The following is a 71,184-nucleotide window of genomic DNA, read 5'->3' as shown; positions in this document are numbered from 1 at the left end:
GATTGTGTGCTCTGGACGAGGAGCCAGCTTGGCCTTTCCCATGACAAACCCCACATGCTGGTTTCCAGCAGTGTCTGTGACTCTAAGATATGCTACTGCAGCAATAGCTTTTGTTGAAGCGTCAGAGAAAACACACAATTCTCTGTTGACAGCTGTCGATGGTGAAGTTTCAGTGTAGGGTCTGGGTATCGTCAGACTTGACAACTCTGTCAGTGAAGCTCTCCACGAGGCCCAAGCTTCCTCCTTGTCTCGAGGTAATGGCGCATCCCAGTCACCATTCTCAGCAGTGAGCTCTCGCAGAATGGCCTTGCCTTGTATGACAACTGGTGCTACAAACCCAAGAGGGTCGTAGAGACTGTTAATGATAGATAAGACTCCCCGGCGAGTATAAGGTTTCGTCTCCTGGGAGACACTGAAGACAAAGCAATCTGTTTGAAGGTTCCAGTTGAGCCCGAGACTGCGCTGCATCGGTACTGTGTCTGCATCAAGGTCAAGATCTTTAGAATCAGAATCAGAATCAGAAAGGGGTTTATTGCCAAATGTTGAGCAGGTTTACAACATTAGGAAATTGCTGCGGTTCTTCAGTGCACTTGCTTAAGGTCACTTGCATAGTCTCTTGAAGGAAAGGCTCTCATGACCTCCTTCTTGTTTGCTGCGATCTTATGCAGCCTCAGGTTAGACCTGGAGAGGACATCCTGTGTCTTCTTTAACAAGTTGATAGCTGCTTCGACTGTAGGCAGAGACTTCAGTCCATCATCCACATAAAAGTCTCGCATCACAAAATGCTTTACATCAGGGTCAGCATGGAACTCACTGACTTGAACGGATTGATGCAGGCCGTAAATAGCCACTGCAGGCGAGGGGCTATTCCCGAACACGTGGACTGTCATGCGGTAGTCCACGATATCTTTGGAGAGGTCATTATCACGGAACCATAGAAACCTCAAGAAGTTTCTGTCCTCTTCTCTGACCAAGAAAGAGTAGAACATTTGTTCTATGTCTGCTGAGAATGCAACAGCTTCCTTTCTAAAGCGAATCAATACACCCAGCAGTGTGTTGTTCAGATCAGGCCCCGTCAACAGCACATCGTTGAGTGACACACCATTGAATCGAGCACTGGAGTCAAAAACTATTCTGATCTTCTTTGGTTTCTTGGGATGGTACACACCGAATGTTGGTAAATACCATCGCTCTTCCTCCTCACCCAACGGAGGAGCCAACTCTGCATGACCATTTTTGAACATCTGTTCCATGAAGCTAAGGAAGTGTTCCCTCATTTCAGGCTTCCTCTCAAAGTTGTGAATGAGAGACTTGAGACGCTTCAGTGCCTGAGGCCTGTTGTTAGGAAGCTGCTGACGTGGACTCTTGAAGGGTAAAGGGGCTACCCAGCTGTTATTTGTGTCTTTCTGTAGTCCAGCCTTCATTATTTTCATGAATGAAGCGTCCTGAATTGAAGGAGCAACTTGGTTATCCTCTTTGGTCCTCTTGAACACATTGCATCCAAGATGGTCAACATCGCAGATGGACTCTTGTTCAGGACATGTTGGAAGATGGTCTGCAACCTGGATGGCGCTGTACCTTTCTTTAACACAAAACACATTAGGGCATGGGTTAAAGATAGATGGCCTTCGCAGCTCTGTGGTATTTGTATAGAAGGAGCTGATTGCTGATGGCCTATGGACACTGCCGAGACACACGTTGCCCACAACAACCCACCCCAGATCTAACTTCTGAGCATAGGGCTGGTTGTGTGAACCATTCACTTGTTTGCGGACTTTATGTAGTCTGATAACGTCCCGCCCTAGGAGAAGCATGATCTGGGCATTTGGGTCCAGATCTGGGATGAGGTGTGCCAGTGACTTTAAATGTGCATGATGAATAGCGACATCAGGGGTTGGAATCTCATCCCTGTGGTTGGGAATTTCATTGCATTCTGTGAGACTGGGTAATGGAATGCGGACAGTCCCATCAAGAGATTCCACCTCATAGCCACTTGCCCTCCTACCTGCTGATTCTTTTACTCCTGCACATGTTCTCAGTATGTATGGCGCACATGGGCTTTTGTCACCAAACACTTCAAAAAACTGTGAGCGAACTAACGACCTGTTGCTTTGCTCATCCAAAATTGCATACAGCTTCACTGCTTTTTCTGTGTTCCCAGCTGGATATACCTTCACGAGGCATATTTTGGAACAGGATCGGTCCATCAGATCTCCCCCACAAACCTTTGTGCATTTGGCTGTGATGTCCGATTGAGGCAAAGTTTCAACTTCCTCCCCGCCATGGTCTGGAGCAGGGTCCTTCACTTCTATCCAAGGTGCAGGCCCTGGATGTAGAGCTGTGTTGTGCCTTTCACTTTTGCACTCAGAACACTGCACTTTGACCTTGCAATCCCTAGCAAGGTGCGATGATGCTGAACAGCATTTGAAACACAAATTGTGCTCCTTCAAGAACATCTTGCGCTCATCAATCGGTTTTTCTCTGAATGCACGACATTTGCGTAATGGGTGTGGTTTCCCATGGATGGGGCATACTTTATCACAATCATCAAGCTTTGATGAGAACTTACTAGAATCAGAACTAGCTCTGGAGGATACGTCCGTTTTACAGACTGAGATTCTTCTATGCTTGTTTGGCTGCCACGCTAACTTTTCAGTCCTGGGGCTGATGTCTGTCTGAGTGATGAAGTTGAAGCTTGGATCGTTGGCAATGCTAGCCTCCTGGCTAACAAACTCTACAAAAAAGGTAAAGGGCGGATACGGCACATGCTCTCGCCGCTTGTACGATGCGCCAGCTGAAGCCCACTTTTCTTGCAGACGAAAGGGGAGCTTCTGCACGATTGGGTTGACACCTCTTGCTGTGTCGAGGAATGAAAGTCCAGGTAGGTCTCCTTCATCCTTAGCCGAAAGAAGTTCCATCAGAAGATCACTCAACTTTGTTAACTTAGTATAGTCTCGATTTCCTACCTTTGGAAATGTGTTAATGCGCTTGAAGAGAGAATCCTCTATTGCCTCTGTTGAGCCGTAGGTTCTATCAAGTCTTTCCCATATCATATCCAGCCCAGCTCCTGGATGATTAACATGAATTGCTCTGATCTGCTCTGCGTGTTCTTTTGACTCCTTGCCAAGCCACTTTAAAAGAAGATCCATCTCTTCACTCGCAGTCAAATCTAAGCCACTGGTTGCAGATAGAAATGAGCGTTTCCAGGCTCTGTAGTTCTGTGGCTTGTCATTAAATTGAAGTAAGCCTATAGACACAAGTTCACGGCGTGCAAGATATCTCACAAAATCATTTGGGTTGGGGCTGCCATAGTTGGCGTTAGGAGATATGGGATAGGCTGAGGGAAATGCACCACTATAGTCATTTTGAGATCTGAGATTCTGGGTTGGAGTAGCAGAACTGTGTTCAAATCTTACTTGTCGTGGCTCGTGAACATCTTCTTCCTTACAGATCTGAACTCCATGTGAGCTGGGGAACGGCTGTGATTTTGTTGGCGTAACACTTTCATGCCGCTGATGCTCTGTCTCTGATACTTTGCCTTGGTCCGCAACATACTGTTGTGTTCGTTGAATAGTTTCTAGAGGGTCAGAATCTAGTACAAGGTCACAACTACGTCTTTCACTATTGATATCAGCTGCAGCTTCTAGCACTTCTGCCTCCGCAATGGCTGCAGCAGTTTCTTTCTTATATTCTAGCATTTGCATTGAGGCTTCCAATTTAGCCTTTTCTAGTTTTAGGTTTATTTCCTCCTCAGCATAAGAAAGACGAGCCTTTGCTGCTTCTGCACGTGCTCGTGCCTTGGCTGCAGCAGACCCAGTTGATGATGCATAGGAGTGCACAGAAGGAGCGTGCGAATGCGTTTTTGACATGGTTGTTTCTTCTGACTTGGACTGAACAATTTCTCAGCGAATCTCTGCTTAGATGTGCTAATTGTCCATTAGTTGATTGTGATGATGGTCTCCCTACCATCTGTCGGCGTTTCCACGTTATCTTGCCCGCTAGGAAGTGTGGTTTCACTGTACTGCCTCTGCTATGGTTGGGCAGTCAGCTAAACTCCTTCCCCACATCAAGACTCTGACGACACGATTCCCGGTTCACAGGTTTATTGACACAGGGAAAGGTGAAACTGTAACAAACAGTACAAGGCATAATCACTGTACTTATTCACCATGTACATATATAACGATGAAAATATATTAACCCAGTTTTTTAATATGTCAACATGCAATGTTCATATGAATTACTTCCCTTTTTAAGTCAAATACAAACATCAAATTATGATTTTAACAAGTCTTGCTATAATGAATGCATCCAATACGTTTGTCATTCCCCTTTAACCCTTTAGAGCCGATCGGAGCGGGAACGCTCTGTTATGCGTAACTATTTTTAAATCCCAGTAGCACTGCAACCACGTAAGCTAGCGCAAAAATTTTTTTTTTGCATATGAAACCGGAGGAGTTGTACTTACATCTGATGCCATCAGCTTGTCCTAGGTCACGGTTTCCTTCCACATAAAGCTTTGCAAAAACTGCATAAAAAGCGCTTGCAGGAACAAAAACATAATATTCCAGAAACACGCTTTACCGATCTGATCAGCTGTTCAAAACACTTCCTACGTTGGAATAGACGTCAGCGCGAACTTTTGCATTTCCGCCATTACCTGCCCGAAACCGGAAGTGACGTCATTTTCGCGGAAATGTAGTCTTTTTTGCGATCAGGGCCTCAGGGCCTTGAAGGATATAAAAAAAACAACAACAGCAATAGAATAATATTAAACACAAAGTGAACCCGTCTTCCTTCATTAAATAGGTTCTTTTAGATGTTAAGGAGGAATTGACTTAACCAGGCTGGCGGAGAATGAAGACAACCGGACACCTGCTGCAGATGGGGAATCAGTGAACTTTTATTGAGACAGAGACAACCTCTCAACACAGCTCACATCAGGAGATTCCTAATATTTGCTGTGAGGATGGGTAGATATTCTCTAAAACTTACAGGAGGGGGTTGTGAGGAAAGTGCTGCATTAGCAGAAAAACAACTCCATAAAAGGAAAGCGGCCTTGGGTGTTCTAGTCTCTTCGCTTGCAGATATCTTTCACCTGCAGGATGAGGCGATCGCTTCTTATCGCTCTCAAGGCCAAAGTCGTGAGCACATTTTTATTACACAGTTGCACAGTAACTTTAAAGCTGAACAATATTTAAAGCTGAATAATGTTTGATCAGATTATATTTTCTTCAAATCCCCCTTCTGACCCATCTTAAATGGGTCAACACACAAAAATAAGTAACATTCAAAGGAACACAGAGACGTGTCGAAGCCTGGCTCGAAAAACTCCTCGGGTCTTATCATTTGTCTTTATCTGTCATTGCAGATGAGGAGAAAAGAGTCCAGGCACCACCCTGCCCAGGGGTCGGCTGCAAGCAGTCTCGGTTCCCGACGAAAGCAGTAACAGCTGTCCTGCACACAAGGGTACAACGAGTTAGTGCAACCAGGGTAGTGACACAAAATTAACAGTTCCTGTAACTCAGCAACCAAAAAACATAAGTAATGATAAAAATGTGGAGAGTACAGAGTATACTATAATAATGAGAGATATAAACGTGAAAATGTGAAAGAATAAATCAACCGTAAAATAAACTCAGAACGGTAACTGCTAAGGACATTCAAAAGTGAATATGGTAAAACTGGAGAGGAAGTGGTGGGCAAGACCCTAGGGGCTACATTTGTCAGATTGGGACTGTCAGAAGGGGGCGAAGCTTTTGAACTTGAAGGTGTCAGAAGTGTCGGGGGCCCTTCACAGATCAGGATTATGCCAATGGGAATGAGACCCAGGGCCAGGAAGCAAACAAAGACGCAACATCTTTGCCTGCCTGTCATTTCAGGGGGAAAGGGCCAAGACATGTTTACTTAGCTTGGATGTCTTCTAATAGAGGATGATGGGGCAGAGAAAGGTGGTCCAGTTCCCCCCACCTCGCCAAGGGCGTGTTCTAGGAGTTAAAGAGCAACAACCTGCAATCTGTACCAAAAAATCTTCATAGTCCCACCGGAAAATCATAAGAGTAATAAACGATTCAGCTCAACAGACAAGTATCATGTTCAGGTTTCTCCAATCATTAAATCACTATTATTGCCACAATTTGCTTTATTCACCCTTTGGGCAATGTTATTCCAAGAGAGAGAGAGAGAGAGAGAGAGAGAGAGAGAGAGAGAGAGAGAGAGAGAGCGAGAGAGAGAGAGAGAGAGAGAGAGAGAGCGAGAGAGAGCCCCTAATGGCCAGTTAGTGGGCTCTAGGTCAAACTGTCCCCAAATTTGTTATTTGTTATTATTACTTGTTTTCATGTCACTTGTCTGTTTTCTACTGCACCCCTCTCACCAAAGCAAAGCAAACATTAGCAGCACATTGACCGTAGTCAGGCATCCTCATTCCATAGGTGCTATAAAACATTTCCTGTAAAAGAATCACCGTTTTCAAGACAGGGTGTGTCTCCCCCAACACTCTCACCAGAATACAGTGTAATAGCATCCCCAACTCCTAACCCATAAACACCGTTTCTTCACACATCCGCCCAGAAATCCTGTAATAGAAAAACATTAAAACTGTAACCCTGTAGGGAAGAAAATGTAAATGGTAACGCTGCGCAGTTACCTCTGTAAGCAACACAAGACACAAAAATGGCATTTACAGGTTCACTCATCCTCGAATATTTTGTCATCCTTCTACTCCTGTAAAAGAAACCCACATAAATTCATCCACCCTTTTATCCTATCTAGGTGGAGGTGGTTAACCTTGAGTCATGGTCAAGTCTTGTCCTCTTTTACCAGTCAGTCCGTTTGTTTTTATTCCCAGTCTTTCATCCATTCATCCGTTCTTTGCTGATAGTGAAACCTGTCGTCGCATCTAGTTTCCACACTCAGCAAAATGACGTCATCTCAAAAAGAAACAAGAACTTGAGTTTGGATTACCTCGCTGAATCCTTTTTTAAACAGGGACTCTCGTTTCTAATTGTCCCCACAAGTGTTTCCTCCAGAACCCATTTCAATGCGGAGAAACTCACTTACAACAATTTTCTCGCCGACGTGTAATGCTTGTAATTTCCGATGTGCAGATCTGCTTAAAGAAAAGATTCACAAACAAAAATCAGTAAATATAAAACAAAATAAAATGAAAAATAACAAAAACAAAATGCAGACGCCCGGGTCTTAGGACTTGTCACTGAATATTCTTCCCATCAATAAAAATACCAACCTAAACCTACACAGAGTCAAATCAACACCACCTCAACCTTTTCATATTCATAAACCTATATGTTTTGCGTTCGTGAAACAAAATTGAACCATTAAGTAAGTTGAGCTCTTGAAATGTTTTAATTCTCTTAATTCTGCCAGTTTATTTCAACACTTATTCAATGACTTTTATTCAACTGCTACTTGGTCACTCGACTTTTACCTGTTCAAATTGCCTAGGGTTCAACAAAGTCTAGATCCCCGTTTTCATGAAACTTGAACGGTGTACGATGATTTACTTACAGTAATTTAGAATCATCACTCAACCTAGCTCTACTACTGGCACTGCGTGACTTTTCTCACACTGGAAACCAGAATTTAGTACAGAACTTTAATGCCTCAGGCAATCGCGTTCAAGGGCTGCCCCCCCTTCTCTTCTTCTTTGTCCGTGTGTTCCTCCTTTATTAAATCTCCATCACAATGACGTGGCGCTCTGAAATAAAACTCACACTGTTAATTCCTCGTTTTCACTCTGCACCACTGCTCAGAGTGTTTTCTTTTCTTTTTAGTGTAGAGTAAACAATTAAGTCGAGGCCTTAAGCCCCAGATATCTCGCACGGGCATCATTTTCATAACCAAAGCGCTCCGGACTCTGCTCCCCAGACCACACAAATGCCCTCTGGGCTTATTATTATAGCAAATTCTGTATTTGACTTTGTTGTGTGCAGCATTGAGCCTTTGTCAGTAAAGCATTCTTCATTGCAGCAGCTGGAGCATTGTGTGTCACTTCTTAGTAAATTAAATCAACATTTTGATTTTAGTGCATGGGTATGTATCAGTCTTTACTCCCTCAACAAGTGCATAAGTGTTCATGTGTGTGTTTCCCTTCATTCTAAGTAGGCACATGCAGAAGTGTGTGTTCGTGTGTTGGTATATGTTTGTGTTCATCACCTTCCTGTTCTGTAGTTTAGGTAAACCAGCGGCCTGACGCATGGCCTAGGGTCCTCCCCTCCTCTTTGGGTCTGTTTTCATCCGTTGTTGCAGCTGCCTGCATCTTCTCCTTGTACCTTGACCCTTTTGCTTCTCCACGGCCTTCTGCAGCTCTGCTGTTCGGCTCTTCTCAGAGGTCAGCATCCTTCTGCTCACCGTCCCTTTTCCTCCGGGCTTAATGCGCGTCTCGTCACAGCTCTGTCAGCTGACGCAGCCTGGGAATTTCCCCCGTGTAGTGAAACGGGCTTTAGGTTTAGTGCTCTCCGTCTCTGCTGCATGAGATCACTCTTTTGCAGCACTGTTGACATCCTCAAGTTGTTGTTGTGAGTCCAGCTGCTGTGGCCTTCAGGGGTCAAAGGGTCAAAGATGGTCGCGGAGAGGGCAACGATGGTAGAGGGGAGGGTAGGAGTCCAGGTCAGCTTCGGCTCTCAGAAAAAACAAAAACAAAACAAAACAGGCGAACAGGAAAATGATGTTGTGTTGGCTGTGCTGTGTTGGCTGTGTTATCCCGAGAGGGGAGAAACAACGAGATCTCGTCTCCCCCCTTTTTTGTTTTTGTTTTTTTTTTTTTTTTTTTTTTTTCACCATATAATCAACTCATAACCCCTCAAGTTGACAGGACAACACAGGTACGTGTTAAAATTCTTAAGATCCTGTTTAGAAACCTAAAAAGGAATTTCCTATCATTCAGTAGTCATTTGTCTTAAACAATCAACAAAAACATGTCCCAAGTCGACCCTTTTAACCACTAAATTTGTCGTGTCCTCACTTAATCCTCAGACCAGTGTCTTTGTCTTTTGACGTTACGTTGTTGTCCTGCAACCCAAAGCGTTTAATTGTCAGTAATGTATAAACTATATCATTTAAAAACAGGTGTATGTTAAGTGTCGCTACTTTAACCTTGCATGTACGTGCACATGTATGTAAGCTGTTTCTTCATTGCATGTATGGGTGCGTCTGTATATGGGTTACTTTAACTTTTTCTCAAACGAGGCATGTCTCTAACACGCACATGTGTCTGTTCCTCACCCTTCTCATATCTTTCTCTGGTTGTGTGTGGTTTTATTTGTCTCAGTGATTTACCAGGAACATCTTTTCCTTTTCTCCATGTCTTCCGCCAGAGGTTAACACTGGTGAGATTCAGGGACACAGCACCCAGAGCAGTTCAGCGAGAAAAACCCGCCTCAAACTACATTCTCTCTTTTTTGTTTTACCGGGAGGGGTGAGGACAACTCTGGTGTCCAGCCGTGAATTTTAGCCAAAGCTTGGCCTGTCTTCTGCTGCCGTACTCAGGCTTCCAGGTTAAGAAAAAACACCTGTATGAAGACACTAAACATACATTTAGTATTTGTATAAACATAACTGCCTAAATCATTGAACTCTTGAGGAGGGTGTATTTCAGAATCAGAATCAAAATCAAAAACTTTATTGTCATTGTCATGAGACCGACGACATTAAGAATGGTCCCCGATCATTGCATCATCCCTAGTAATATCAAATATAAAAAAACAATAAAATTCAATCAATAAAATAGATAGAATACTTAAAATACTAAGTATTCCCACCGTCATGCTTCAGACCGTGCATAGATTAACACAAGAGTGGCATGGTGGACATTTTTGTAGTATTCAGATGTGTTATTGCAGTTGGATAACAGCTGTGTTTGAGTCTATTAGTCCTTGCTCTGATTGCCCTGTACCGTCTGCCTTAGGGCAACAGTTCGAACAGGGAGTGGCCAGGATGTGAGGTGTCTTTTATGATGTTTTGGGCCTTTTTAAAACAGCGGGCGTTGTTTGACTCTTTACTAACTTTAAAACCCCACCATAACAATTTCTCACTGACAAACTTCTATGCATCCATTTAAACATGCGAAGCCAGCACAAAATCACACACATACCCCTACAGCAAAGCTTTAACATAACCACAATGCAACTCCTCCCTTAAACGGGAGAAATCACCCTGAATCAACCAACTCTATATAAAACGTCAAACAAAGATAAACCACAAACATTTCTACACTTCTGTGTCTTCCACGCAGCACAATAGGCAGAAAAACACCGATTACTCACAGTCTACAACAAAAGAAAAACCTGCTCTTTTCACAACTCTCACAGCTAAAGTCAAAACTCTTACCCAGTGCCTCTGAAATAATAAAAAAATCACCAAATACTCGATTACTCTTTTCACTCGCTCCCTCTCACTCCCTTCTTCCTCATACAGCATACACGCTCGCTCCCGCGGACCCGCTCGGCCCCGCGGGCTCACTCGGCCCCCACCTTTTTCCTCTCACAGAGACAGAGAGAGAGACCCTTTTCCTTTTTTTTTTTTTATTTCTCCAGCACACATACACACACAGAATCCCAACTGAGAGAAAGAGGGAGAGAAGAGAAAAGAGTTGTAGAGAGGAAGTTTTTTAGCAGGAGTTTCAGATCTAACAGATTTATACAACTTATTTACACACACCGGTAATTTATGTTCTATTTATTGATTTTAAAGGAGAATTTGGGCCAGCTGGGTTTCTGCCTCTGATAGGCACTAATCAGCTGGGGCGCTGCTTTAAAGGTGAGTCAGCACTGAAATATCCCTTCAGGTGTTACCAAGCTTCTACCAAACCGGAGTCTGGCGGGTAACCTTGCCTAGAGCTTCCTGATAGGGGTGCTAGTTGGTTGTCACCTTGTTCACACGTCTCATTCACACTTCATACATTACCTGCAGTCACTCATTACCCTCCTTATGTATGTAATAAATGTGTAAAAAAATTCTATGTGTGGTGTATTATTTTAACCAAAAGAGGAACCTAGTTCCTTTAATTGTGTAATCTGTGAACAACGGAGAACCAAACTGTCCTGCCCAGTGTTCCACAGCAAGCATTCAGCGTGTATTTATGTGTGTCCAATATCAAACAGAACATCAAAACATTTAAAACACTAAAATCATCGGGGTTTTAAGAAGAGATCCGTTTTCTCCTATTGATCAAAGGGACCCGTCCTTTGGACTCCAACCAGTACTTCTCTTTTTTAAGTTTTAGAGGATCTTTTCTAATAAAGTCCTCTGGGCCTTCCTAACCCTTCTGTAGTTTAGAGAATATTACTAAAAAATATTCTCAAGGCCTTTAACCTTTTAATTTGTTTAGAAAGGCGTTACTAATAAACCCTTTCAAGGTCCCAGACCTGCACTGAGGTATTTATCCGACACCGGAGAGCAACCCGTCGGCTGCAACCGTGGTCAGACCTCAGTTCACTCTTATCTTTATTCACTTATTCACTTATTTCTTATTCACTTATCTCTTATTCACTTGTCTGATTCTCAACAAGCCTTAAGTAAGCCAGACAATTTTGGTTATGAATTACTAGGAGTTTGGACACTAAGTATTTTTATAATGTTCAATATAGCAGAAATAAAAGGTCTGCTTACCTTGTTTTTGTGTGCACACAGCTTTTGTCCAAACTCCGTTCACTCAGACCACGGCTGATGTCCTCCCCTCCGTCCAGTTGACCTGGAGCGGATCCTGTTCCGTGACGCCAATTGAAGGATATAAAAAAAACAACAACAGCAATAGAATAATATTAAACACAAAGTGAACCCGTCTTCCTTCATTAAATAGGTTCTTTTAGATGTTAAGGAGGAATTGACTTAACCAGGCTGGCGGAGAATGAAGACAACCGGACACCTGCTGCAGATGGGGAATCAGTGAACTTTTATTGAGACAGAGACAACCTCTCAACACAGCTCACATCAGGAGATTCCTAATATTTGCTGTGAGGATGGGTAGATATTCTCTAAAACTTACAGGAGGGGGTTGTGAGGAAAGTGCTGCATTAGCAGAAAAACAACTCCATAAAAGGAAAGCGGCCTTGGGTGTTCTAGTCTCTTCGCTTGCAGATATCTTTCACCTGCAGGATGAGGCGATCGCTTCTTATCGCTCTCAAGGCCAAAGTCGTGAGCACATTTTTATTACACAGTTGCACAGTAACTTTAAAGCTGAACAATATTTAAAGCTGAATAATGTTTGATCAGATTATATTTTCTTCAGCCTATACTGCTCTTTTTAAAAGTTATCTTTGACTTTATGACTTTCTGTGTCGTTTCTGGGATGCTTAGGACTCATATTGCACTGCTGGAAATAGTTTATTTTGATGCATATGCTGCTTTTTTGCAAATTTGCAGTATAATATTTATTTTCGTTTTTCCTGCAGTGTATAAAAATTCAAAAATAAAACTATGAAGACACTCAAAATAAATTTCCTGTGGTGGGAAACTATTTTGTGCAACTTTTTTGTATTTACAGTTTTGAGGGATAAGACTCTTAAATTTCTCTAACTACAAATATATGTTAAAAAATCAAAAACGATTTTCAATTTTTTTGTAGTTTATTGCACTTTTTTGCAATTTATGTAATTACTATGCACTTAATGAATACATATTATTAAAATCTGGGCTATAATGGTTGTATTGATGTATAGCAACTTGAAATGCTCCCAAAAATGGCTCCACAGCATGTAAAAATATAATATAAGCTCTGGCGGACTTGGTTCTATGGTAGGTCTTAAAGGGTTAACTAGCTCCATAAGCGATTGCTAGCTTAAACTGCATAAGATTGGTTTTATCATTAAACTTACAGAAAAATGAACTTACTTGAAAGAAAGTGGTCTATACATGCACATAAAATATAAAACAAGTCTATACATACCCACAATGCTACCAAAGGCATAGGATGTATGTGGATGCTACTGGATTTATCTGGCTAAGGCCACCATGCTGCACATGCCTTCTCCTTAATTCACAGACTTACTTCCTGTTTACCAATGACATCATGTCCTATTACAGACTACAGGTTTTAAGGTGGCACCAGAGAGTTACAATTGCATATTTAAACATTTACCAAATCCAAGAAAACAGTCTACCTTAAAAACTTTTGATATCAGAACAGCCCCTCTGGCCAACACCAGTAGGCGATAGGGTAAAGTGTCAGATGCGCTTCCCAAACCCCTGAGCCACGGTCGCCCTATACTCAGTCCTGTATCAAATATCTTGATCTTAATTCATACAGTTCAACTGTTCTGTGTGTATGGAACTTTGCCTTTGTTTTATTGTGTCTCTTCATATAATGGCAGCAAAAATGAGGGTTTAAGTTACTGGGTATCATTTCTATTTTATTTTATCGTTTTTAAATAGTGTGAATTCATAACAACAGTGATCCCTGCTTTTAGTGTACTGTAAGAACAGCCATGGTTACTTCTTGCTAACTCGACACACTTTAGTTCAAAACACCTCACATGTGGGAATAAATTCCTCTCACCGTCAGCTGATCATTTGTGATATTATTCATAAAAAATCATGTAAAGTTCATCACATCCTTGAATACAAAATTCCAATACTTAACCAGCAAAAATCAATTCTTGACTTTATTTGTAGATATAATCATTTCCACTGCAAACTTAAGCTTTCTAAATAACCTATATTCAGTTTTCTGTTGCCTGTACATATACCTAATGAGGTTACTATAGAATCTGTGGCAAGATCTGAAAACTGCTGTTCACAAACGCTGTCCATCTAATCTGACTGGGCTGGAGCTGTTTTGCAAAGAAGAATGGGCAAAAATTTCAGTCTCTAGATGTGCAAAGCTGGTAGAGACAGACCCTAAAAGACTGGCAGCTGGAATTGCAGCAAAAGGTGGTTCTACAAAGTATTGACTCAGGGGGCTGAATAATTACGCACACCCCACTTTTCAGTTATTTATTTGTAAAAAATGTTTGGAATCATGTATGATTTTCGTTCCACTTCTCACGTGTACACCACTTTGTTTTGGTCTTTCATGTGGAATTCCAATAAAATTGATTCATGTTTGTGGCTGTAATGTGACAAAATGTAGAAAAGTTCAAGGGGGCTGAATACTTTTGCAAGCCACTGTAATTATGTCATTTTTATCAGCTATGGAGTCCATTTTAAATATATTAACATTCATAAAATTATTATTTGTTAAACAAGGTACAGAAGTAATAAATTATTTTATGTATCAGTTATTAACGTAATCAGTTAACTAAAAGTTCCATTAGTTTAATTTAAGATTATTAATTAATTTATAATGGTTATAATAAAGGTTGACTGAATACTATTAATCAGTACCATAGCAGTCATGATGGATTGCTTCCAAATGTTTGTTTTACCAGGATCAAAATATTTAATGGCTGCTGACTTTCTGAGTAGTAAATAAAAACAATGCAAGGCAACGATTCAGAAGTGCGCTCCTAAATCTTATGCTTCATTTGAATAAAAGTGGATTTAAAAAACAAAAACAAAAAGCAACAAAAGGTTTTAGATACAGCACTGTGCACCGATATTAACAATGATCAGGTGTGTGTTTGTTCCAGGTACTGTAGCTGTGATCGGCCTCGACCCAGTGAGCAGAACACATCCTTACACTAACAAGTGCTGCGATGTTATCAAACTGGCATGACACTACCTTCATTCAGAGCAGAATAAGAGCTGCATTCTTCGCCGTCTCTCCAACCTCATATTTTCATTCCATTTACCATTTTCTATTTTTTTGCAGTTCAAATGACAAGATCAGTAATACATTTAGGATCCATCAATTTACGTGCTTGATTTAATTAAACTGTCTGAGTGCAAAGCAGGAGGAATCAACTCTGCAAAAAACTGTAAGAAGCGAGAGCACGTGTTGTTGGAGATTCTCGAAACTGATGTTTAGTCAGCAAATTCATCTATAGGGTGATAGATGGTTTCTGTCTCTTCAATCAGATAAGGTCTTGGCTAATTTTCAAGCTTTAAAAACAAATACTGCAAACTAGGCCTAGTGTCTGACTTGAAGTGTGGAGAGCTCGCTCAGAGCAGAAATTTATGAGCAGAGAGGAGTTCTGGATGGAGCCAAGTGTCCATGACCTCTGAATAAAAACCCTGAAATGGTCTACATAGCCAGAAGGCGTGAAAGAAGTCATCATCTTAAATGTCAACAGTGTGGACATCTGCTGCAGTAGGGGAGACCGGGGATAGTTGTAACGTGGGTTAGTTGTAACACTTCCAATTTCTCCAATCAGGGCTACGTTTCAAATGATGTGACTCATCCTGTGCATGCCCAACTCAGTTCTGCTATCACATGTGAAAAATCAGCACATTTTGTCAAACACAGACAATTTAACATGAAAAAAAGTAATTTGTATGCCAAAAAGTAAGTTTTTCTATTTTATTTCAATTTCTAATAGCATTATCTGCTTTGCAGTTAAACTCATCAAACTTAAATGATGTTATTTGTATGTCTATGGGGATATATTCTGTGTAGGTCTTTAGTGCTAGTGTTTTAGCCGTTGGCTGTAATGTTAGCTAGTTCATGGCTATAGTCTGGGTCAGTTGTAACAGCAACAGTCTGGGTTAGTTGTAACAATAATGCAGATGTTACAACTTACCACACTATTACTTTAACTTATATTAAACAAGTTGGGGCAACGACATCAGCAGAGAGAGGTTCACTGGTCACTTTTGTATATGCGGTTAATGCCATTGGCAACACAATTCCTCCACTGTTTGTGTTCCAACACATACATTATGCAGACCTCTGTGTCAGAGATGGACCAGTAGGAAGTACTGGTACACAGCAAATTCTGGTCTTTGGAATAAACTCTCAGGGAGTTCAGATTAACTACATTTGAGTGTACATGCGTGACCATCGAATGAACTCTAGTGCAGAGTTAGAGTAACTCTTTTCCGGGAGTTGATTTTTCAACTCTTTATAGGAGTTAAAACTAAACTCTCACGGAGTGAAATTTCTACTACCATATAGAGTAAAATTTAACTCATAACTAGAGTTAAGTTTGATATTAACTCTTTTGTAGTGTTACTCATCAATTGAAAAAAGTTTTAGGTTTTTGGTGCAAATTACTACAAAAACACAATAGTGATTATTATGAATGTATGGATTTTATTTATCAAAAATAACATATTCAAATATGAATGCTGCATGGATTAACATACATTCTGTGTAACAGTACTGTAATAGCATAATATCCACCATTATTGGCAGCTAAACAGTTGAGGTCAGAAAGGCCTAACATTGGGCGAAAAGAAAAAAAAAAACAGAATTAAAGGAAAAAAATGACTACAGAATAAGCACTTCTTGTAATGCAGTGTTAACGTGAGGAAGACTCTGTAAAGTCTCCATCAAGCCAACAAATTAAGTAATGCAACTCTCTCACAGAACATAAAATTGTGAATCACACCCATATGACATTTGGGCATCAAAACATTTGAAATGTCTTACTTTCTCCCTTTCTAGGACCAGTATCTTCTTAAAAATGGTTTCATTTACCTGAAAAGCAGGACACTGATCATGGAAACACGTTTCATGGTTAACATGCATAACAAAAACAGAGAGAGAGCGAGAGAGAGAGAGCAAGTCTTATTACACACTACAGTTGCAGAGCAAACTACATGAAATACTATATTAAATTATTTTTCTCTAATCTGTTTTATCTTCGTGTTTAAGCTTTTTCAAGTAATGGCAACTAAAGAGTCAAGTATAAGTCAATTAAGTACTGTATCTACATTTCTTTCATGTATGCTGTCCAATAGAGGCTGAACCATTTGAAGTCCAGCATCACTTGTGTCACTGCTCTGACTGCTGGTGGTTGAGACAGACAATGTATCTGTTAGACTTGGAGAGGAGGGCTCTTCCACATGTTGCTTCAGGACAGTCAAATCTGAGGGTGACAAATAAAAATATTAGAATACAAGGTATATACAATCAAAAACACAACACAACAAAGATACCATTTATGCACACAGGGCCAGTAAATTGCACGGTTTGATTAAATTATACTTTCTCCCAGGAGAACAGATGGTTATTTTGTATTTTATTATGGTAATATACAATTTACATACCACAAGGTGTGAGTGTCACATAGTGTGTTAGGTCTGAGCAGTCACGCAGCTTCTTGGATGATTGTGTTTCCAGGATGTCTGAAATGCATGTGATAAATCCAACTTACTGTTGAGCCATGAAAACAGCATTTTGTGATTGTTACCACAGGATATTAGACAAATTAAAAATGTTTATTTAAGAGTAACTGTACAAATCAAATCCTTCAAAATCTATCAGAGCATATATTTACTTACCTTCAGCTGTATAGATGACAAAACACACCTCTTTGACTGCTGCAAGTTCAGGAAAGATATCCTCATCCACCTCTATACCCTGCTCATCCGTGACTTTCAGTGCTGCATTTTCTGGTATGAGAAACTTCTGCTGCACTGAAGTAAAATCATCACTTAGTTAATAACAACATTATCATTTCTTCTTTAATGACTTAGTACAAACCATAACTTACCTGCTCTCACAAAATCTGTGAAGCTGACTTCTTCCAATTTTGCATATTTCTTTGTCTCTCTGTGTTTTACTTTTATCAACATCTTGGCCACCTACGGAAAAAAATACCTTTACTACTATGAAACACAACACAAGAAGAAGAGGTTGTTTATGGTAACTCTATGTAAACTGTGTATAACTTAATCAACGAACACTGTCTTACATTGAGTTAGCCTGTCCACACTAAATATTGCTTAAAATCTATTTAGCTAGGCTGGTTTAGCAGACAATGTGACTGCATGTTTGCTGTGTCCTTGTCTTTACAGTTCTGGAGACAGGGTTGTGTGCATGTCTCAGTGTGCAGCAGGACTAACTAACTGATGTTAATGGTACCTCAACATCTCATCAGTGCAGGCTGCACCTCTCTTTGGTTAAATACGGCCATTACCATGAGTCTAAACAGAATATTACTGTAGTTAGCTAACGTTAAATTAAACGTTGGTGTTAAAATTAAGAAATAGAAATAAACGTTTTCATTGACAACGTGAAATGTGTATCTTAAAATACAGTAAGATAAGTAAGTTAGCTAACTTTTGACTAGCATTAGCCTAGCTGCTATCTCCAAATCAGCATAACATACAGAAAACACATGTAGTGCTAGTTAGTTAACTTTATATTTTACTTGTGCATCCATGTAACTGAATATATATATATAAATAACATCACTACACTCACAGAAAATTCCAAAGTAAATAAAGTATTTTTACCTCCTACATGTCGGAGTCCAAGAAAGAAACACAGATAGGCGCTGTAACGGTCGACAGACAAACAACACCAGCAATGTGTTGAATTAGACTCCTTAGCACCCAGTGAATGAACACCTAAATATTACACCGCTTTAGAGTACTCCCCAACACTGACTGTAGTATAAGGTGAAAAATAAACTCCCGGAATGTAACTCTTGCGCACTTTTATGCCTAACTCCAGAATATTTAACTCCAGTGATTTGCTGTGTAGTGGAAATAAATCAGGATGGGTGCAAGAAACAGATTTCCTCATCTTTCTGAAGCACTTTGCAAACCACACCAAGGTAAGCCATGATAAAAAGTAATGGAATTGCGATGCTGGTGAACAACTACATTTTTTCAGCTTCATTGTTATGTTCAAAATTGGTGCAAGAGTTGTAGGTTATAATGCCCACTGAGCCAATGATGCCAAACTCAAGGAAGACCAACCAAAATTAATGAAATATTCAGTTGCAGAAAATTCCATAATTTGTCTTTTTTGGGGGGTTGGAATATGTTCAAAAGCTAGATTTCTGCATTCTGTCACACACACACACACACACACACACACACACACACACACACACACACAGCTACATAAATGGATGTAAGTGCGTTCATGTGTTGAATAAACAAAGATTACATGTTAATGTTTCGTTAGTACCCTTATTTCATTGTGTTACATTTTACCCCAGGATATGTTACAACTAACCCAGACTATGGGGTTAATTGTAACATTTCACTCTTTGTGTTTGAGACCATACCATGCAATGGGTAATTGTGCTGCAGAGCTGCACTATTTAATAGCCGAGACATGTAAATACTTTGCATTACATTTTGAATCCACTACCTTAAAAGAGCTCCAATTTACAGACAGAAATGTCAAAAATGTCTCCCCTACTTTGTGTTCAAGCGTATTTATTTTTAGTTTCTTAAAAGTCAAAATTTGGCATGTCTACCTTTACTCTTCAAAACAGCCTGAACTCTCTTTACCAGCTTTCTTTAGTTTTCTTTAAGTAGTCTTTCGGAATAGTTCTCCAGGCTTCTTGAAGGACATTCAAAGTTTTTCTTTGAATGTTGGATGTCTTTAGTTCTTTTCTCCACCCCACACTGCTTTAATAATGTTGAGGTCCAGGCTCTTGGGAGGCTAGTAATGGCGATCCATGGTGATTGTTTTCTATCCAGGTAGTCTTTTGGCATTGTGTTTCGGATCTTTGTCATTCTGAAAAATGAAGTTGCTGCCAATCTGGTGCTTTATAGAGGTTTTCCTCTTGTGGATGAAAATCTGACTGTACTTTTCTGGATTCATTAGAAGCCACAGACCAAAATGAAGCCCAGGCCATGACAGGGCCTGGCGGTGGTGACCTACATGAAAGATATAAGAATATTGTTGAGCAAGACATGCTCATTCTCTTCTCAAGCCCTCTTGCAAAAGATCACAACAAGGTCAGCATGAGGTTAGATTAGATAAGTATAGTTTCAGGTGATTTGATTATTATTTTGTGATTACAGTTTTTTCTGAATGCTTAAACCCTAACTGTGATTCCTGTAGCACAATCTCTAAAACTATTCAGACTTATAGCAAAACCACTCACTGAGTTTGCAAAACTAAAAGCACAAAAACTGCTTTGCACTCAGTTTGCAATTTTGTAACACACACTTTGCAAAACTGTAGGCACAATTCACTGCACAACACTCAATTACCAAATTTCCAACACACTCCTAGCAAAAGTATACACATGTATGGCTATCATTAACACTAATTTGCCAACTGTCTGGCACACTTTCACATGTCAAAACTTTCTTAGATAATTAGTTCACTTTGCAATCAGCCTAAGCACTATAATACAGGTAAGCTGTGTGTGCGGAGTACAATGGAGGGAGCAGAAAGAGTGAGAAGTAGAGGAGGCCGAGGAAGAGGACGTGGAGGGGAAGAAGTAGGATGAAGAGGACGACAAGGACAAGGAGGAGCAAGAGGAAGACGAGGAGGGGGGAGAGGAAGATGAGGAGGGGGGAGAGGAAGGGTAGGAAGAGTAAGAAATAGAATTGCTGATGACATCAGAGCTACAATAGTGGACCATGTCATCAACCGTGGAATGACCCTGAGGGTAGCTGGCCAACGGGTCCAGCCTAACACGAGCCGCTACACTGTAGCAAGTACCATAAGGACATCTTGAAATGAGAATCGGTTAGTACAGTCACTTTGCACAAAGATTTGTAGCACTGCCGTATGCCAATGAGAAACACACCAATACCATTGATGTAAAAATACTGAAATTGTTACTTTACAGAATTGCTAGATGACCAGATGCTGGGGGCAGAGGAAGCATGTTCACTGCAGACCAAGTAACCCATATAGTCATTATGGCGACTGCAAATAATCCTATACTTGGAAATAAACACTTGTGTTTGTTTTGATGTGTTTGAATAAACACCAGTACTTGAAGTTTGGATCCCTCTATGCTTATGGATCTATGACAGAAGTATGAGCTCAAACTGACATAGCCTACCTTGTGCACAGAGAAAGCAAAAGCCAGATGTGTTTTATATTCATACCATCAGTGTGCAGTTGGCGCATTGTGTGCTTAGTAGATGATGGCTTGTGTGTACCGTTTGATACGGAAACACCATTTTTACGAAGGTGTGAAGAGTTAATCTAGCTGTGTTTGCTTTTGCAAGAGAACTACAATGTTTTGATGATTGGGTGACAGGTTTTCTTATTTGTGTGAAGAGTTTTGCAAAATTAGCCAATAGTTACAAAAAATGTGCTTAAGCAATCAGAAAAAACTGTAATATCAGTTCGTACTGCTTTTGCTCTGCTCCTGTTAAAGTTCTTTATTAAAATATCCTGCAATAAAGTCTAGATTGTCGACATTCCCTTTTTAACCCTTGTGAAACAGTAAAGGTAAAAATCTAAGTATTAATCCTCAGCATGAATAGCTCTTAAAGGTTACTCAAGTCTTTTAAAAATAACAGACTCCTGGGGCCTGATTAATTGATATTTTTCCAAATGTGAGTAAAACATTTTGGATCATAAATGAATGTTTTAGTTTATGTAACTCACATCCATCCATCCATTGAATTAACTGCTTATCCAGTTCGGGGCTGGAAAAGGTACGCAGTCATTTGTACCTGGTGCTGATATAATATATAAGTTTAACCTGTAAACATTTACTTTTACCAAAATAAATTTAATCAGTGGCAAACCTTCACTTGTAGCCTTTTCATCAAACATTTCACTTCAATTTGCATGTATTGAAGTACCCCCAATTTAAAATAGGTAAATAAAAACAAAATTCAATTATTTGCAGTGTAATAAACTCATATTTTATTCACAACAGAACATAGAAACACATCAAATGTTTAAACTGAGACACATCACTCTTTCATGAAAAATTATGACACATCTCAAAAAAGTTAGCATATGGCATGTTTGCTACCGTGTAGCAAACATGCCATGTAGACCTGATAACCTATTTATGTTTTCATGAGGATAAGTAACAACGTTGTTAACTATGGAAAAAATAATGACATCAATATTCAGTGTGACTGGAGAATTTAAATGGAGCACTGGGGTTTTTAACAACTGCGGGGAGAGTGGAGCTGGAAATTGACAGATGTACTGGTGCTGCATCTATAGTGATGTGGACTCTGTTGCTATGAGGAGAGAATAATGTGAAAACAAAGCTGTCAGTTTACCTGATGATCTAAATTTCTACCCTCACAACTGTATGGAACCATACATGCTGAAAGGTTGGGACTGATAACCAAGTCTCAGTAATCCACTAATCAGGCGTGTCACATTTCTCTAAAAGGGCACTTTGTGAACAACTGAGATACCCCAACAGCTTTAACAAAACAGCATTATTTGATGCCTTGGGGGAATGAAAATTGATCCCTGATGTATTACTTCAAAGTTACACATGTGGTGTCAAACATACTAACTTTAAATGCAAAACTAAAATGGTAAAGAGTTAAATGTTTACAATTCAGACTTTATGCACACAAATCATGCAGTTTCATACCTGGACTAATATAATTAACTAATAACAACTTGAAGAGTGAACAATTTAAAGTGATCCCTCTTTGATTGAACAGTGTTGTAGCACAGTCTTCTGGGACTTGATCTCACACGTTCAAACAAGCATCTGAAATGAGACAAACCCATTTAAATATTCAGAGAAATTCTTGGTGTGTGTGTGTGTGTGTGTGTGTGTGTGTGTGTGTGTGTGTGTGTGTGTGTGTGTGTGTGTGTGTGTGACCATCAGTTTTCTTCCTGCTCTTCTGCACAGGCTGTTTCGTCCATGTCAGTTTGAAGTCAGTCACACCCTGCTTAGCGAGTGCTGCTTGCAGCTAAATAAGAGGAAAGAAGATAAATTGTGTTACTTTTTATTTCGTAGCTTTTTTGGAGGGGGCACTTTTACGCCTGTCATATTTGTGTTTGACACTCACATTGTTTTCTTATCAGTACCCTTACTATAATTCGTGCCACCTCTAAAATACATGATTTCAGGAGTGGAGAAATTCCCCATATAATGCTATTTTTTATCGGTCATTAACAGTAAGAAAGGATCCAAGCTGAATCTTGGTGTTTCAGCTTGGATCCTTTCTTACTGTTGAAACATGTTTAAATTATACAGCTTTCTGAAGTGTGATGGTAGCTGTCCTATTTTACATGGAAGCAAACAGAGGTGAGAACATTTTTCACATTTTCTTTAAAACTAAAATTCATTATGACACATAAATACAAAGGATTTGGGGGGTTTTTTGTACATTTTGAAAGACCTCTATTTTTTCTCTTTTGAATATTTGTTACTGATCATTAGTAGGACAAAACTATTTCTTATCGAATTACTTGATTAAGCAATGACCTAATCGATAGATTACTCGATTACTAAAACACTTTAAAGCTGCACCCTTAGCCTTTAGTTTACAGTGTAAATCACAGTGAGATTGATGCTTTAGTTATCTAGTGGTATTAAATAAAATGGAATTGAATTAAATTTCCCTTAATCCATCTTTCATCAAGTGAGTGATTGTATTCACCTTTCCACTAATTCCATTAAGCTTTTAGCTGAGTAAATGGTGAATAACAGGAAGACTTAAGACTTATAAACATAGATGAAACATGTGTGTGTGTGTGTGTGTGTGTGTGTGTGTGTGTGTGTGTGTGTGTGTGTCAAAAAGAAAACAAGAATAAAAACACAGACAGATAAACACAACACTGTTGTGTCTCCATTCTCAAAGTTAATTTGATTGAATTATTTGCGCAAAGTACAAAAATGAATGTAACAAAATCTTATGATCAAGCAGGACTAACGTGTTTTGTTGTTTATGGCACACACACACGGTATACCTGCTCCATCAGCGCAGCCTGGTTATCTGGAGTTTCCAGGTCAACATCAGTTTGGATATTCATGCTCAACACTGTCTTCTTTGATTTGTGAACTACACAAAAACAAATCATTTCAGAATAAATCGGATCAAATTTGACAAATACTTGGTTTAGAGGAAGTTATTAATACTATTTTAGCATATTATTAGATGTTCTTAGACTAAAATAGAATGTCTTCAGCATATACCAAAACCTTGTTAAAATTTCCAGAACAAAAACAAATTCAGTGCACTCCTTTGACCTGAATGAACCTCATAGCTTTTATTATTGGAATTTCTTTTCGTATAAATTTGTCAATTTTTTGTTAGTCTTTGTGCTAAATTTAGATATTTGAAATATGAAGCTTACGATTTCAAGAATTAAATGAAACAAAGAAGTGTATTATTTTCATTACGTCTTGCTTTAAATATTTTCTGGTCGTACCATCTGTGGTAACTGACTTGAATATTAAAACTAGGGAAATATCATTCATACCTGCATAGCAGAAGAAAGGATGTTGCTCACTACATGGTTCAGTGGTCCAGGTTCCATTTCCCACCAGTACAGCAGCACAATTATTCGTATTGTTAGGTTGTCCAGTTTTCCAGTTCACGAATGTGCTGATTTGTTTGGTTTCTGACCAAAACCAGACTGGAGAAAAACTAAGGCCAATCCACAGTGGTTCATATTCGTAAAGATTATTATTTAGAAGTGCACGCCTGACTTTATCAAATGTTTCCACATCAAGGATTTGTGCCAGAGTTGAATTTTTGTTTTCACAGCTGATTTTGGCCTCATTCCAAGTCACATATGTATTATTAACAATGTAATCACTGCCTGTTAAAGAAACAGAAGTTATAGATTCCATTAGTAACATTATACATATATTAATGATTTCATTTATGTTTTTAAAAATAGGCTATGCAGAAAAAAGCTGTGATTTAAATACACCATATAAATCATATGTCAGTACTGCATATATACTTCATTATTATTTTAATGAATATCCATCAGGTTTGAGTTTCACCGTGAGCTTTTTTCCAGTCTCTAACTAGAGTATAAAAAAAGTTGGATTTTTATGTTTTGAGCCTCTTTCTGAAAAATAAGTACCAAGGTCAATTTAATATAGTGGAGTGAAATCTTACAACAAATAATCTTGATTGATACCTACCATTAAAACAAATGAAATACCACTTGTATTCACATGTTCTACTATACCACCACCCATGGTAAGTGAGCCCACAGTACCCAGTGTCAGAAGCCCATGGTTCTTCATAGCGCCACAGGAAATATGTGGCTTGTGTTCCATCCAGCCAGACCCACCCTAAAGGGCCCACGAGTCCTATCCAGGCTTTGCCTGTGTATCCCCCAGCTGAGGTGTTCATCAGTGCAGTGTTGTTCTCTGGGTTAGTAATTTGGGCAAGTCCAGTGTACTTCATGATGCAGTAAGCGTTGGCCTCATCCCAGGTCTTATTCTCACTGATAAAGTAATAGATGTTTGGAAAGGAAGCAGTGGAGACACAGAAACCTGAAGAATAAAATAGATTTTTATTTGACGTTTTACGAAGAAATACTGTTTATATTTATTCAGAATGTTTGTATACTTGGTACTGCAGTACAGTAAATAATTTCCTCAGTAGATCCTATAATAGGAGAAATATGTCAGTGATGGTTCAACTTGTGGTGTGGATAGAAGACACTTTTTAAATTGTACTTATGTTAGTGAATCTGAACATTTCTAAGTTGATACGCGCTCCTGCGGTATGTGGAGTCAGCATTCTATCAAACCATGATTTCTCAAATTAGAAAACACAATTAGCTTTTCATTGAGAAAGAAGTGAAGTTAAGCAAGAAAAACATACAACACTATGAAAAATGCAGGACAGTACTGCAGTTGTAGATATATGAATAATAAATATATTAAGCCAAAATTTCAGTCTACAACTTTTCTGTCCCTGTGTTGTATTATTATTTATTTATTTTTACATTTAGTTAATTCCTTACTTTTTATTCATTTAATTATAGTCATAATGTTGGAGCAACAGCGGTCTTCAAATATCATTTCATAAAACTCTATGCAATATTTGGTCAGTTATTACCTCTCTTTAAAAAAAATCAAGGTAGAAACAATTTCTATTTGGAAAAGAACTGTGAATTATAATTATAATTACATACTGAACAAGAATTTAACAAACAGCACACTCCTGAAATATTACCTGAAAGCATGAGAAGGACTACAAACACATCCATGTTCACTTTGATTAACTGTGGAGAAAAGAAGTTCAGTAGAATTTATAAATTGAAAGCTATAATAAATATACAACATTCACTGTTAGAATGAGAGTGGTTAAAAAACAAAGCGATTAGAAAGGACCGAAATTCTTACAGGTATTTAAACATACCACAAAATGTTTTGTGTCTTGTTTTCTTGAATGTTTAACCTGACACTAACTAACTAGCTTTAAATATATAATATAAAAATCTCCTCTATATTTTTGCATTTAGTTAAGGGCCTCGTGTTAATGTTTATACCTTAATATAAAAATCTATTACTACAGCAAATTCAAAAAGAAAGTTGTATATATGTAGATAGATAGATAAAAACTTACCACACTTCTTGAGTTACCAAACATGAACAGCTGCTCGTCACTGTGTGTTCCTTTCTCTCTGAGGTTGCTGTTATAATATAATGCAAATAAGTGGAAAGTTTAAATTTCACTTGTGACACACCCTTGATGACACTGTGAGGCTTTCTCGTGACCCTCCCATATAAACTGTGCTCTCTTTAGAGATTTACAACTTCCATGATTTCTTATGAAAGAATTCTCTTTTTCACATTGGTTATAGTTGATTAATATAAGTATTCACAGCAAGATGTGACGCCGACATAAGTCACATTTTTGTTTGAACTGAGTTTTACCAAAGTAAATTACATCAGTGGTAAAACTCCACATTGTATCTATTTAATAACGTGAAAATTTTATTGAAATTGAGCACTGAAAAAACTTTTAGGAATGTTGCAAGCTTGTGCGGCTGTGCATGCAAACCTCCACTGATTCATTCAAATGTTCAGACCACATAATGTAAAAATCTATTACAAAATCCATTTTACATTACCAAATACGATAGCTGAAATGTAACAATATGAAAAGTCTTCAGAAGCATCACCTGATGTGTGAGGAATTTTGGAGGAAATTAAATTAAATTGGTTTGTAAATAGAGTTTGCATCATTATTTTTTCTTCATTAGGATTTTAAATTGAATCAACTTCAACAATTATTGCTATTATTTGTTTGTTTGTTTTTTAAAATTATTTGGGGGTCACAACCGAGTTTTTTAGTTAACATAAGTAGCATCCCTCCATTGTTTACACATACACGTAAAACTAAGAACTAACAACTAAGAATTTGTTGTAGTTTAAACAAGTTATTATAATAATAACTATGATTATGAACATGTAAATATTACATAAGCTCATAGCTGCTAAACATTAGTATTGTTATTGAGTGACAGTTATATTTCCCTTAAACAAATAAAAGAATAACATTTTTTGATCATATTTGTCATAAAAGAGGCTCACAAGAATAAAAATAAGACTAATGTGATAGGACCATGATTGCACTTAATTTTTTACTTAATTGTAGGTCATGAGAATTATTTAACGAAATTATTTTCTCAATTATCATGAAAGTACAAACTGGAAACTCCAGAATTTTGATCTATTTGGATAGCACAATCTACCAATATTGTTTTTAAGTACAATTTTTTAATACAATTTTTCATATTTGAGCAGTGCAGCATGAAAGTTGAATGACTTTTTTTTTTTTTCATTTTTGGGATTATTGATTTCATGCTATAAAGTATTTTGTGCTTTATTTAGCAATTTTGTAAAATGTAACTATATATCATCTAAATGTTTTTTATCAATTTAAACTGTTAAACTATTGAACATTTTTAATGTAATGGTCCCAAAACAGCTCTTGATTTATTTTGATGGCAAGAAAGATCAGGGAAAATTTTAGGCGCTTACATTTAGTTTGTGAAATATTAATTTTCAAACATGGTTTGTGTGTTCTTTTTTCAAAAACTGTAATTAATCTGGTGATTTCATGGGGCAGTAATGTGAATTACAACCCCATCAAAATGAACTACACAAAGTTTTTTGTGTCTGGATCGTAATCTATAAGTTTGCATTATACGTTAAGCGCACATAAACACATATTTGCCTACAGTGTATGTACTGGTCCAACTACTTGCACAAGTACATACAACATATGTTGCTTAGTTATGGCGTTTCATGTATGCCCTGCCTGCTAGCATCTTGCACACTGCTGTTATGTGCTGGATTGTTTCAGGGGCATCTTTACACAGCACATGGGATCTTGCCTGGTGTGATGAACTCCAGCCTTTATAGATCTTGTGCTCAGAGCTTGCCTCTGTGGAACCTTCTGGCTAACAGAAGGCCGGACAGTCCTGATCCTTAAGGACCCCCAGAAGGGACCGGCCCCATCCAACTACCGGCGAAGTGATTGAAGCTTTCTAACATCTTGCTGCATGTAGAAAGTGATCTGAGCTTCATCTCATCGCCTTCTTTTACACAACATCACTGTTGGTCTTCTAGTCAAGTATGTCACAGTGACTTATTGGATGCGTGTTACCAGCTAATTTGTCTTATGATTTTCATATGAAAATAAAGTCGAAGACTGACTGACTGACTGAAGGGTGGCCAATTCATCGTCTGCATTCATATGTGGAGCATTCAGATCTCAACCTTAAAACAAGGTTGAGATAATCGAGTAGTTATGACCCATTCATGACCCCAGCAACGAAGTAAAATATGCTGTTGGGATATGTTTAAAAATAAAAATGTTTTCTATTACAAAAACTGTATGCAGATACTTAAATCCCAAATATAATGGCAAACACTGAATTCAATATTGATCATATAACATTTGGTCATTACTGCAACGTTACTGCCCTCCTTTAGCAGTTTTTATAGTAGTAGACTGGTACCCTGTGTAGCCTGTCAAAAAAAAAATTAAAAAATTATAAGGGCAAAAAGAATCTTTAATGTTTGTTTTACCCTTTTCTTGTGTGTACTGTGAGGAATCTAATACTACTTATACTATCTATTATCATTGTTAAGGATTTAGTCTCTGCTCCTGCTCAAAGTTCCCTCCTCGTAAGTACTACTACGTTGACAAAAAAATTAGCTGGAACGATGCTCAACAATACTGCAGAGAGAAGTACACAGACCTGGCCACCATTGAAAGCATGGATGATATAAGCAGGCTAAATTCATCTTTTTCCTACGACTGGGCATGGATTGGACTGCAGGATGACCCTGAATCCTGGAAGAATACGTTAGGCAATGACACCAACTCCTGGAGATGGGCAATAACTGGTGAAACGAGCAAAATTGATTACCACAACTGGGACTCTACTCAGCCAAATTATTATCTTGCAAAAGAAACCTGTGTGATAATGGGTCTTGGAGGAAAGTGGAACGATAAAAACTGTGGTGAAAACAAAACTTTTGCTTGCTACAATGGTAAGAAAATATTTTCATTCATGGATTTCACCTACTGACCTGACTACTGACTTCACCTGCATTTTTCACTGGCAGATTTGACAGAAAGCATCACTGAAGATTTGCTGTATAAAATATAAGAAAAACCTTAGCTCAAAAAGTTTGAACTTATTTGAAAACATTAAATTGATTATCCAAAACTTGTAATCATTCACTGCAATGCTAACTGATTAATATCCCTAATAAATTGAACATCTATCATCTGCCATGGATGCTTAAACACTTGCTTCATGTGTTTCCCCCTCACTGGTTCATTTTCTATCTGCTGCAGTTACAGAGCAAAACAAGAAAAACTACATGTACATCTCTACTACAAAAAATTGGACCTCTGCTCGAGAACACTGCATAAAACTAAGCATGAACTTGGCAGTGATCGAAAACAGTGAGGAGAACGCTGAGGTCAGTTCATTAAAACCAAACAGTGATGACATTTGGATCGGTCTGTACCGAGTGCCATGGACCTGGTCTGACAAGAGTCAGAGCTCCTTTAAAAACTGGCGAAGTTCCAGCCCAAATAACCCTCCGGGTAACCAGCATTGTGTGGCGGAGAATAACCTCCACAAGTGGGATGACGAAATGTGTACAACAAAATATGTTTTCATTTGCCATCAAGGTAAATGTTCAATAACACACACACACATAAAGAAAACTTGTCCTGACTAACCCTAACTCCTGTTTCTCAATTTGTCAAAACTTACTGTTATTTTATAACAACATGTCTCCTTCTAAGTTGCAAAGTTGAGGACGACAGTGAAGCTGAAGTTTGTGACTGATGTTGACTTAAGTGACTCTGCAACTAATGCCCAGATCCTCCAGCAGGTAAAATCCTTGTTTTTGCTTCTGGAAAAAAAAAAAGCAAACAAACAAACAAAAACTGAAAGAGCAACCTACTTATCTTTCCATTCTATCACAGCTAAGAGCCAAGCTAACAAGTCAAGGATTGACTGATTTCAAACTGCAATGGAACATTCAACCCAAGAAACAAGAGAACGAGGAGAATAGTGAAACTTAGAGAGATTTGGGGTGCTTTGGATCATTGCTCAGCCTTATAACTCAAGTGTGCTAAAGATTCAGGGCAGAAATTGATGACCAGACATTCTCCTGAAGGATTTTCTAATGTTTTAGAAAAAAATATATATATTTTTTTATGTTAAACTATGACAAGTCACCCAGTTACCAAAGCATAAAAGCAGCCCCAAAGCATTAGACTACCACAACTGCTTTTTTTGATGTGATATTCTTTTTATGAAATGCTGTGTGATTGTTTTTTGCATAGCACAGTAAAAATCTCCAGAAAGTTTAACTTTCGTCTCATTAGGCTAAATGGTTTGATAAACAGTTTAATGATTTTGAAACCTTAAATACTAAATTGACCTACGGTTTTGTTTTTATCTGATATGGTTAAATGTGAAATGTCTGACTTGGTTTTGTTTGATAAACAATTTGGTGTTTCTGAAGATAAATATTAAATTGACTCTTATTTTTTGTTTGTTATCGTCAGTCAGTAGCTAAAAGAATTAACTGGTATTTGTTTTATGTTTATTTTTTGAATTTTTGATCCTTCTACTGATTTGCAATTTGTTGTTATCAGTTAACAGCTATAGAGTTAACCGCTAATTGGGTTTCTATTCTGATTCTCCCTTAAATTGATTTCTGACATCAGGAAACAGCTATAAAGTTTGGCATTTGTTTTCGTGTCTGTTTTTGAATATTGATCAGTTTAATTTGATATTGTTATCTGTCTGTAATCAGCTGAAAGCTATAGAATTTCCGGTATATGTTTCTGATCCTTGCAGTTAATCTTGAGATTAATTTTTCATTATCAGTTGGTGACAAGTTAATAGTCTTGGGGTTAGTTTTTGCTTTTACATTTGATCTTATATTTGATTTTTGTCGGACTGATAAATGTTAACAGTTCTAAATTAACTGCTATTCTGTTTATGCTGTATAATTTTCTTTGATTGACTCTTATCTGTTTAATGTATAGTTAACTGAGTGAATCAATTCCTCAATTCATTCTCATATTTGTTTTGTTCGATTCTGAAATAATTACTGTTACGTTTATTGATAAATCAAATCTTATTATGTTTGATTAATTTCTTATCAAGTCTTGTTAGAGATTCTTTTTGAGTTAATTCCTAAGCTGAATTTTGGCATGGTTGATCTCATCTTTTATTAGTTTAATACAGTGTTTTTCTTTTTTGAATTAATTACCAGCTGGGTTGAATAGCTGTGATTTTGCTTGCTTTGAATTAAAATCATTAAGTTTGCAGTTTTTATTTTCAGTATTATTTTATTGTTAAAATTGATATTTGCAGTTTTGGGAAAAGAGAAAACCATTGCTTTGTCATCGTTTCAAAATAGACATTGAGTGTCTAATTCTTAGTCATTGGTGAAGTTGAATTTCGGTTTCGGTTTCAAAGAATAAAAGAAAGACGTAATAATAATTAGACCTGGGAGTAAGGGAGCCCTTGTTCCTAGAAGAAAACAAAAACCAGATAGAAAAAAAGAAAAAGGGAGGAACTTGAACAAAAACAATAAAAAGAGAATTTAAATAAAAATGTAATGGCGAGCATTGCAATTTCACCCAGAATGGAGAATTTGGATCAATTAGAGAAATATGTCAACAATAGAGAAAATAGCTGCACTATTTAATAGCAGAGACATGTAAATACTTTGCATTACATTTTGAATCCACTACCTTAAACGAGCTCCAATTTACAGACAGAAATGTCAAAAATGTTACAACTATCCCCGGTCTCCCCTACATTTTATGGCTGCTAAGATGAACCAAATGAATGACACATTTTATTAAGCAGCATTGCAGATTGTGGAAAATCATCAATCATTCATCTTCCTCTCACCGGCAGATAGTTTCAGGTCCAAAGTATCTTATAGTTTGCCTATTGGGCAGTTTTGTACATTCAGGGATTACATATTTTTGTGTTATATTTCAATAAACCATGTGATTTCTTTTTTAAATCTCTTCAATAAAAAGATCAAAATGCATAATTTACTCATTTAATATTGCCTGTATCTAAACTGTTACACAGCCTTTGTGTCGCAGATCACAGCAATGGATTCCCCTTTATTGTGATGGATGTTCGCACTTAGGTTCCATATTTGCTGCAGTAAATACTTCCCTGGGGCAACAAATGTGTAATAATCCACAGCTGAAAATAGCCTCTTCAAATACCATTTGCTCTTGTTTAAATAACATTTGCTAATATTTTCTAAAAAAGATGTCTACATTGCATCTGTTATAGAAAATTTAACACTTGTTAAAATAATGTAAAGATTCTAACAAATAGCAATTAAAACATAAAACACACACATACACACAATTATACTGAAGTTTTAGCTTGTTACATGCACCTAATCATTGGATCTGTTTAATGATTTACTGCATCTCTTCAGTAGGCGAGACTTAGAGCTACAATCTGGTGGGGAAAGATGAAAACTGTTGAATGATCGATTTTGAACTTTGAGTTAAAACTCTGTTGTATGACTCACAGATATTAATAGCCATGACTTCACTGAAAGACCTTTGTATATTCCATCTTTTTACAAGTTTACAGCCATCACTCGTACCTGTATCATTACTAACAAATTTTAGGTCAAAACATTTTTAACTTAACCAAATGAAGTAATTCAGAGGTTATCATTGTAAATAACAGCAATTATATTGTGGAGGACAAAATGATTCCTGGTTTATTTTTGTTCTCTTTTACATTGCAACAAGCCCAGAGAGACCTAATTCTCATTGATGTCTTATTGATCAAGTATTTAGAGCAGCACCTCCTCTATCTGTTCACTGAAGCTTTAGGCAGAATCCCCTTTACACCTCTTTAGTAAGGTGAAAGCTAATTCACGCTGGGCTCAATATGCCAGCATCTCATTCTGTCAGTGGATAAATTTAAAAGCAATACATCCTTTGAAGAGAATTCGAACACCGCTGAAAGGAGGAGGACTGTTGACAGATTAATTGTTATATTTTTAGTAAAATGACACATTTTACACCTATACCTAAAATGTTTCCATTGTTCCATATTTATTGTTGTAGAAAAGAGAATTGTAAACAAACTCTTTTCATAGCATTTCTGTTTAGTTTTTTTTCCTCCTCAGAAATGATTTGTAAAAATAGACTGAACATAACACGAGCCTGAAGCAAACTAACTGCCTAATGACTGATCCATTCTGTAGCATGGAGGAGTCGGGATTTTGAAAAACAGTTTGAAGGTGTCAGCAACACATTTGTTTTCCATAATAGTTTTTATTACTGTTCATTACATCAGCAGGTACAAATTTTATCATGTTTAATGTTAATTAGTTTCTATTGGAATTCCAACAAAAGGTAAAAACTAAAAGTTAAATATAACTTTTAAAACTCTAGCTCTATAAATAAATAACTGAAAAATAACTGTAATAGTAACAAAACCTTAGATATAATATCAAGAATAGCAAAAAAACGTCCTCAGACTTAGTCAGAAATTGATTGTTCCAACCATAGAAAGAAATTCACATGCAGCATTGTGCAATATCACTTTTAAAGACAATTTCTTTTACTCCACATCAAGATTACTACTATCAAAAAAGTAATCCATTACATTATAGCCCTACTTTCAGAAACAAAATTTGTACAAATAATTATTCCATTCCATTTGTTTGTGATATTGTTCAGAGAGTTGGTAGCTCATTAAATCGACCTCTCAGTGTATTGACTTTATGTCATTACATATTTGATATTGGCAGCATCCCCTCCATCACATAATCAGGTTCCTTAATTTCACTCAGAGTGACAGCTTTAGCTAAAGGCATCATTCTCCTCCACAGGCCTCACCACCAGTGTTATGGAGCTGTACTTAGCTTGTTTGCACTTCTTCATAATTTGAAGGCATTATCAGCTGACATTCATGTTATAACCCTTGCAAAAAATAATGCAAATACTTCAATATGTAATTTCAATACTCTATATTATTTTGCTTGTGTTATTTTGTAATTTATTAAAGTCAACACCACTACTGTAAACCTTCCCAACAACAGGACACAGGCTATGAAGACTTTGCCAGGACTCAACTGAGAGGCACGAATATGCACAACATTCATTCAGGAAACTGAGACTGGCATCTTTGGTTTTCTGTCTTTTTCATTTACATTTGCTGTATGTTTAAGTTAATGCACCAGAAATACTGTGAGCCAGAAATATTAGGTTGGACTCTGGACTCAATAGATCTTGAAAAAAAGTTGAATTGTTGAAGTAGAATTGCTGCATTTTGTGTTTGGGTAGTCTGCAAAAACCTTTTATCATTGTGTGAGAGTTGGAGGCAATTAGCTGTTTATCTAATAATTTTTGTTTACTAAGGTTTAAAGTTAGAAAAAAGGAATGTTAAACAACCTTAAATTACATTGAGCAGAACACTGCCTCTGCATTGCAGGTTTTAACACCAGGCAACTACAAAGAAATATTACTTGGATGTTTGTAAGTATGTGGGGGAGGAGGAAAAAACAAAAGTTCATTTTAGTTACGACTGCCTGAAATGTTGTTAAATGATGTTTTCAGTAGGTGAAGCAGGCTGGCGAGATGAAAACACCACAAGGCATGACAGTTCTGTAGGTACCACCATAATGTAAAAGGGACAAGAATGTGTGAAATGTGTCCTATGTGGTCCCTACCTTGGTTTCAACCCTTGCAGCAAGTTGAATGCTTGGCCACATCCCTTTCAGCAGTCATGTCACAGTAAGTGTTTTGATTTTAACAGCTGCTGGAGGTTAAAGTGAGATCAGTTAAAATGTTTGAAGCCACAGAAATCAGCACTATCTGCAACAGAAGAAACAGATGTTTCCAGCTCTGTGGGAGTTTGCTCATTTTGATCTTTTTTCAAAAACTGTAATTAATCTGGTGATTTCATGGGGCAGTAATGTGAATTACAACCCCATCAAAATGAACTACACAAAGTTTTTTGTGTCTGGATCGTAATCTATAAGTTTGCATTATACGTTAAGCGCACATAAACACATATTTGCCTACAGTGTATGTACTGGTCCAACTACTTGCACAAGTACATACAACATATGTTGCTTAGTTATGGCGTTTCATGTATGCCCTGCCTGCTAGCATCTTGCACACTGCTGTTATGTGCTGGATTGTTTCAGGGGCATCTTTACACAGCACATGGGATCTTGCCTGGTGTGATGAACTCCAGCCTTTATAGATCTTGTGCTCAGAGCTTGCCTCTGTGGAACCTTCTGGCTAACAGAAGGCCGGACAGTCCTGATCCTTAAGGACCCCCAGAAGGGACCGGCCCCATCCAACTACCGGCGAAGTGATTGAAGCTTTCTAACATCTTGCTGCATGTAGAAAGTGATCTGAGCTTCATCTCATCTCCTTCTTTTACACAACATCACTGTTGGTCTTCTAGTCAAGTATGTCACAGTGACTTATTGGATGCGTGTTACCAGCTAATTTGTCTTATGATTTTCATATGAAAATAAAGTCGAAGACTGACTGACTGACTGAAGGGTGGCCAATTCATCGTCTGCATTCATATGTGGAGCATTCAGATCTCAACCTTAAAACAATATTCAACAAACTTGTAGATATATCTTTATATTTTCACCATTTGAGTGTTATAATACATTTAGATTTTGTTATTGTTAATGTTTTTTTATTGTCTCTTTACATAGAAATTACAGATGGAACAATATGTATTCATTCTATTGCATATATTCTATGTCAATAAATGAACAGTGTTTGTCTCTTTTTAGTTTAATATTGACCAAAAATAAACACTGAAAAAGAAAATGAAAGACATCTTTCAACAATGTGACAGAGGGCTTAACTTTTGGACTCTTAGCTGTAAGACGTCCCCCAGAGCCATTCAAACTACATCAAAGTGATGAAGTAATAGATAAACAATTAAATGACAGAAAAGTTCCTGTTTTTTCATAATGTAGTATAAAAAAAAAAATCTGTTTCTTTCTCTTGTGTCTACAGTAAAATAAGTAAACAAATAATTTATCTGGGCAATTAGACTGTTAGAACAATTTTTACTGTAATTTTTATACATTTATTTCTTACAATTTAAGTATCTCCTCTGTCAGTATCGCCTCTGTCAGTGCGCCCCAGGGTGGCTGTGGCTACAATGTAGCTTGCCATCACCAGTGTGTGAATGTGTGTGTGAATGGGTGGATGACTGGATATGTAAAGCGCTTTGGGGTCCTTAGGGACTAGTAAAGCGCTATATAAATACAGGCCATTTACCATTTACCATATCTAGTGTCGTATATTTTCAAAACACACGTCACAACAACTTTGAACTTCACCCCAGCATTAACAACAATAAGCTTTCATCAAATATCCCCAAACTTTAATTTAATTTATCACAAATTACCCAAAATTACCATGGACATGTCACCCGAAATCTACTTACCAGATTTTATAATTTACTTTAATTTAACCACTCCTGAGCCAATTTAAAGGTTGAGATCTTCCATTCGGCGAACAGATAATTTAGAATTCATCCAATGTGCACAAATTTGCATTTTCTTTGAACAGGCTTGTGCTTACCTTTAAATCTTTTTAGACCGGTCTCGTGTCCGCCTCATATCAGATCGCACCTTTCCGTCTGCACCTTCTGTGCTCTGCAAAAGCATGCAGTTTCCTGTCAGCCTGCGACCTAGTTTACACTCAGAGCTGGCCCTCTCTTATTAAAATACATAAAAGAATATATAATCAGAAAATAAGCACTAAGAATATATATTTATTTATTAACAATAGTAATCTTCTTTTTTTTAACATATCCCCAAAGTAAACTTTTAAAGTCATTATTTTCTGAGCTTATTCTCATTCTCAAAAGCATGTTATGTCATTCTTTAACTGATTAACACGTCAGTCAGAGAAAACTGGAAACAAATGCAAAGTAATGCAAAAGCTCTAAAGTTGGTGTTTTATTTATACCTATTTCCTTCTCTTTACAGTGAAATCAGAAATGGGCTGTTTCCCAACACTGACTCTCCTCTTCTTTGGTAAGATCCCAAATTTGTATAATGGAAATGTGTGATTTGAATTGTAAAGTTGAAAAGGAAGCCATAAAAAACATTCAATTATGAAAACAGTGTGTCAAAAAGAATTATATGTTTCATTTTATTAAAACTTTGAGGAGGTGCAAAGAGGTGAAACAATAACTTGATACTCCTTTTCCAGGCATTATATAAACCCCTAAAAATGATCTTCTAAAGCTATACCTTTGACACTGTGCATAACATGAACTACTCCCATGCAGACACTTCCTCAACTCTCACTCATAAATTTTCAGGGACAAGAACTTCACGTCTCTCTTTTATGAGCAACTGCTCTGCTCCATGTGTCTGTTTCAATGGAGAGCTGCAGAGCATACACAAACAGATATTGTGTAAATGCAAAAAAGCAGTCCAATATATTTGTTTAATATGCACACAGAAGGATATATACTGGAAGGACATATATAAAATGATTTCAAGATTCCTTACAGTGTTACAGTGTTGCCCATTGTTATTTGAACTGGAATCCATAAAAGAGCCCAAAATCAAGTCTTTCAGGAGCAACTCAGCGCTGAGTTGCTAAATTCTAACATTGTGTCTAAGCTCTGACTAAAAAGGTAAATATGCCACGGTTGAAATAAACTTGAATTATTGTTTCGTCTTCAGATAATCGAGTAGTTATGACCCATTCATGACCCCAGCAACGAAGTAAAATATGCTGTTGGGATATGTTTACTTTAATCCAAAAAGTATGTCAAGTATGTCACAGTGACTTATTGGATGCGTGTTACCAGCTAATTTGTCTTATGATTTTCATATGAAAATAAAGTCGAAGACTGACTGACTGACTGAAGGGTGGCCAATTCATCGTCTGCATTCATATGTGGAGCATTCAGATCTCAACCTTAAAACAAGGTTGAGATAATCGAGTAGTTATGACCCATTCATGACCCCAGCAACGAAGTAAAATATGCTGTTGGGATATGTTTAAAAATAAAAATATTTTCTATTACAAAAACTGTATGCAGATACTTAAATCCCAAATATAATGGCAAACACTGAATTCAATATTGATCATATAACATTTGGTCATTACTGCAACGTTACTGCCCTCCTTTAGCAGTTTTTATAGTAGTAGACTGGTACCCTGTGTAGCCTGTCAAAAAAAAAATTAAAAAATTATAAGGGCAAAAAGAATCTTTAATGTTTGTTTTACCCTTTTCTTGTGTGTACTGTGAGGAATCCTACTTATACTATCTATTATCATTGTTAAGGATTTAGTCTCTGCTCCTGCTCAAAGTTCCCTCCTCGTAAGTACTACTACGTTGACAAAAAAATTAGCTGGAACGATGCTCAACAATACTGCAGAGAGAAGTACACAGACCTGGCCACCATTGAAAGCATGGATGATATAAGCAGGCTAAATTCATCTTTTTCCTACGACTGGGCATGGATTGGACTGCAGGATGACCCTGAATCCTGGAAGAATACGTTAGGCAATGACACCAACTCCTGGAGATGGGCAATAACTGGTGAAACGAGCAAAATTGATTACCACAACTGGGACTCTACTCAGCCAAATTATTATCTTGCAAAAGAAACCTGTGTGATAATGGGTCTTGGAGGAAAGTGGAACGATAAAAACTGTGGTGAAAACAAAACTTTTGCTTGCTACAATGGTAAGAAAATATTTTCATTCATGGATTTCACCTACTGACCTGACTACTGACTTCACCTGCATTTTTCACTGGCAGATTTGACAGAAAGCATCACTGAAGATTTGCTGTATAAAATATAAGAAAAACCTTAGCTCAAAAAGTTTGAACTTATTTGAAAACATTAAATTGATTATCCAAAACTTGTAATCATTCACTGCAATGCTAACTGATTAATATCCCTAATAAATTGAACATCTATCATCTGCCATGGATGCTTAAACACTTGCTTCATGTGTTTCCCCCTCACTGGTTCATTTTCTATCTGCTGCAGTTACAGAGCAAAACAAGAAAAACTACATGTACATCTCTACTACAAAAAATTGGACCTCTGCTCGAGAACACTGCATAAAACTAAGCATGAACTTGGCAGTGATCGAAAACAGTGAGGAGAACGCTGAGGTCAGTTCATTAAAACCAAACAGTGATGACATTTGGATCGGTCTGTACCGAGTGCCATGGACCTGGTCTGACAAGAGTCAGAGCTCCTTTAAAAACTGGCGAAGTTCCAGCCCAAATAACCCTCCGGGTAACCAGCATTGTGTGGTGGAGAATAACCTCCACGTGTGGGATGACGACATATGTACAATAAAATATGTTTTCATTTGCCATCAAGGTAAATGTTCAATAACACACACACACATAAAGAAAACTTGTCCTGACTAACCCTAACTCCTGTTTCTCAATTTGTCAAAACTTACTGTTATTTTATAACAACATGTCTCCTTCTAAGTTGCAAAGTTGAGGACGACAGTGAAGCTGAAGTTTGTGACTGATGTTGACTTAAGTGACTCTGCAACTAATGCCCAGATCCTCCAGCAGGTAAAATCCTTGTTTTTGCTTCTGGAAAAAAAAAAAGCAAACAAACAAACAAAAACTGAAAGAGCAACCTACTTATCTTTCCATTCTATCACAGCTAAGAGCCAAGCTAACAAGTCAAGGATTGACTGATTTCAAACTGCAATGGAACATTCAACCCAAGAAACAAGAGAACGAGGAGAATAGTGAAACTTAGAGAGATTTGGGGTGCTTTGGATCATTGCTCAGCCTTATAACTCAAGTGTGCTAAAGATTCAGGGCAGAAATTGATGACCAGACATTCTCCTGAAGGATTTTCTAATGTTTTAGAAAAAAATATATATATATTTTTTTATGTTAAACTATGACAAGTCACCCAGTTACCAAAGCATAAAAGCAGCCCCAAAGCATTAGACTACCACAACTGCTTTTTTTGATGTGATATTCTTTTTATGAAATGCTGTGTGATTGTTTTTTGCATAGCACAGTAAAAATCTCCAGAAAGTTTAACTTTCGTCTCATTAGGCTAAATGGTTTGATAAACAGTTTAATGATTTTGAAACCTTAAATACTAAATTGACCTACGGTTTTGTTTTTATCTGATATGGTTAAATGTGAAATGTCTGACTTGGTTTTGTTTGATAAACAATTTGGTGTTTCTGAAGATAAATATTAAATTGACTCTTATTTTTTGTTTGTTATCGTCAGTCAGTAGCTAAAAGAATTAACTGGTATTTGTTTTATGTTTATTTTTTGAATTTTTGATCCTTCTACTGATTTGCAATTTGTTGTTATCAGTTAACAGCTATAGAGTTAACCGCTAATTGGGTTTCTATTCTGATTCTCCCTTAAATTGATTTCTGACATCAGGAAACAGCTATAAAGTTTGGCATTTGTTTTCGTGTCTGTTTTTGAATATTGATCAGTTTAATTTGATATTGTTATCTGTCTGTAATCAGCTGAAAGCTATAGAATTTCCGGTATATGTTTCTGATCCTTGCAGTTAATCTTGAGATTAATTTTTCATTATCAGTTGGTGACAAGTTAATAGTCTTGGGGTTAGTTTTTGCTTTTACATTTGATCTTATATTTGATTTTTGTCGGACTGATAAATGTTAACAGTTCTAAATTAACTGCTATTCTGTTTATGCTGTATAATTTTCTTTGATTGACTCTTATCTGTTTAATGTATAGTTAACTGAGTGAATCAATTCCTCAATTCATTCTCATATTTGTTTTGTTCGATTCTGAAATAATTACTGTTACGTTTATTGATAAATCAAATCTTATTATGTTTGATTAATTTCTTATCAAGTCTTGTTAGAGATTCTTTTTGAGTTAATTCCTAAGCTGAATTTTGGCATGGTTGATCTCATCTTTTATTAGTTTAATACAGTGTTTTTCTCTTTTGAATTAATTACCAGCTGGGTTGAATAGCTGTGATTTTGCTTGCTTTGAATTAAAATCATTAAGTTTGCAGTTTTTATTTTCAGTATTATTTTATTGTTAAAATTGATATTTGCAGTTTTGGGAAAAGAGAAAACCATTGCTTTGTCATCGTTTCAAAATAGACATTGAGTGTCTAATTCTTAGTCATTGGTGAAGTTGAATTTCGGTTTCGGTTTCAAAGAATAAAAGAAAGACGTAATAATAATTAGACCTGGGAGTAAGGGAGCCCTTGTTCCTAGAAGAAAACAAAAACCAGATAGAAAAAAAGAAAAAGGGAGGAACTTGAACAAAAACAATAAAAAGAGAATTTAAATAAAAATGTAATGGCGAGCATTGCAATTTCACCCAGAATGGAGAATTTGGATCAATTAGAGAAATATGTCAACAATAGAGAAAATAGCTGCACTATTTAATAGCAGAGACATGTAAATACTTTGCATTACATTTTGAATCCACTACCTTAAACGAGCTCCAATTTACAGACAGAAATGTCAAAAATGTTACAACTATCCCCGGTCTCCCCTACATTTTATGGCTGCTAAGATGAACCAAATGAATGACACATTTTATTAAGCAGCATTGCAGATTGTGGAAAATCATCAATCATTCATCTTCCTCTCACCGGCAGATAGTTTCAGGTCCAAAGTATCTTATAGTTTGCCTATTGGGCAGTTTTGTACATTCAGGGATTACATATTTTTGTGTTATATTTCAATAAACCATGTGATTTCTTTTTTAAATCTCTTCAATAAAAAGATCAAAATGCATAATTTACTCATTTAATATTGCCTGTATCTAAACTGTTACACAGCCTTTGTGTCGCAGATCACAGCAATGGATTCCCCTTTATTGTGATGGATGTTCGCACTTAGGTTCCATATTTGCTGCAGTAAATACTTCCCTGGGGCAACAAATGTGTAATAATCCACGGCTGAAAATAGCCTCTTCAAATACCATTTGCTCTTGTTTAAATAACATTTGCTAATATTTTCTAAAAAAGATGTCTACATTGCATCTGTTATAGAAAATTTAACACTTGTTAAAATAATGTAAAGATTCTAACAAATAGCAATTAAAACATAAAACACACACATACACACAATTATACTGAAGTTTTAGCTTGTTACATGCACCTAATCATTGGATCTGTTTAATGATTTACTGCATCTCTTCAGTAGGCGAGACTTAGAGCTACAATCTGGTGGGGAAAGATGAAAACTGTTGAATGATCGATTTTGAACTTTGAGTTAAAACTCTGTTGTATGACTCACAGATATTAATAGCCATGACTTCACTGAAAGACCTTTGTATATTCCATCTTTTTACAAGTTTACAGCCATCACTCGTACCTGTATCATTACTAACAAATTTTAGGTCAAAACATTTTTAACTTAACCAAATGAAGTAATTCAGAGGTTATCATTGTAAATAACAGCAATTATATTGTGGAGGACAAAATGATTCCTGGTTTATTTTTGTTCTCTTTTACATTGCAACAAGCCCAGAGAGACCTAATTCTCATTGATGTCTTATTGATCAAGTATTTAGAGCAGCACCTCCTCTATCTGTTCACTGAAGCTTTAGGCAGAATCCCCTTTACACCTCTTTAGTAAGGTGAAAGCTAATTCACGCTGGGCTCAATATGCCAGCATCTCATTCTGTCAGTGGATAAATTTAAAAGCAATACATCCTTTGAAGAGAATTCGAACACCGCTGAAAGGAGGAGGACTGTTGACAGATTAATTGTTATATTTTTAGTAAAATGACACATTTTACACCTATACCTAAAATGTTTCCATTGTTCCATATTTATTGTTGTAGAAAAGAGAATTGTAAACAAACTCTTTTCATAGCATTTCTGTTTAGTTTTTTTTCCTCCTCAGAAATGATTTGTAAAAATAGACTGAACATAACACGAGCCTGAAGCAAACTAACTGCCTAATGACTGATCCATTCTGTAGCATGGAGGAGTCGGGATTTTGAAAAACAGTTTGAAGGTGTCAGCAACACATTTGTTTTCCATAATAGTTTTTATTACTGTTCATTACATCAGCAGGTACAAATTTTATCATGTTTAATGTTAATTAGTTTCTATTGGAATTCCAACAAAAGGTAAAAACTAAAAGTTAAATATAACTTTTAAAACTCTAGCTCTATAAATAAATAACTGAAAAATAACTGTAATAGTAACAAAACCTTAGATATAATATCAAGAATAGCAAAAAAACGCCCTCAGACTTAGTCAGAAATTGATTGTTCCAACCATAGAAAGAAATTCACATGCAGCATTGTGCAATATCACTTTTAAAGACAATTTCTTTTACTCCACATCAAGATTACTACTATCAAAAAAGTAATCCATTACATTATAGCCCTACTTTCAGAAACAAAATTTGTACAAATAATTATTCCATTCCATTTGTTTGTGATATTGTTCAGAGAGTTGGTAGCTCATTAAATCGACCTCTCAGTGTATTGACTTTATGTCATTACATATTTGATATTGGCAGCATCCCCTCCATCACATAATCAGGTTCCTTAATTTCACTCAGAGTGACAGCTTTAGCTAAAGGCATCATTCTCCTCCACAGGCCTCACCACCAGTGTTATGGAGCTGTACTTAGCTTGTTTGCACTTCTTCATAATTTGAAGGCATTATCAGCTGACATTCATGTTATAACCCTTGCAAAAAATAATGCAAATACTTCAATATGTAATTTCAATACTCTATATTATTTTGCTTGTGTTATTTTGTAATTTATTAAAGTCAACACCACTACTGTAAACCTTCCCAACAACAGGACACAGGCTATGAAGACTTTGCCAGGACTCAACTGAGAGGCACGAATATGCACAACATTCATTCAGGAAACTGAGACTGGCATCTTTGGTTTTCTGTCTTTTTCATTTACATTTGCTGTATGTTTAAGTTAATGCACCAGAAATACTGTGAGCCAGAAATATTAGGTTGGACTCTGGACTCAATAGATCTTGAAAAAAAGTTGAATTGTTGAAGTAGAATTGCTGCATTTTGTGTTTGGGTAGTCTGCAAAAACCTTTTATCATTGTGTGAGAGTTGGAGGCAATTAGCTGTTTATCTAATAATTTTTGTTTACTAAGGTTTAAAGTTAGAAAAAAGGAATGTTAAACAACCTTAAATTACATTGAGCAGAACACTGCCTCTGCATTGCAGGTTTTAACACCAGGCAACTACAAAGAAATATTACTTGGATGTTTGTAAGTATGTGGGGGAGGAGGAAAAAACAAAAGTTCATTTTAGTTACGACTGCCTGAAATGTTGTTAAATGATGTTTTCAGTAGGTGAAGCAGGCTGGCGAGATGAAAACACCACAAGGCATGACAGTTCTGTGGGTACCACCATAATGTAAAAGGGACAAGAATGTGTGAAATGTGTCCTATGTGGTCCCTACCTTGGTTTCAACCCTTGCAGCAAGTTGAATGCTTGGCCACATCCCTTTCAGCAGTCATGTCACAGTAAGTGTTTTGATTTTAACAGCTGCTGGAGGTTAAAGTGAGATCAGTTAAAATGTTTGAAGCCACAGAAATCAGCACTATCTGCAACAGAAGAAACAGATGTTTCCAGCTCTGTGGGATTTTGCTCATTTTGATCTTTTTTCAAAAACTGTAATTAATCTGGTGATTTCATGGGGCAGTAATGTGAATTACAACCCCATCAAAATGAACTACACAAAGTTTTTTGTGTCTGGATCGTAATCTATAAGTTTGCATTATACGTTAAGCGCACATAAACACATATTTGCCTACAGTGTATGTACTGGTCCAACTACTTGCACAAGTACATACAACATATGTTGCTTAGTTATGGCGTTTCATGTATGCCCTGCCTGCTAGCATCTTGCACACTGCTGTTATGTGCTGGATTGTTTCAGGGGCATCTTTACACAGCACATGGGATCTTGCCTGGTGTGATGAACTCCAGCCTTTATAGATCTTGTGCTCAGAGCTTGCCTCTGTGGAACCTTCTGGCTAACAGAAGGCCGGACAGTCCTGATCCTTAAGGACCCCCAGAAGGGACCGGCCCCATCCAACTACCGGCGAAGTGATTGAAGCTTTCTAACATCTTGCTGCATGTAGAAAGTGATCTGAGCTTCATCTCATCTCCTTCTTTTACACAACATCACTGTTGGTCTTCTAGTCAAGTATGTCACAGTGACGTATTGGATGCGTGTTACCAGCTAATTTGTCTTATGATTTACATATGAAAATAAAGTCGAAGACTGACTGACTGACTGAAGGGTGGCCAATTCATCGTCTGCATTCATATGTGGAGCATTCAGATCTCAACCTTAAAACAATATTCAACAAACTTGTAAGTATATCTTTATATTTTCACCATTTGCGTGTTATAATACATTTAGATTTTGTTATTGTTAATGTTTTTTTATTGTCTCTTTACATAGAAATTACAGATGGAACAATATGTATTCATTCTATTGCATATATTCTATGTCAATAAATGAACAGTGTTTGTCTCTTTTTAGTTTAATATTGACCAAAAATAAACACTGAAAAAGAAAATGAAAGACATCTTTCAACAATGTGACAGAGGGCTTAACTTTTGGACTCTTAGCTGTAAGACGTCCCCCAGAGCCATTCAAACTACATCAAAGTGATGAAGTAATAGATAAACAATTAAATGACAGAAAAGTTCCTGTTTTTTCATAATGTAGTATAAAAAAAAAATCTGTTTCTTTCTCTTGTGTCTACAGTAAAATAAGTAAACAAATAATTTATCTGGGCAATTAGACTGTTAGAACAATTTTTACTGTAATTTTTATACATTTATTTCTTACAATTTAAGTATCTCCTCTGTCAGTATCGCCTCTGTCAGTGCGCCCCAGGGTGGCTGTGGCTACAATGTAGCTTGCCATCACCAGTGTGTGAATGTGTGTGTGAATGGGTGGATGACTGGATATGTAAAGCGCTTTGGGGTCCTTAGGGACTAGTAAAGCGCTATATAAATACAGGCCATTTACCATTTACCATATCTAGTGTCGTATATTTTCAAAACACACGTCACAACAACTTTGAACTTCACCCCAGCATTAACAACAATAAGCTTTCATCAAATATCCCCAAACTTTAATTTATCACAAATTACCCAAAATTACCATGGACATGTCACCCGAAATCTACTTACCAGATTTTATAATTTACTTTAATTTAACCACTCCTGAGCCAATTTAAAGGTTGAGATCTTCCATTCGGCGAACAGATAATTTAGAATTCATCCAATGTGCACAAATTTGCATTTTCTTTGAACAGGCTTGTGCTTACCTTTAAATCTTTTTAGACCGGTCTCGTGTCCGCCTCATATCAGATCACACCTTTCCGTCTGCACCTTCTGTGCTCTGCAAAAGCATGCAGTTTCCTGTCAGCCTGCGACCTAGTTTACACTCAGAGCTGGCCCTCTCTTATTAAAATACATAAAAGAATATATAATCAGCAAATAAGCACTAAGAATATATATTTATTTATTAACAATAGTAATCTTCTTTTTTTTAACATATCCCCAAAGTAAACTTTTAAAGTCATTATTTTCTGAGCTTATTCTCATTCTCAAAAGCATGTTATGTCATTCTTTAACTGATTAACACGTCAGTCAGAGAAAACTGGAAACAAATGCAAAGTAATGCAAAAGCTCTAAAGTTGGTGTTTTATTTATACCTATTTCCTTCTCTTTACAGTGAAATCAGAAATGGGCTGTTTCCCAACACTGACTCTCCTCTTCTTTGGTAAGATCCCAAATTTGTATAATGGAAATGTGTGATTTGAATTGTAAAGTTGAAAAGGAAAACAGTGTGTCAAAAAGAATTATATGTTTCATTTTATTAAAACTTTGAGGAGGTGCAAAGAGGTGAAACAATAACTTGATACTCCTTTTCCAGGCATTATATAAACCCCTAAAAATGATCTTCTAAAGCTATACCTTTGACACTGTGCATAACATGAACTACTCCCATGCAGACACTTCCTCAACTCTCACTCATAAATTTTCAGGGACAAGAACTTCACGTCTCTCTTTTATGAGCAACTGCTCTGCTCCATGTGTCTGTTTCAATGGAGAGCTGCAGAGCATACACAAACAGATATTGTGTAAATGCAAAAAAGCAGTCCAATATATTTGTTTAATATGCACACAGAAGGATATATACTGGAAGGACATATATAAAATGATTTCAAGATTCCTTACAGTGTTACAGTGTTGCCCATTGTTATTTGAACTGGAATCCATAAAAGAGCCCAAAATCAAGTCTTTCAGGAGCAACTCAGCGCTGAGTTGCTAAATTCTAACATTGTGTCTAAGCTCTGACTAAAAAGGTAAATATGCCACGGTTGAAATAAACTTGAATTATTGTTTCGTCTTCAGATAATCGAGTAGTTATGACCCATTCATGACCCCAGCAACGAAGTAAAATATGCTGTTGGGATATGTTTAAAAATAAAAATGTTTTCTATTACAAAAACTGTATGCAGATACTTAAATCCCAAATATAATGGCAAACACTGAATTCAATATTGATCATATAACATTTGGTCATTACTGCAACGTTACTGCCCTCCTTTAGCAGTTTTTATAGTAGTAGACTGGTACCCTGTGTAGCCTGTCAAAAAAAAAAATTAAAAAATTATAAGGGCAAAAAGAATCTTTAATGTTTGTTTTACCCTTTTCTTGTGTGTACTGTGAGGAATCTAATACTACTTATACTATCTATTATCATTGTTAAGGATTTAGTCTCTGCTCCTGCTCAAAGTTCCCTCCTCGTAAGTACTACTACGTTGACAAAAAAATTAGCTGGAACGATGCTCAACAATACTGCAGAGAGAAGTACACAGACCTGGCCACCATTGAAAGCATGGATGATATAAGCAGGCTAAATTCATCTTTTTCCTACGACTGGGCATGGATTGGACTGCAGGATGACCCTGAATCCTGGAAGAATACGTTAGGCAATGACACCAACTCCTGGAGATGGGCAATAACTGGTGAAACGAGCAAAATTGATTACCACAACTGGGACTCTACTCAACCAGATTATTATCTTGCAAAAGAAACCTGTGTGATAATGGGTCTTGGAGGAAAGTGGTACGATAAAAACTGTGGTGAAAACAAAGCTTTTGCTTGCTACAATGGTAAGAAAATATTTTCATTCATGGATTTCACCTACTGACCTGACTACTGACTTCACCTGCATTTTTCACTGGCAGATTTGACAGAAAGCATCACTGAAGATTTGCTGTATAAAATATAAGAAAAACCTTAGCTCAAAAAGTTTGAACTTATTTGAAAACATTAAATTGATTATCCAAAACTTGTAATCATTCACTGCAATGCTAACTGATTAATATCCCTAATAAATTGAACATCTATCATCTGCCATGGATGCTTAAACACTTGCTTCATGTGTTTCCCCCTCACTGGTTCATTTTCTATCTGCTGCAGTTACAGAGCAAAACAAGAAAAACTACATGTACATCTCTACTACAAAAACTTGGACCTCTGCTCGAGAACACTGCATAAAACTAAGCATGAACTTGGCAGTGATCGAAAACAGTGAGGAGAACGCTGAGGTCAGTTCATTAAAACCAAACAGTGATGACATTTGGATCGGTCTGTACCGAGTGCCATGGACCTGGTCTGACAAGAGTCAGAGCTCCTTTAAAAACTGGCGAAGTTCCAGCCCAAATAACCCTCCGGGTAACCAGCATTGTGTGGTGGAGAATAACCTCCACGTGTGGGATGACGACATATGTACAATAAAATATGTTTTCATTTGCCATCAAGGTAAATGTTCAATAACACACACACACACATAAAGAAAACTTGTCCTGACTAACCCTAACTCCTGTTTCTCAATTTGTCAAAACTTACTGTTATTTTATAACAACATGTCTCCTTCTAAGTTGCAAAGTTGAGGACGACAGTGAAGCTGAAGTTTGTGACTGATGTTGACTTAAGTGACTCTGCAACTAATGCCCAGATCCTCCAGCAGGTAAAATCCTTGTTTTTGCTTGTGGAAAAAAAAAAAGCAAACAAACAAACAAAAACTGAAAGAGCAACCTACTTATCTTTCCATTCTATCACAGCTAAGAGCCAAGCTAACAAGTCAAGGATTGACTGATTTCAAACTGCAATGGAACATTCAACCCAAGAAACAAGAGAACGAGGAGAATAGTGAAACTTAGAGAGATTTGGGGTGCTTTGGATCATTGCTCAGCCTTATAACTCAAGTGTGCTAAAGATTCAGGGCAGAAATTGATGACCAGACATTCTCCTGAAGGATTTTCTAATGTTTTAGAAAAAAATATATATATATTTTTTTATGTTAAACTATGACAAGTCACCCAGTTACCAAAGCATAAAAGCAGCCCCAAAGCATTAGACTACCACAACTGCTTTTTTTGATGTGATATTCTTTTTATGAAATGCTGTGTGATTGTTTTTTGCATAGCACAGTAAAAATCTCCAGAAAGTTTAACTTTCGTCTCATTAGGCTAAATGGTTTGATAAACAGTTTAATGATTTTGAAACCTTAAATACTAAATTGACCTACGGTTTTGTTTTTATCTGATATGGTTAAATGTGAAATGTCTGACTTGGTTTTGTTTGATAAACAATTTGGTGTTTCTGAAGATAAATATTAAATTGACTCTTATTTTTTGTTTGTTATCGTCAGTCAGTAGCTAAAAGAGTTAACTGGTATTTGTTTTATGTTTATTTTTTGAATTTTTGATCCTTCTACTGATTTGCAATTTGTTGTTATCAGTTAACAGCTATAGAGTTAACCGCTAATTGGGTTTCTATTCTGATTCTCCCTTAAATTGATTTCTGACATCAGGAAACAGCTATAAAGTTTGGCATTTGTTTTCGTGTCTGTTTTTGAATATTGATCAGTTTAATTTGATATTGTTATCTGTCTGTAATCAGCTGAAAGCTATAGAATTTCCGGTATATGTTTCTGATCCTTGCAGTTAATCTTGAGATTAATTTTTCATTATCAGTTGGTGACAAGTTAATAGTCTTGGGGTTAGTTTTTGCTTTTACATTTGATCTTATATTTGATTTTTGTCGGACTGATAAATGTTAACAGTTCTAAATTAACTGCTATTCTGTTTATGCTGTATAATTTTCTTTGATTGACTCTTATCTGTTTAATGTATAGTTAACTGAGTGAATCAATTCCTCAATTCATTCTCATATTTGTTTTGTTCGATTCTGAAATAATTACTGTTACGTTTATTGATAAATCAAATCTTATTATGTTTGATTAATTTCTTATCAAGTCTTGTTAGAGATTCTTTTTGAGTTAATTCCTAAGCTGAATTTTGGCATGGTTGATCTCATCTTTTATTAGTTTAATACAGTGTTTTTCTTTTTTGAATTAATTACCAGCTGGGTTGAATAGCTGTGATTTTGCTTGCTTTGAATTAAAATCATTAAGTTTGCAGTTTTTATTTTCAGTATTATTTTATTGTTAAAATTGATATTTGCAGTTTTGGGAAAAGAGAAAACCATTGCTTTGTCATCGTTTCAAAATAGACATTGAGTGTCTAATTCTTAGTCATTGGTGAAGTTGAATTTCGGTTTCGGTTTCAAAGAATAAAAGAAAGACGTAATAATAATTAGACCTGGGAGTAAGGGAGCCCTTGTTCCTAGAAGAAAACAAAAACCAGATAGAAAAAAAGAAAAAGGGAGGAACTTGAACAAAAACAATAAAAAGAGAATTTAAATAAAAATGTAATGGCGAGCATTGCAATTTCACCCAGAATGGAGAATTTGGATCAATTAGAGAAATATGTCAACAATAGAGAAAATAGCTGCACTATTTAATAGCAGAGACATGTAAATACTTTGCATTACATTTTGAATCCACTACCTTAAACGAGCTCCAATTTACAGACAGAAATGTCAAAAATGTTACAACTATCCCCGGTCTCCCCTACATTTTATGGCTGCTAAGATGAACCAAATGAATGACACATTTTATTAAGCAGCATTGCAGATTGTGGAAAATCATCAATCATTCATCTTCCTCTCACCGGCAGATAGTTTCAGGTCCAAAGTATCTTATAGTTTGCCTATTGGGCAGTTTTGTACATTCAGGGATTACATATTTTTGTGTTATATTTCAATAAACCATGTGATTTCTTTTTTAAATCTCTTCAATAAAAAGATCAAAATGCATAATTTACTCATTTAATATTGCCTGTATCTAAACTGTTACACAGCCTTTGTGTCGCAGATCACAGCAATGGATTCCCCTTTATTGTGATGGATGTTCGCACTTAGGTTCCATATTTGCTGCAGTAAATACTTCCCTGGGGCAACAAATGTGTAATAATCCACGGCTGAAAATAGCCTCTTCAAATACCATTTGCTCTTGTTTAAATAACATTTGCTAATATTTTCTAAAAAAGATGTCTACATTGCATCTGTTATAGAAAATTTAACACTTGTTAAAATAATGTAAAGATTCTAACAAATAGCAATTAAAACATAAAACACACACATACACACAATTATACTGAAGTTTTAGCTTGTTACATGCACCTAATCATTGGATCTGTTTAATGATTTACTGCATCTCTTCAGTAGGCGAGACTTAGAGCTACAATCTGGTGGGGAAAGATGAAAACTGTTGAATGATCGATTTTGAACTTTGAGTTAAAACTCTGTTGTATGACTCACAGATATTAATAGCCATGACTTCACTGAAAGACCTTTGTATATTCCATCTTTTTACAAGTTTACAGCCATCACTCGTACCTGTATCATTACTAACAAATTTTAGGTCAAAACATTTTTAACTTAACCAAATGAAGTAATTCAGAGGTTATCATTGTAAATAACAGCAATTATATTGTGGAGGACAAAATGATTCCTGGTTTATTTTTGTTCTCTTTTACATTGCAACAAGCCCAGAGAGACCTAATTCTCATTGATGTCTTATTGATCAAGTATTTAGAGCAGCACCTCCTCTATCTGTTCACTGAAGCTTTAGGCAGAATCCCCTTTACACCTCTTTAGTAAGGTGAAAGCTAATTCACGCTGGGCTCAATATGCCAGCATCTCATTCTGTCAGTGGATAAATTTAAAAGCAATACATCCTTTGAAGAGAATTCGAACACCGCTGAAAGGAGGAGGACTGTTGACAGATTAATTGTTATATTTTTAGTAAAATGACACATTTTACACCTATACCTAAAATGTTTCCATTGTTCCATATTTATTGTTGTAGAAAAGAGAATTGTAAACAAACTCTTTTCATAGCATTTCTGTTTAGTTTTTTTTCCTCCTCAGAAATGATTTGTAAAAATAGACTGAACATAACACGAGCCTGAAGCAAACTAACTGCCTAATGACTGATCCATTCTGTAGCATGGAGGAGTCGGGATTTTGAAAAACAGTTTGAAGGTGTCAGCAACACATTTGTTTTCCATAATAGTTTTTATTACTGTTCATTACATCAGCAGGTACAAATTTTATCATGTTTAATGTTAATTAGTTTCTATTGGAATTCCAACAAAAGGTAAAAACTAAAAGTTAAATATAACTTTTAAAACTCTAGCTCTATAAATAAATAACTGAAAAATAACTGTAATAGTAACAAAACCTTAGATATAATATCAAGAATAGCAAAAAAACGCCCTCAGACTTAGTCAGAAATTGATTGTTCCAACCATAGAAAGAAATTCACATGCAGCATTGTGCAATATCACTTTTAAAGACAATTTCTTTTACTCCACATCAAGATTACTACTATCAAAAAAGTAATCCATTACATTATAGCCCTACTTTCAGAAACAAAATTTGTACAAATAATTATTCCATTCCATTTGTTTGTGATATTGTTCAGAGAGTTGGTAGCTCATTAAATCGACCTCTCAGTGTATTGACTTTATGTCATTACATATTTGATATTGGCAGCATCCCCTCCATCACATAATCAGGTTCCTTAATTTCACTCAGAGTGACAGCTTTAGCTAAAGGCATCATTCTCCTCCACAGGCCTCACCACCAGTGTTATGGAGCTGTACTTAGCTTGTTTGCACTTCTTCATAATTTGAAGGCATTATCAGCTGACATTCATGTTATAACCCTTGCAAAAAATAATGCAAATACTTCAATATGTAATTTCAATACTCTATATTATTTTGCTTGTGTTATTTTGTAATTTATTAAAGTCAACACCACTACTGTAAACCTTCCCAACAACAGGACACAGGCTATGAAGACTTTGCCAGGACTCAACTGAGAGGCACGAATATGCACAACATTCATTCAGGAAACTGAGACTGGCATCTTTGGTTTTCTGTCTTTTTCATTTACATTTGCTGTATGTTTAAGTTAATGCACCAGAAATACTGTGAGCCAGAAATATTAGGTTGGACTCTGGACTCAATAGATCTTGAAAAAAAGTTGAATTGTTGAAGTAGAATTGCTGCATTTTGTGTTTGGGTAGTCTGCAAAAACCTTTTATCATTGTGTGAGAGTTGGAGGCAATTAGCTGTTTATCTAATAATTTTTGTTTACTAAGGTTTAAAGTTAGAAAAAAGGAATGTTAAACAACCTTAAATTACATTGAGCAGAACACTGCCTCTGCATTGCAGGTTTTAACACCAGGCAACTACAAAGAAATATTACTTGGATGTTTGTAAGTATGTGGGGGAGGAGGAAAAAACAAAAGTTCATTTTAGTTACGACTGCCTGAAATGTTGTTAAATGATGTTTTCAGTAGGTGAAGCAGGCTGGCGAGATGAAAACACCACAAGGCATGACAGTTCTGTGGGTACCACCATAATGTAAAAGGGACAAGAATGTGTGAAATGTGTCCTATGTGGTCCCTACCTTGGTTTCAACCCTTGCAGCAAGTTGAATGCTTGGCCACATCCCTTTCAGCAGTCATGTCACAGTAAGTGTTTTGATTTTAACAGCTGCTGGAGGTTAAAGTGAGATCAGTTAAAATGTTTGAAGCCACAGAAATCAGCACTATCTGCAACAGAAGAAACAGATGTTTCCAGCTCTGTGGGATTTTGCTCATTTTGATCTTTTTTCAAAAACTGTAATTAATCTGGTGATTTCATGGGGCAGTAATGTGAATTACAACCCCATCAAAATGAACTACACAAAGTTTTTTGTGTCTGGATCGTAATCTATAAGTTTGCATTATACGTTAAGCGCACATAAACACATATTTGCCTACAGTGTATGTACTGGTCCAACTACTTGCACAAGTACATACAACATATGTTGCTTAGTTATGGCGTTTCATGTATGCCCTGCCTGCTAGCATCTTGCACACTGCTGTTATGTGCTGGATTGTTTCAGGGGCATCTTTACACAGCACATGGGATCTTGCCTGGTGTGATGAACTCCAGCCTTTATAGATCTTGTGCTCAGAGCTTGCCTCTGTGGAACCTTCTGGCTAACAGAAGGCCGGACAGTCCTGATCCTTAAGGACCCCCAGAAGGGACCGGCCCCATCCAACTACCGGCGAAGTGATTGAAGCTTTCTAACATCTTGCTGCATGTAGAAAGTGATCTGAGCTTCATCTCATCTCCTTCTTTTACACAACATCACTGTTGGTCTTCTAGTCAAGTATGTCACAGTGACGTATTGGATGCGTGTTACCAGCTAATTTGTCTTATGATTTACATATGAAAATAAAGTCGAAGACTGACTGACTGACTGAAGGGTGGCCAATTCATCGTCTGCATTCATATGTGGAGCATTCAGATCTCAACCTTAAAACAATATTCAACAAACTTGTAAGTATATCTTTATATTTTCACCATTTGCGTGTTATAATACATTTAGATTTTGTTATTGTTAATGTTTTTTTATTGTCTCTTTACATAGAAATTACAGATGGAACAATATGTATTCATTCTATTGCATATATTCTATGTCAATAAATGAACAGTGTTTGTCTCTTTTTAGTTTAATATTGACCAAAAATAAACACTGAAAAAGAAAATGAAAGACATCTTTCAACAATGTGACAGAGGGCTTAACTTTTGGACTCTTAGCTGTAAGACGTCCCCCAGAGCCATTCAAACTACATCAAAGTGATGAAGTAATAGATAAACAATTAAATGACAGAAAAGTTCCTGTTTTTTCATAATGTAGTATAAAAAAAAAATCTGTTTCTTTCTCTTGTGTCTACAGTAAAATAAGTAAACAAATAATTTATCTGGGCAATTAGACTGTTAGAACAATTTTTACTGTAATTTTTATACATTTATTTCTTACAATTTAAGTATCTCCTCTGTCAGTATCGCCTCTGTCAGTGCGCCCCAGGGTGGCTGTGGCTACAATGTAGCTTGCCATCACCAGTGTGTGAATGTGTGTGTGAATGGGTGGATGACTGGATATGTAAAGCGCTTTGGGGTCCTTAGGGACTAGTAAAGCGCTATATAAATACAGGCCATTTACCATTTACCATATCTAGTGTCGTATATTTTCAAAACACACGTCACAACAACTTTGAACTTCACCCCAGCATTAACAACAATAAGCTTTCATCAAATATCCCCAAACTTTAATTTATCACAAATTACCCAAAATTACCATGGACATGTCACCCGAAATCTACTTACCAGATTTTATAATTTACTTTAATTTAACCACTCCTGAGCCAATTTAAAGGTTGAGATCTTCCATTCGGCGAACAGATAATTTAGAATTCATCCAATGTGCACAAATTTGCATTTTCTTTGAACAGGCTTGTGCTTACCTTTAAATCTTTTTAGACCGGTCTCGTGTCCGCCTCATATCAGATCGCACCTTTCCGTCTGCACCTTCTGTGCTCTGCAAAAGCATGCAGTTTCCTGTCAGCCTGCGACCTAGTTTACACTCAGAGCTGGCCCTCTCTTATTAAAATACATAAAAGAATATATAATCAGCAAATAAGCACTAAGAATATATATTTATTTATTAACAATAGTAATCTTCTTTTTTTTAACATATCCCCAAAGTAAACTTTTAAAGTCATTATTTTCTGAGCTTATTCTCATTCTCAAAAGCATGTTATGTCATTCTTTAACTGATTAACACGTCAGTCAGAGAAAACTGGAAACAAATGCAAAGTAATGCAAGAGCTCTAAAGTTGGTGTTTTATTTATACCCATTTCCTTCTCTTTACAGTGAAATCAGAAATGGGCTGTTTCCCAACACTGACTCTCCTCTTCTTTGGTAAGATCCCAAATTTGTATAATGGAAATGTGTGATTTGAATTGTAAAGTTGAAAAGGAAAACAGTGTGTCAAAAAGAATTATATGTTTCATTTTATTAAAACTTTGAGGAGGTGCAAAGAGGTGAAACAATAACTTGATACTCCTTTTCCAGGCATTATATAAACCCCTAAAAATGATCTTCTAAAGCTATACCTTTGACACTGTGCATAACATGAACTACTCCCATGCAGACACTTCCTCAACTCTCACTCATAAATTTTCAGGGACAAGAACTTCACGTCTCTCTTTTATGAGCAACTGCTCTGCTCCATGTGTCTGTTTCAATGGAGAGCTGCAGAGCATACACAAACAGATATTGTGTAAATGCAAAAAAGCAGTCCAATATATTTGTTTAATATGCACACAGAAGGATATATACTGGAAGGACATATATAAAATGATTTCAAGATTCCTTACAGTGTTACAGTGTTGCCCATTGTTATTTGAACTGGAATCCATAAAAGAGCCCAAAATCAAGTCTTTCAGGAGCAACTCAGCGCTGAGTTGCTAAATTCTAACATTGTGTCTAAGCTCTGACTAAAAAGGTAAATATGCCACGGTTGAAATAAACTTGAATTATTGTTTCGTCTTCAGATAATCGAGTAGTTATGACCCATTCATGACCCCAGCAACGAAGTAAAATATGCTGTTGGGATATGTTTAAAAATAAAAATGTTTTCTATTACAAAAACTGTATGCAGATACTTAAATCCCAAATATAATGGCAAACACTGAATTCAATATTGATCATATAACATTTGGTCATTACTGCAACGTTACTGCCCTCCTTTAGCAGTTTTTATAGTAGTAGACTGGTACCCTGTGTAGCCTGTCAAAAAAAAAATTAAAAAATTATAAGGGCAAAAAGAATCTTTAATGTTTGTTTTACCCTTTTCTTGTGTGTACTGTGAGGAATCTAATACTACTTATACTATCTATTATCATTGTTAAGGATTTAGTCTCTGCTCCTGCTCAAAGTTCCCTCCTCGTAAGTACTACTACGTTGACAAAAAAATTAGCTGGAACGATGCTCAACAATACTGCAGAGAGAAGTACACAGACCTGGCCACCATTGAAAGCATGGATGATATAAGCAGGCTAAATTCATATTTTTCCTACGACTGGGCATGGATTGGACTGCAGGATGACCCTGAATCCTGGAAGAATACGTTAGGCAATGACACCAACTCCTGGAGATGGGCAATAACTGGTGAAACGAGCAAAATTGATTACCACAACTGGGACTCTACTCAACCAGATTATTATCTTGCAAAAGAAACCTGTGTGATAATGGGTCTTGGAGGAAAGTGGTACGATAAAAACTGTGGTGAAAACAAAGCTTTTGCTTGCTACAATGGTAAGAAAATATTTTCATTCATGGATTTCACCTACTGACCTGACTACTGACTTCACCTGCATTTTTCACTGGCAGATTTGACAGAAAGCATCACTGAAGATTTGCTGTATAAAATATAAGAAAAACCTTAGCTCAAAAAGTTTGAACTTATTTGAAAACATTAAATTGATTATCCAAAACTTGTAATCATTCACTGCAATGCTAACTGATTAATATCCCTAATAAATTGAACATCTATCATCTGCCATGGATGCTTAAACACTTGCTTCATGTGTTTCCCCCTCACTGGTTCATTTTCTATCTGCTGCAGTTACAGAGCAAAACAAGAAAAACTACATGTACATCTCTACTACAAAAACTTGGACCTCTGCTCGAGAACACTGCATAAAACTAAGCATGAACTTGGCAGTGATCGAAAACAGTGAGGAGAACGCTGAGGTCAGTTCATTAAAACCAAACAGTGATGACATTTGGATCGGTCTGTACCGAGTGCCATGGACCTGGTCTGACAAGAGTCAGAGCTCCTTTAAAAACTGGCGAAGTTCCAGCCCAAATAACCCTCCGGGTAACCAGCATTGTGTGGTGGAGAATAACCTCCACGTGTGGGATGACGACATATGTACAATAAAATATGTTTTCATTTGCCATCAAGGTAAATGTTCAATAACACACACACACATAAAGAAAACTTGTCCTGACTAACCCTAACTCCTGTTTCTCAATTTGTCAAAACTTACTGTTATTTTATAACAACATGTCTCCTTCTAAGTTGCAAAGTTGAGGACGACAGTGAAGCTGAAGTTTGTGACTGATGTTGACTTAAGTGACTCTGCAACTAATGCCCAGATCCTCCAGCAGGTAAAATCCTTGTTTTTGCTTCTGGAAAAAAAAAAAAAGCAAACAAACAAACAAAAACTGAAAGAGCAACCTACTTATCTTTCCATTCTATCACAGCTAAGAGCCAAGCTAACAAGTCAAGGATTGACTGATTTCAAACTGCAATGGAACATTCAACCCAAGAAACAAGAGAACGAGGAGAATAGTGAAACTTAGAGAGATTTGGGGTGCTTTGGATCATTGCTCAGCCTTATAACTCAAGTGTGCTAAAGATTCAGGGCAGAAATTGATGACCAGACATTCTCCTGAAGGATTTTCTAATGTTTTAGAAAAAAATATATATATTTTTTATGTTAAACTATGACAAGTCACCCAGTTACCAAAGCATAAAAGCAGCCCCAAAGCATTAGACTACCACAACTGCTTTTTTTGATGTGATATTCTTTTTATGAAATGCTGTGTGATTGTTTTTTGCATAGCACAGTAAAAATCTCCAGAAAGTTTAACTTTCGTCTCATTAGGCTAAATGGTTTGATAAACAGTTTAATGATTTTGAAACCTTAAATACTAAATTGACCTACGGTTTTGTTTTTATCTGATATGGTTAAATGTGAAATGTCTGACTTGGTTTTGTTTGATAAACAATTTGGTGTTTCTGAAGATAAATATTAAATTGACTCTTATTTTTTGTTTGTTATCGTCAGTCAGTAGCTAAAAGAATTAACTGGTATTTGTTTTATGTTTATTTTTTGAATTTTTGATCCTTCTACTGATTTGCAATTTGTTGTTATCAGTTAACAGCTATAGAGTTAACCGCTAATTGGGTTTCTATTCTGATTCTCCCTTAAATTGATTTCTGACATCAGGAAACAGCTATAAAGTTTGGCATTTGTTTTCGTGTCTGTTTTTGAATATTGATCAGTTTAATTTGATATTGTTATCTGTCTGTAATCAGCTGAAAGCTATAGAATTTCCGGTATATGTTTCTGATCCTTGCAGTTAATCTTGAGATTAATTTTTCATTATCAGTTGGTGACAAGTTAATAGTCTTGGGGTTAGTTTTTGCTTTTACATTTGATCTTATATTTGATTTTTGTCGGACTGATAAATGTTAACAGTTCTAAATTAACTGCTATTCTGTTTATGCTGTATAATTTTCTTTGATTGACTCTTATCTGTTTAATGTATAGTTAACTGAGTGAATCAATTCCTCAATTCATTCTCATATTTGTTTTGTTCGATTCTGAAATAATTACTGTTACGTTTATTGATAAATCAAATCTTATTATGTTTGATTAATTTCTTATCAAGTCTTGTTAGAGATTCTTTTTGAGTTAATTCCTAAGCTGAATTTTGGCATGGTTGATCTCATCTTTTATTAGTTTAATACAGTGTTTTTCTTTTTTGAATTAATTACCAGCTGGGTTGAATAGCTGTGATTTTGCTTGCTTTGAATTAAAATCATTAAGTTTGCAGTTTTTATTTTCAGTATTATTTTATTGTTAAAATTGATATTTGCAGTTTTGGGAAAAGAGAAAACCATTGCTTTGTCATCGTTTCAAAATAGACATTGAGTGTCTAATTCTTAGTCATTGGTGAAGTTGAATTTCGGTTTCGGTTTCAAAGAATAAAAGAAAGACGTAATAATAATTAGACCTGGGAGTAAGGGAGCCCTTGTTCCTAGAAGAAAACAAAAACCAGATAGAAAAAGGGAGGAACTTGAACAAAAACAATAAAAAGAGAATTTAAATAAAAATGTAATGGCGAGCATTGCAATTTCACCCAGAATGGAGAATTTGGATCAATTAGAGAAATATGTCAACAATAGAGAAAATAGCTGCACTATTTAATAGCAGAGACATGTAAATACTTTGCATTACATTTTGAATCCACTACCTTAAACGAGCTCCAATTTACAGACAGAAATGTCAAAAATGTTACAACTATCCCCGGTCTCCCCTACATTTTATGGCTGCTAAGATGAACCAAATGAATGACACATTTTATTAAGCAGCATTGCAGATTGTGGAAAATCATCAATCATTCATCTTCCTCTCACCGGCAGATAGTTTCAGGTCCAAAGTATCTTATAGTTTGCCTATTGGGCAGTTTTGTACATTCAGGGATTACATATTTTTGTGTTATATTTCAATAAACCATGTGATTTCTTTTTTAAATCTCTTCAATAAAAAGATCAAAATGCATAATTTACTCATTTAATATTGCCTGTATCTAAACTGTTACACAGCCTTTGTGTCGCAGATCACAGCAATGGATTCCCCTTTATTGTGATGGATGTTCGCACTTAGGTTCCATATTTGCTGCAGTAAATACTTCCCTGGGGCAACAAATGTGTAATAATCCACGGCTGAAAATAGCCTCTTCAAATACCATTTGCTCTTGTTTAAATAACATTTGCTAATATTTTCTAAAAAAGATGTCTACATTGCATCTGTTATAGAAAATTTAACACTTGTTAAAATAATGTAAAGATTCTAACAAATAGCAATTAAAACATAAAACACACACATACACACAATTATACTGAAGTTTTAGCTTGTTACATGCACCTAATCATTGGATCTGTTTAATGATTTACTGCATCTCTTCAGTAGGCGAGACTTAGAGCTACAATCTGGTGGGGAAAGATGAAAACTGTTGAATGATCGATTTTGAACTTTGAGTTAAAACTCTGTTGTATGACTCACAGATATTAATAGCCATGACTTCACTGAAAGACCTTTGTATAGTCCATCTTTTTACAAGTTTACAGCCATCACTCGTACCTGTATCATTACTAACAAATTTTAGGTCAAAACATTTTTAACTTAACCAAATGAAGTAATTCAGAGGTTATCATTGTAAATAACAGCAATTATATTGTGGAGGACAAAATGATTCCTGGTTTATTTTTGTTCTCTTTTACATTGCAACAAGCCCAGAGAGACCTAATTCTCATTGATGTCTTATTGATCAAGTATTTAGAGCAGCACCTCCTCTATCTGTTCACTGAAGCTTTAGGCAGAATCCCCTTTACACCTCTTTAGTAAGGTGAAAGCTAATTCACGCTGGGCTCAATATGCCAGCATCTCATTCTGTCAGTGGATAAATTTAAAAGCAATACATCCTTTGAAGAGAATTCGAACACCGCTGAAAGGAGGAGGACTGTTGACAGATTAATTGTTATATTTTTAGTAAAATGACACATTTTACACCTATACCTAAAATGTTTCCATTGTTCCATATTTATTGTTGTAGAAAAGAGAATTGTAAACAAACTCTTTTCATAGCATTTCTGTTTAGTTTTTTTTCCTCCTCAGAAATGATTTGTAAAAATAGACTGAACATAACACGAGCCTGAAGCAAACTAACTGCCTAATGACTGATCCATTCTGTAGCATGGAGGAGTCGGGATTTTGAAAAACAGTTTGAAGGTGTCAGCAACACATTTGTTTTCCATAATAGTTTTTATTACTGTTCATTACATCAGCAGGTACAAATTTTATCATGTTTAATGTTAATTAGTTTCTATTGGAATTCCAACAAAAGGTAAAAACTAAAAGTTAAATATAACTTTTAAAACTCTAGCTCTATAAATAAATAACTGAAAAATAACTGTAATAGTAACAAAACCTTAGATATAATATCAAGAATAGCAAAAAAACGCCCTCAGACTTAGTCAGAAATTGATTGTTCCAACCATAGAAAGAAATTCACATGCAGCATTGTGCAATATCACTTTTAAAGACAATTTCTTTTACTCCACATCAAGATTACTACTATCAAAAAAGTAATCCATTACATTATAGCCCTACTTTCAGAAACAAAATTTGTACAAATAATTATTCCATTCCATTTGTTTGTGATATTGTTCAGAGAGTTGGTAGCTCATTAAATCGACCTCTCAGTGTATTGACTTTATGTCATTACATATTTGATATTGGCAGCATCCCCTCCATCACATAATCAGGTTCCTTAATTTCACTCAGAGTGACAGCTTTAGCTAAAGGCATCATTCTCCTCCACAGGCCTCACCACCAGTGTTATGGAGCTGTACTTAGCTTGTTTGCACTTCTTCATAATTTGAAGGCATTATCAGCTGACATTCATGTTATAACCCTTGCAAAAAATAATGCAAATACTTCAATATGTAATTTCAATACTCTATATTATTTTGCTTGTGTTATTTTGTAATTTATTAAAGTCAACACCACTACTGTAAACCTTCCCAACAACAGGACACAGGCTATGAAGACTTTGCCAGGACTCAACTGAGAGGCACGAATATGCACAACATTCATTCAGGAAACTGAGACTGGCATCTTTGGTTTTCTGTCTTTTTCATTTACATTTGCTGTATGTTTAAGTTAATGCACCAGAAATACTGTGAGCCAGAAATATTAGGTTGGACTCTGGACTCAATAGATCTTGAAAAAAAGTTGAATTGTTGAAGTAGAATTGCTGCATTTTGTGTTTGGGTAGTCTGCAAAAACCTTTTATCATTGTGTGAGAGTTGGAGGCAATTAGCTGTTTATCTAATAATTTTTGTTTACTAAGGTTTAAAGTTAGAAAAAAGGAATGTTAAACAACCTTAAATTACATTGAGCAGAACACTGCCTCTGCATTGCAGGTTTTAACACCAGGCAACTACAAAGAAATATTACTTGGATGTTTGTAAGTATGTGGGGGAGGAGGAAAAAACAAAAGTTCATTTTAGTTACGACTGCCTGAAATGTTGTTAAATGATGTTTTCAGTAGGTGAAGCAGGCTGGCGAGATGAAAACACCACAAGGCATGACAGTTCTGTGGGTACCACCATAATGTAAAAGGGACAAGAATGTGTGAAATGTGTCCTATGTGGTCCCTACCTTGGTTTCAACCCTTGCAGCAAGTTGAATGCTTGGCCACATCCCTTTCAGCAGTCATGTCACAGTAAGTGTTTTGATTTTAACAGCTGCTGGAGGTTAAAGTGAGATCAGTTAAAATGTTTGAAGCCACAGAAATCAGCACTATCTGCAACAGAAGAAACAGATGTTTCCAGCTCTGTGGGATTTTGCTCATTTTGATCTTTTTTCAAAAACTGTAATTAATCTGGTGATTTCATGGGGCAGTAATGTGAATTACAACCCCATCAAAATGAACTACACAAAGTTTTTTGTGTCTGGATCGTAATCTATAAGTTTGCATTATACGTTAAGCGCACATAAACACATATTTGCCTACAGTGTATGTACTGGTCCAACTACTTGCACAAGTACATACAACATATGTTGCTTAGTTATGGCGTTTCATGTATGCCCTGCCTGCTAGCATCTTGCACACTGCTGTTATGTGCTGGATTGTTTCAGGGGCATCTTTACACAGCACATGGGATCTTGCCTGGTGTGATGAACTCCAGCCTTTATAGATCTTGTGCTCAGAGCTTGCCTCTGTGGAACCTTCTGGCTAACAGAAGGCCGGACAGTCCTGATCCTTAAGGACCCCCAGAAGGGACCGGCCCCATCCAACTACCGGCGAAGTGATTGAAGCTTTCTAACATCTTGCTGCATGTAGAAAGTGATCTGAGCTTCATCTCATCTCCTTCTTTTACACAACATCACTGTTGGTCTTCTAGTCAAGTATGTCACAGTGACGTATTGGATGCGTGTTACCAGCTAATTTGTCTTATGATTTACATATGAAAATAAAGTCGAAGACTGACTGACTGACTGAAGGGTGGCCAATTCATCGTCTGCATTCATATGTGGAGCATTCAGATCTCAACCTTAAAACAATATTCAACAAACTTGTAAGTATATCTTTATATTTTCACCATTTGCGTGTTATAATACATTTAGATTTTGTTATTGTTAATGTTTTTTTATTGTCTCTTTACATAGAAATTACAGATGGAACAATATGTATTCATTCTATTGCATATATTCTATGTCAATAAATGAACAGTGTTTGTCTCTTTTTAGTTTAATATTGACCAAAAATAAACACTGAAAAAGAAAATGAAAGACATCTTTCAACAATGTGACAGAGGGCTTAACTTTTGGACTCTTAGCTGTAAGACGTCCCCCAGAGCCATTCAAACTACATCAAAGTGATGAAGTAATAGATAAACAATTAAATGACAGAAAAGTTCCTGTTTTTTCATAATGTAGTATAAAAAAAAAATCTGTTTCTTTCTCTTGTGTCTACAGTAAAATAAGTAAACAAATAATTTATCTGGGCAATTAGACTGTTAGAACAATTTTTACTGTAATTTTTATACATTTATTTCTTACAATTTAAGTATCTCCTCTGTCAGTATCGCCTCTGTCAGTGCGCCCCAGGGTGGCTGTGGCTACAATGTAGCTTGCCATCACCAGTGTGTGAATGTGTGTGTGAATGGGTGGATGACTGGATATGTAAAGCGCTTTGGGGTCCTTAGGGACTAGTAAAGCGCTATATAAATACAGGCCATTTACCATTTACCATATCTAGTGTCGTATATTTTCAAAACACACGTCACAACAACTTTGAACTTCACCCCAGCATTAACAACAATAAGCTTTCATCAAATATCCCCAAACTTTAATTTATCACAAATTACCCAAAATTACCATGGACATGTCACCCGAAATCTACTTACCAGATTTTATAATTTACTTTAATTTAACCACTCCTGAGCCAATTTAAAGGTTGAGATCTTCCATTCGGCGAACAGATAATTTAGAATTCATCCAATGTGCACAAATTTGCATTTTCTTTGAACAGGCTTGTGCTTACCTTTAAATCTTTTTAGACCGGTCTCGTGTCCGCCTCATATCAGATCGCACCTTTCCGTCTGCACCTTCTGTGCTCTGCAAAAGCATGCAGTTTCCTGTCAGCCTGCGACCTAGTTTACACTCAGAGCTGGCCCTCTCTTATTAAAATACATAAAAGAATATATAATCAGCAAATAAGCACTAAGAATATATATTTATTTATTAACAATAGTAATCTTCTTTTTTTTAACATATCCCCAAAGTAAACTTTTAAAGTCATTATTTTCTGAGCTTATTCTCATTCTCAAAAGCATGTTATGTCATTCTTTAACTGATTAACACGTCAGTCAGAGAAAACTGGAAACAAATGCAAAGTAATGCAAGAGCTCTAAAGTTGGTGTTTTATTTATACCCATTTCCTTCTCTTTACAGTGAAATCAGAAATGGGCTGTTTCCCAACACTGACTCTCCTCTTCTTTGGTAAGATCCCAAATTTGTATAATGGAAATGTGTGATTTGAATTGTAAAGTTGAAAAGGAAAACAGTGTGTCAAAAAGAATTATATGTTTCATTTTATTAAAACTTTGAGGAGGTGCAAAGAGGTGAAACAATAACTTGATACTCCTTTTCCAGGCATTATATAAACCCCTAAAAATGATCTTCTAAAGCTATACCTTTGACACTGTGCATAACATGAACTACTCCCATGCAGACACTTCCTCAACTCTCACTCATAAATTTTCAGGGACAAGAACTTCACGTCTCTCTTTTATGAGCAACTGCTCTGCTCCATGTGTCTGTTTCAATGGAGAGCTGCAGAGCATACACAAACAGATATTGTGTAAATGCAAAAAAGCAGTCCAATATATTTGTTTAATATGCACACAGAAGGATATATACTGGAAGGACATATATAAAATGATTTCAAGATTCCTTACAGTGTTACAGTGTTGCCCATTGTTATTTGAACTGGAATCCATAAAAGAGCCCAAAATCAAGTCTTTCAGGAGCAACTCAGCGCTGAGTTGCTAAATTCTAACATTGTGTCTAAGCTCTGACTAAAAAGGTAAATATGCCACGGTTGAAATAAACTTGAATTATTGTTTCGTCTTCAGATAATCGAGTAGTTATGACCCATTCATGACCCCAGCAACGAAGTAAAATATGCTGTTGGGATATGTTTAAAAATAAAAATGTTTTCTATTACAAAAACTGTATGCAGATACTTAAATCCCAAATATAATGGCAAACACTGAATTCAATATTGATCATATAACATTTGGTCATTACTGCAACGTTACTGCCCTCCTTTAGCAGTTTTTATAGTAGTAGACTGGTACCCTGTGTAGCCTGTCAAAAAAAAAATTAAAAAATTATAAGGGCAAAAAGAATCTTTAATGTTTGTTTTACCCTTTTCTTGTGTGTACTGTGAGGAATCTAATACTACTTATACTATCTATTATCATTGTTAAGGATTTAGTCTCTGCTCCTGCTCAAAGTTCCCTCCTCGTAAGTACTACTACGTTGACAAAAAAATTAGCTGGAACGATGCTCAACAATACTGCAGAGAGAAGTACACAGACCTGGCCACCATTGAAAGCATGGATGATATAAGCAGGCTAAATTCATCTTTTTCCTACGACTGGGCATGGATTGGACTGCAGGATGACCCTGAATCCTGGAAGAATACGTTAGGCAATGACACCAACTCCTGGAGATGGGCAATAACTGGTGAAACGAGCAAAATTGATTACCACAACTGGGACTCTACTCAACCAGATTATTATCTTGCAAAAGAAACCTGTGTGATAATGGGTCTTGGAGGAAAGTGGTACGATAAAAACTGTGGTGAAAACAAAGCTTTTGCTTGCTACAATGGTAAGAAAATATTTTCATTCATGGATTTCACCTACTGACCTGACTACTGACTTCACCTGCATTTTTCACTGGCAGATTTGACAGAAAGCATCACTGAAGATTTGCTGTATAAAATATAAGAAAAACCTTAGCTCAAAAAGTTTGAACTTATTTGAAAACATTAAATTGATTATCCAAAACTTGTAATCATTCACTGCAATGCTAACTGATTAATATCCCTAATAAATTGAACATCTATCATCTGCCATGGATGCTTAAACACTTGCTTCATGTGTTTCCCCCTCACTGGTTCATTTTCTATCTGCTGCAGTTACAGAGCAAAACAAGAAAAACTACATGTACATCTCTACTACAAAAACTTGGACCTCTGCTCGAGAACACTGCATAAAACTAAGCATGAACTTGGCAGTGATCGAAAACAGTGAGGAGAACGCTGAGGTCAGTTCATTAAAACCAAACAGTGATGACATTTGGATCGGTCTGTACCGAGTGCCATGGACCTGGTCTGACAAGAGTCAGAGCTCCTTTAAAAACTGGCGAAGTTCCAGCCCAAATAACCCTCCGGGTAACCAGCATTGTGTGGTGGAGAATAACCTCCACGTGTGGGATGACGACATATGTACAATAAAATATGTTTTCATTTGCCATCAAGGTAAATGTTCAATAACACACACACACATAAAGAAAACTTGTCCTGACTAACCCTAACTCCTGTTTCTCAATTTGTCAAAACTTACTGTTATTTTATAACAACATGTCTCCTTCTAAGCTGCAAAGTTGAGGACGACAGTGAAGCTGAAGTTTGTGACTGATGTTGACTTAAGTGACTCTGCAACTAATGCCCAGATCCTCCAGCAGGTAAAATCCTTGTTTTTGCTTGTGGAAAAAAAAAAAGCAAACAAACAAACAAAAACTGAAAGAGCAACCTACTTATCTTTCCATTCTATCACAGCTAAGAGCCAAGCTAACAAGTCAAGGATTGACTGATTTCAAACTGCAATGGAACATTCAACCCAAGAAACAAGAGAACGAGGAGAATAGTGAAACTTAGAGAGATTTGGGGTGCTTTGGATCATTGCTCAGCCTTATAACTCAAGTGTGCTAAAGATTCAGGGCAGAAATTGATGACCAGACATTCTCCTGAAGGATTTTCTAATGTTTTAGAAAAAAATATATATATTTTTTATGTTAAACTATGACAAGTCACCCAGTTACCAAAGCATAAAAGCAGCCCCAAAGCATTAGACTACCACAACTGCTTTTTTTGATGTGATATTCTTTTTATGAAATGCTGTGTGATTGTTTTTTGCATAGCACAGTAAAAATCTCCAGAAAGTTTAACTTTCGTCTCATTAGGCTAAATGGTTTGATAAACAGTTTAATGATTTTGAAACCTTAAATACTAAATTGACCTACGGTTTTGTTTTTATCTGATATGGTTAAATGTGAAATGTCTGACTTGGTTTTGTTTGATAAACAATTTGGTGTTTCTGAAGATAAATATTAAATTGACTCTTATTTTTTGTTTGTTATCGTCAGTCAGTAGCTAAAAGAATTAACTGGTATTTGTTTTATGTTTATTTTTTGAATTTTTGATCCTTCTACTGATTTGCAATTTGTTGTTATCAGTTAACAGCTATAGAGTTAACCGCTAATTGGGTTTCTATTCTGATTCTCCCTTAAATTGATTTCTGACATCAGGAAACAGCTATAAAGTTTGGCATTTGTTTTCGTGTCTGTTTTTGAATATTGATCAGTTTAATTTGATATTGTTATCTGTCTGTAATCAGCTGAAAGCTATAGAATTTCCGGTATATGTTTCTGATCCTTGCAGTTAATCTTGAGATTAATTTTTCATTATCAGTTGGTGACAAGTTAATAGTCTTGGGGTTAGTTTTTGCTTTTACATTTGATCTTATATTTGATTTTTGTCGGACTGATAAATGTTAACAGTTCTAAATTAACTGCTATTCTGTTTATGCTGTATAATTTTCTTTGATTGACTCTTATCTGTTTAATGTATAGTTAACTGAGTGAATCAATTCCTCAATTCATTCTCATATTTGTTTTGTTCGATTCTGAAATAATTACTGTTACGTTTATTGATAAATCAAATCTTATTATGTTTGATTAATTTCTTATCAAGTCTTGTTAGAGATTCTTTTTGAGTTAATTCCTAAGCTGAATTTTGGCATGGTTGATCTCATCTTTTATTAGTTTAATACAGTGTTTTTCTTTTTTGAATTAATTACCAGCTGGGTTGAATAGCTGTGATTTTGCTTGCTTTGAATTAAAATCATTAAGTTTGCAGTTTTTATTTTCAGTATTATTTTATTGTTAAAATTGATATTTGCAGTTTTGGGAAAAGAGAAAACCATTGCTTTGTCATCGTTTCAAAATAGACATTGAGTGTCTAATTCTTAGTCATTGGTGAAGTTGAATTTCGGTTTCGGTTTCAAAGAATAAAAGAAAGACGTAATAATAATTAGACCTGGGAGTAAGGGAGCCCTTGTTCCTAGAAGAAAACAAAAACCAGATAGAAAAAAAGAAAAAGGGAGGAACTTGAACAAAAACAATAAAAAGAGAATTTAAATAAAAATGTAATGGCGAGCATTGCAATTTCACCCAGAATGGAGAATTTGGATCAATTAGAGAAATATGTCAACAATAGAGAAAATAGCTGCACTATTTAATAGCAGAGACATGTAAATACTTTGCATTACATTTTGAATCCACTACCTTAAACGAGCTCCAATTTACAGACAGAAATGTCAAAAATGTTACAACTATCCCCGGTCTCCCCTACATTTTATGGCTGCTAAGATGAACCAAATGAATGACACATTTTATTAAGCAGCATTGCAGATTGTGGAAAATCATCAATCATTCATCTTCCTCTCACCGGCAGATAGTTTCAGGTCCAAAGTATCTTATAGTTTGCCTATTGGGCAGTTTTGTACATTCAGGGATTACATATTTTTGTGTTATATTTCAATAAACCATGTGATTTCTTTTTTAAATCTCTTCAATAAAAAGATCAAAATGCATAATTTACTCATTTAATATTGCCTGTATCTAAACTGTTACACAGCCTTTGTGTCGCAGATCACAGCAATGGATTCCCCTTTATTGTGATGGATGTTCGCACTTAGGTTCCATATTTGCTGCAGTAAATACTTCCCTGGGGCAACAAATGTGTAATAATCCACGGCTGAAAATAGCCTCTTCAAATACCATTTGCTCTTGTTTAAATAACATTTGCTAATATTTTCTAAAAAAGATGTCTACATTGCATCTGTTATAGAAAATTTAACACTTGTTAAAATAATGTAAAGATTCTAACAAATAGCAATTAAAACATAAAACACACACATACACACAATTATACTGAAGTTTTAGCTTGTTACATGCACCTAATCATTGGATCTGTTTAATGATTTACTGCATCTCTTCAGTAGGCGAGACTTAGAGCTACAATCTGGTGGGGAAAGATGAAAACTGTTGAATGATCGATTTTGAACTTTGAGTTAAAACTCTGTTGTATGACTCACAGATATTAATAGCCATGACTTCACTGAAAGACCTTTGTATATTCCATCTTTTTACAAGTTTACAGCCATCACTCGTACCTGTATCATTACTAACAAATTTTAGGTCAAAACATTTTTAACTTAACCAAATGAAGTAATTCAGAGGTTATCATTGTAAATAACAGCAATTATATTGTGGAGGACAAAATGATTCCTGGTTTATTTTTGTTCTCTTTTACATTGCAACAAGCCCAGAGAGACCTAATTCTCATTGATGTCTTATTGATCAAGTATTTAGAGCAGCACCTC

General features: G+C 36.3%; 6 protein-coding genes across 8 annotated transcripts; 5 read left to right on the top strand and 1 right to left on the bottom strand.

Annotated features, from left to right (window-relative positions):
- Positions 1-21,782: 21,782 nt before the first annotated feature.
- Positions 21,783-26,349, bottom strand: LOC147319578 (macrophage mannose receptor 1-like). The gene is made up of 7 exons (XM_086310067.1): positions 26,299-26,349; positions 25,906-25,954; positions 24,861-25,217; positions 24,185-24,526; positions 23,672-23,763; positions 22,578-22,668; positions 21,783-22,463 (listed from the first exon to the last, which is right to left on the bottom strand). Exons 1-7 carry the CDS (start codon positions 26,320-26,322, stop codon positions 22,444-22,446), a joined length of 975 nt encoding a protein of 324 aa, XP_086166193.1. The 5' UTR covers positions 26,323-26,349; the 3' UTR covers positions 21,783-22,443.
- Positions 26,350-27,832: 1,483 nt separating this feature from the next.
- LOC147319577 (macrophage mannose receptor 1-like) lies at positions 27,833-32,292 on the top strand. The gene is made up of 6 exons (XM_086309806.1): positions 27,833-27,864; positions 28,117-28,214; positions 28,836-29,240; positions 29,551-29,892; positions 30,010-30,098; positions 30,193-32,292. Exons 1-6 carry the CDS (start codon positions 27,833-27,835, stop codon positions 30,289-30,291), a joined length of 1,065 nt encoding a protein of 354 aa, XP_086165932.1. The 3' UTR covers positions 30,292-32,292.
- A 3,532-nt stretch (positions 32,293-35,824) lies between these two features.
- On the top strand, positions 35,825-41,131 carry LOC147319576 (macrophage mannose receptor 1-like). The gene is made up of 5 exons (XM_086310066.1): positions 35,825-35,872; positions 37,257-37,304; positions 38,573-38,977; positions 39,288-39,629; positions 39,747-41,131. The coding sequence occupies exons 2-5, from the start codon at positions 37,268-37,270 to the stop codon at positions 39,962-39,964; spliced, it is 1,002 nt and encodes a 333-aa protein (XP_086166192.1). The 5' UTR covers positions 35,825-35,872; positions 37,257-37,267; the 3' UTR covers positions 39,965-41,131.
- A 4,432-nt stretch (positions 41,132-45,563) lies between these two features.
- Positions 45,564-51,492, top strand: LOC147319575 (macrophage mannose receptor 1-like). 2 transcript variants are annotated; one of them, XM_086310065.1, is made up of 6 exons: positions 45,564-45,611; positions 46,990-47,037; positions 48,032-48,436; positions 48,747-49,088; positions 49,208-49,296; positions 49,391-51,492. In XM_086310065.1, the coding sequence occupies exons 2-6, from the start codon at positions 47,001-47,003 to the stop codon at positions 49,487-49,489; spliced, it is 972 nt and encodes a 323-aa protein (XP_086166191.1). In that variant the 5' UTR covers positions 45,564-45,611; positions 46,990-47,000; the 3' UTR covers positions 49,490-51,492. The 2 variants fall into 2 exon arrangements, with proteins under 2 accessions (XP_086166191.1, XP_086166190.1); XM_086310064.1 differs by having other exon boundaries at positions 49,208-51,492.
- Positions 51,493-55,024: 3,532 nt separating this feature from the next.
- On the top strand, positions 55,025-60,428 carry LOC147319574 (macrophage mannose receptor 1-like). The gene is made up of 6 exons (XM_086310063.1): positions 55,025-55,072; positions 56,451-56,498; positions 57,492-57,896; positions 58,207-58,548; positions 58,666-58,754; positions 58,851-60,428. Exons 2-6 carry the CDS (start codon positions 56,462-56,464, stop codon positions 58,947-58,949), a joined length of 972 nt encoding a protein of 323 aa, XP_086166189.1. The 5' UTR covers positions 55,025-55,072; positions 56,451-56,461; the 3' UTR covers positions 58,950-60,428.
- A 4,045-nt stretch (positions 60,429-64,473) lies between these two features.
- LOC147319573 (macrophage mannose receptor 1-like) lies at positions 64,474-70,396 on the top strand. Of its 2 annotated transcripts, none has more exons than XR_015131419.1 (5): positions 64,474-64,521; positions 65,900-65,947; positions 66,941-67,345; positions 67,656-68,203; positions 68,298-70,396. XR_015131419.1 is itself a non-coding variant. In XM_086310062.1 (5 exons), exons 2-5 carry the CDS (start codon positions 65,911-65,913, stop codon positions 68,330-68,332), a joined length of 1,002 nt encoding a protein of 333 aa, XP_086166188.1. In that variant the 5' UTR covers positions 64,474-64,521; positions 65,900-65,910; the 3' UTR covers positions 68,333-70,396. The 2 variants fall into 2 exon arrangements, 1 of the variants encoding a protein (XP_086166188.1); XM_086310062.1 differs by having other exon boundaries at positions 67,656-67,997; positions 68,115-70,396.
- Positions 70,397-71,184: the final 788 nt, after the last annotated feature.

The sequence above is a fragment of the Aulonocara sp. 'chitande type north' Nkhata Bay genome, linkage group LG11 (assembly GCF_057382095.1).
Source record: "Aulonocara sp. 'chitande type north' Nkhata Bay isolate Kocher_YH1m ecotype deep benthic linkage group LG11, A_spYH_male_GT1.1, whole genome shotgun sequence".
NCBI lineage: Eukaryota > Metazoa > Chordata > Actinopteri > Cichliformes > Cichlidae > Aulonocara > Aulonocara sp. 'chitande type north' Nkhata Bay.
This window is presented reverse-complemented; position numbering and strand designations above follow the sequence as displayed.

Coding starts and splice junctions, on each gene's coding strand:
- LOC147319578 (XM_086310067.1), bottom strand. CDS start 26,322: ATGTTTGGTAACTCAAGAAGTGTG. Junction 25,955..26,298: donor TTGGTAACTCAAGAAGTGTG/GTAAGTTTTTAT, acceptor TTTTCTCCACAG/TTAATCAAAGTGAACATGGA. Junction 25,218..25,905: donor AGTCCTTCTCATGCTTTCAG/GTAATATTTCAG, acceptor TTTATTCTTCAG/GTTTCTGTGTCTCCACTGCT.
- LOC147319577 (XM_086309806.1), top strand. CDS start 27,833: ATGAACTACACAAAGTTTTTTGTGTCTGGATC. Junction 29,241..29,550: donor AACTTTTGCTTGCTACAATG/GTAAGAAAATAT, acceptor TATCTGCTGCAG/TTACAGAGCAAAACAAGAAA. Junction 30,099..30,192: donor ATGCCCAGATCCTCCAGCAG/GTAAAATCCTTG, acceptor ATTCTATCACAG/CTAAGAGCCAAGCTAACAAG.
- LOC147319576 (XM_086310066.1), top strand. CDS start 37,268: ATGGGCTGTTTCCCAACACTGACTCTCCTCTTCTTTG. Junction 38,978..39,287: donor AACTTTTGCTTGCTACAATG/GTAAGAAAATAT, acceptor TATCTGCTGCAG/TTACAGAGCAAAACAAGAAA. Junction 39,630..39,746: donor TGTTTTCATTTGCCATCAAG/GTAAATGTTCAA, acceptor TCTCCTTCTAAG/TTGCAAAGTTGAGGACGACA.
- LOC147319575 (XM_086310064.1), top strand. CDS start 47,001: ATGGGCTGTTTCCCAACACTGACTCTCCTCTTCTTTG. Junction 47,038..48,031: donor ACTGACTCTCCTCTTCTTTG/GTAAGATCCCAA, acceptor ATCATTGTTAAG/GATTTAGTCTCTGCTCCTGC. Junction 49,089..49,207: donor TGTTTTCATTTGCCATCAAG/GTAAATGTTCAA, acceptor TCTCCTTCTAAG/TTGCAAAGTTGAGGACGACA.
- LOC147319574 (XM_086310063.1), top strand. CDS start 56,462: ATGGGCTGTTTCCCAACACTGACTCTCCTCTTCTTTG. Junction 57,897..58,206: donor AGCTTTTGCTTGCTACAATG/GTAAGAAAATAT, acceptor TATCTGCTGCAG/TTACAGAGCAAAACAAGAAA. Junction 58,755..58,850: donor ATGCCCAGATCCTCCAGCAG/GTAAAATCCTTG, acceptor ATTCTATCACAG/CTAAGAGCCAAGCTAACAAG.
- LOC147319573 (XM_086310062.1), top strand. CDS start 65,911: ATGGGCTGTTTCCCAACACTGACTCTCCTCTTCTTTG. Junction 65,948..66,940: donor ACTGACTCTCCTCTTCTTTG/GTAAGATCCCAA, acceptor ATCATTGTTAAG/GATTTAGTCTCTGCTCCTGC. Junction 67,998..68,114: donor TGTTTTCATTTGCCATCAAG/GTAAATGTTCAA, acceptor TCTCCTTCTAAG/CTGCAAAGTTGAGGACGACA.